At 40.1% G+C, this 72,089-nt stretch overlaps 1 pseudogene; it reads left to right on the forward strand.

Moving 5' to 3' along the window:
• Nucleotides 1-38,762: 38,762 nt before the first annotated feature.
• Nucleotides 38,763-39,310, forward strand: LOC117715077 (biorientation of chromosomes in cell division protein 1 pseudogene; annotated as a pseudogene).
• Nucleotides 39,311-72,089: the final 32,779 nt, after the last annotated feature.

A 72,089-nucleotide genomic window follows, 5' to 3' on the forward strand; every position in this document is an offset into this window, starting at 1 on the left:
TTAACATTATTTAAAAAAAATGTATAAATGCAAAAAGGAAAAGGGGGCATGGGATAGGGGTTTTCTAAGGGGGGGAAATGGGGAAAGGGGATGGCATCTGAAGTGTAAATAAAATATCTAATTAAAAAAACAAAAAAATGGCTAAGGAAAAAAAAAGGTTAACTATTAAAAGCAATATGTGAGAGCAAAAAAAAACAGATAATGGGTCTGGCAATTGTAGTTGAGCAGTTGAGACTTTTTTTCAACAATTTATTACAGGGATTTCATATAATCCTCAAGGACAAAGTATTGTGGAAGAGGCCCATGGAACTTTAAAAAGATTGGTGAGACATACTGATGCCAACAGTTCCTGAGACAAAGAATGATGCCAACCTGTGAGTTTGCTGAGTGCTAACCAGGGTGACCGGGGATCTGTATTAAACATATGTTCCTGACCCACCTTTGATTGACTATATCTCAGATGGGACAAAGCTGCCTTGCCTCAAGTTTTTAGACCTTGTGAGGTAGAGAATCAAAAAGAGTTATTATGTCTCTTGTATTCTTCTTAAAAGTGACAAGCTATTAGGACTCAATCATGTACTGGTCTAGAAATCAATCCAATATGGGAAATAACAGTCTACTTTTGGAAGACTGGATCTAAACTTTGTCAGAGACATATTTGGAAGTTAGCTGTAGCTCACTATGATGTTACAATAGCAAAAGATAAAGTTGGGACAGGATCTGGATTTCAAACAAGGGCTAGTGCATGTTTTAAGTCTCCTTTAATTGTCAAGCTAAAATTGGTTTTGTCTCTTCTGCAGCATTTATTGTAAGTTGCATTGAATGTATAATTTCCAAATATGTTAGTGTGTTGAAACCTGGCATGTCTGTTATGAGGGTCTATCAACCAGCTTTCGTCTCACTACCCTGAGTATTAGAAAACCTTGATTCTCTGATAAAAGCTTGAAAGTGCTAGAAGAAGTGAGTTAGGCTTTAAGCAGAAGCAAGAGGGTAGTGGACTTGATTATTGCTGGTATAACAGCTTTAATTGCATTAATTGCTAGCACCGCTGCTTCTGCAATAGCATTGACACAAGGAGTTAAGATATCTATTTTTGTTAACCATCTAGCAAAAAAAGTTACTAATGTATTAAGTAAACAAAAGGATTTATATAGGTGTCTGGAACAATGAATGATGCTCTATAACCCATTCAAATTATCTGAAGGAGGTTCAGGGTTCAAGAGTTAGGAGCTATCCCAAGTGTCATGACAAATATCATTGGAGTAGTGTTACTTGTGAAATTCACAATGATTGTCATTATAATTAGAAAAAAGTTTGAAGACACCTGTAGGATATTTGGCATAATCCTAACACCTCTCTGGGTGTGTTAACTTTGTATAGTGAGACTATCAATTTAAAGAATGCTGCTTTGTTGATCTTTGATGCTACAGATAATGCCAATAAAATTATCCATGGCCTGAGGTCAGTATTTCCATTTTGGTCAAACCTCAGGAATGGCATATATAGCTTGATTAGGCTAGCCCTTCTTGTCCTGGGAATAATTCTATCTTGCCCTTCATGTTAAAGCGTATATTTAACAACCTCAACAGGTTGGCAGCCAAAGTACATAGCTGGAACCTAAAAATGGACCCCCAGATAGAGTTATTAAATTAACAGGCTGGCAAAGCCAACGATGGATGAGATTCTGCACAGAGCCTTACCAACCTAAAACAGAAGTGCATTGCTTTTGATAATGCATATTCCATGATGAGTAAGGAAGTCATTCTTGTCAGAATGATCTAAGACAGGCTCAGTCTTAGATAGGGGAGAGGTGTAGAGTCTTTGGGGCTGCTTGGCAGGAAGATGACATTGGCCAAGGACAAGGAAGGAGGCTTCAAGCAGGAATCTGACATTAGACTGGAACAAAGAAGTATTCCAAATCATAGGCTACAACAAAGAACAACAAATCATAGGCTACAACAAAGAAGTAATCTCAGGCAGGAATCTACATATTAGTCTAGAACAAAGAAGTAATTTCAGACAGGAATCTAAATGTTAGGCTAGAACAAGGAAGTAGGCCTCAGACACGAAAATGACCTTGGGCTAGGATAGGGAAGTAGGCTGAGATACTTTGGTCATCCAGATAAGCCTTTAGAAATTGTGATCACAGGAGTGTTCATGTAATTGGGTTTAATGCCTTGCTTTCTTTTTTTTTTTTTACTATTTGTGTTTATTGTATTGCCTGTTCCTCAACTATTTGCATCTACTGTATTGCTAGACCCTCAACCTAGAACTGACCTTAATACATGCATGTAATCAAAATGGTATAAAAGCATAAAGGAAGAGGGAGTATAGGATAGGGGGTTCTAGGGAGGGGAAATGGGGAAAGGAGATGATACCTGTACTGTAAATAAATAAAATATCCAATAAAAATTTTTTAAAAACACTGAAAAAAAATAATAATAATCCATTATTACTCCATTATTATATATTAATAATCCATTATTATTAAGGTTACTTATCTACAAGGTCTATGGCTAGAGCCTGGCAACTGTCCACCAAAGCTGCTTGTTTACAATAGCTTCTAGCTATCTGTCTCAAGGTTTTTACACAGATACACAAAACTCTATGCTAGCAGGCTGGCTTTAAGCCTATGGCTGACTCCAGGCCTTCAGTGTACAAGCAGAGATGCCCCTGACATATCCCGCCTTCTCTAAGTATAGAAGGACCCCATGGCGATTCTAATTTTGCAAAGGCGGGGATAGAGGCCTGACCTCCAGTGATTAAAGGGTACCTTGTAATGGCTCTGGTCCTCCTGTCATTGTTCAGTGAGGAGTGAGAGCCATACCCATCCAGATGAATTTTTCCTAAAGAGGGGATATTTTTTGACATCAACCCCTATCCAGTCAGGCTTGTCCCTCAGGGAACCCAGAAAGATATTTTTTTAATTTGTATATTTCCTTGCAGTGCTTAGCCTCCCAGCCTAAGCAAGAATTTAGATCACCAGTCAGAGAGGGTTCTGGGTGGCCCCTCTCTGCTTGGTCTAGGGGCAGGAGTCTCCTCTATTAGATTGAGCAGAGATGTGTTTTGGGAACATCCTGGATAGAGTAACAACCTCATCTTGAGTCTCATGGTCTTCCATAGCTAACTTATGATAATGTATCTGAATAGGTTTTGTTATCAAATCATCTATCTGTTGTTTCACAAAATTAGTAAGCCTATTTAAGGCCCAGGGACCAAAAGAAATAAGCCGAAGTAACCCAATTAATGGTCCCAAAATTGTAGGAAGTAGAGTTGACAAACATGGAGAGGTTGAAAACCAGTTCTTGTACCAGCTCTCCTCTCTCTCTCTCTCTCTCTCTCTCTCTCTCTCTCTCTCTCTCTCTCTCTCTCTCTCTCTCTCTGTGTGTGTGTGTGTGTGTGTGTGTGTGTGTATGTGTGTGTGTGTGTTTGTGTCTTTTTAAGGCTTTCTCTAACCTTTTTCATGCTCTCTGTAACCATCCTTGTCTTCTCTATGTAAAAGCAACATTCTTCTTTAAGAGCTGCACATAGTCCTCCTTGTTGTAAAAGGAGTAAATCAAGTCCTCTACAATTCTGGATGACAACTTCAGCCAAAGAAGACAGGGAGTGTGCAAGGTGGTTGATGCCCTGTTGAAGATGTTGAGCATCTCTGTCAATAGTGGTACTGAGTTCTTGATACCTAGATTTGAAGAGAACATATGAGGAAACACCAGTCCCCCCACCCACAGCACTAAGGCCTAGGAGGCCTGTGATGGTCATGGCAGTTAGGGGCTCTCTTAGCTTGTGAACCATCAAAGAAGAAGAATCAGTGAACTTATCTGATAAATGAAAAACTCTTCTGATGGGTAATAAACCAATCGAGGGACCAACTGTACAAGAATGCAAAAATCAAAATTCTCAGTGAAAAAGTCACTGACTGAGAGGCAGGGGTTGAGGCCATCAAGGCAAATCCACCAAGTATCATTTAGTGGAACTAAATATTGGCTGTTAATATCAGGATCAAGGGTAACATTACAAAGGTGAGCATACTGTAAGGGAGGTGTATTAAGAGTCACACAGAGGCCCAATCCTGAGACTTGAGAGAGGGACAAACCAAATGGAGAACTGGTAGTAGAGTGCCACATCCACAGGACTTAACAATTTCTCTTGCTTTTTCTCTAGAAATCTTAAACATCTGGCATAAGGTGGAGGCATGTAAATGACGTAAAGCATGAGCCCATTTTCCCAAATCTATGGAATCAAGCAGGGTGGGAATGCTGCACGAGTGGCCTTATCAGCTAGGACGTTTCCAAATGACAGAGGACCACCCAAGCCAGAATGGGCTCTCAAGTGTGCTAAAAAAAATGGTACTGACCTCTTAATGATTAAGGATTGAATTTCTACGAATAATTTGGAAGCAGTAGAAGCAGGCTTAATATATGGGACTGTCTCTAGGACAGGAATAGACTGGGCCACATACGCACTATCAGTATACAAATTAAATGGAGTCACTGGTAAAATTTTAAAAACCTGAAGGACTGCAAACAACTCCAGACCAGCTGGGCAGAGGTATAAGGGGACTGTACTGAAATAACCTGATTTTGCAAAACATAGGCAGCTTTGCCTGTTGAGGAACCATCTGTAAATACCAAAGTGCCCTCAAGGAGTGGAGTCTTGGAGGTGACTTTGGGAAAAGTCAGGGAATGCATCTTCACAAATTGTATAAGGAGATCATTTGGATAATGATTGTCTACGGTGCCTGCAAAGGAGGTACAGGCTATGGCCCAGTTATCACTAGATTGAAGAAGCCATTCAACTTGATCTGATGTGTAAGGAACAATAATAACATCAGGATCCCTACTAAAATATTGTCTGAACATCTTTCTTCCTTTAACGATTAAGGTGGAAGACAAAGAGTAATAGGTTGCCAAAACCTTGCTTGGACTTGAGGGGAGATATACCCATAACAAAAGACATCCTTTTCTTGCAGGAGTCTGGGACTGTTGCCAGGAGACCCCCACTGGGGTATGTGTTGCGGCACAAACAATATAATAAAGTGGGATAGCGTAGTGAATTTGAAAGGTGGTTTGGGGAGATATAGCCTGACTTATTTGCTGTAGGGCTGAAATGGCTTGAGGTGTAAGGGTTTGAGGAGACAAAGGATGGGAGTCTCCTGAAAGAAGTTCATTAAGGGGAACTAGAGCCTCAGGAAGAATCTTTAAATAGGGACAAACAAATTAAAGATTCCCAAGCAACTGTTGAAAATCATGTAAAGTCTTAAGGGAAGAAAGCTGAAACTCAATCTTTGGGGTAAGAACTCGTCCCATCTCGAGCTCATATCCCAGATAAGAATAAGGATCTTTCATCTGAATTTTTCAGGAGCAATCTTAAGTCCTCATGAACTCAATGCATTCTGAAGTTGCTGAAAACATGATAGAGCTTGCTGTCTATTGGAGCCACCAATAAAATGTCATCCATGTAGTGAAGAATGTATGTTTGTGGACAGGCATTTCTGACATGTTGGATTACATGGGCCACATACTTCTGGGCTAGGGTAGGGCTATTTGCCATGCCCTGAGGGAGGACTCATCAGTGAAATCGGTCCATGGGTGCCTGGAAATTTACATGAGGAATGCTGAATGCAAAATGATGACAATCATCTGGATGAAGGGGTATGGTGAAAAAGCAATCTTTTAAATCAACAATTTTTAAAAGATCTGCTGGGATGGCAGCAGGAGATGGAAGACCAGGCTGCAGAGCGCCCATGGGAATCATGACTCTGTTAACTGCATGGAGATCTTGTAAGAGACTCCACTCGCCATACTTTTTCTTAATAACAAAAATTGGAATATTCCAAGGGGAAGAAGATGTCTCTATGTCCAGCTGCCAGCTGTTCCTGCACCAACTGCCTGGCAGCAACCAACTTCTTCTGAGTTAGTGACCACTGATCAACCCAGATGGGAGTAGTATCTTCCCAAGAAATTTTTTCTGCATGAGTCTGGGGAGCAGGCATGACCGTGGTCATTAGGGAAAATGCTGAGGCTGGAATCTCAAATTTCGACAGTCAGGTCTCTTTGTCACAACAAGATGTACTTTTATGTCTTGTGCTTGTTTTCCTCATCCTTGTCCTGGCAGATATCCCTGAGCCAGAATTTGTCTTGTCACCACATCATTCGGACTGCACATGAAAACAATCATTTGGGAGAGAATATCTCTCCCCCAGAGATTGACTGGCAAACCTGGGATCACATAGGGGACTACAGTGCCTGAATTTTCTTCTTGATCTACCCAATTAAGGGTTTGAGCACTGACCTGAGGGTTTTTAGAATGTCCAATCCCCTGTAAGTGGGTAACTGAATTGGTCAGCAGCCAGGCAGCTGGCAAAAAGGTGTCAGAGATAACCATGACATCAGCGTCTGAATCTAAGAGCCCTTGAAATGTTTTTCCATTTAGAGTCAAAGTAAGCATGGGGTGAGAGGAAGTAATCATTGGGGCCCAAAAGGCCTCTGCTATTCCTGTCTCACCGGGGGTCTTGGCATCTTTAAGGTAGGGGTTGTTAGTAGAAACCTTGGGGAAAAGCAACAGCTGGGCTATGGTATTTTGTGCAGGTATGAACAAAGACAGCTGGGCTATGGTATTTTGTTCAGGTATGAACAAAGGGCCTTGTGTAGTACTAGCAAGAATCTGAATCTCCCCCTGGTGGTCAGGGTCTATAACCCCAGGTGTAATCTGGAGTCCCTTTTAGGAACATGAAGCTCTTCCCAGGACTATGCCAAAGGTATTTGGGGGTAAAGGGCCATATACTCCAGTAGGTGCGGTCTGAATGCCCTCCTCTGGCATCAGTACTGTTGTGGAGGTGGCACAGAGGTCCAACCCTGGGCTGCTTTTGGTAGCTCTCCAGAGCTGGGCAACGGACAGCTGGGGGGCTGGATGTTGGAAAATGGGCTGAGTGTGTGGTGTGAAATCTGTTGAGGAACAAACCCTATCACCCCCGGGCTTGTTCTGGAGGCGGGGGCAAGGGAAACCCTGGCAGTAAGGGGCTCTCTTGGATGTCTATTGATTTACACTTACTGGCCCAATGCAGACCCCTGTGGTAGCGGGGACACAAGGAGGTGCTCATTGTTCTGGCCCCCAATGGGAGGTTTCTGAAACAGGCGAGTGTGGGGACATTCTCGCCAAAAATGACCAGGTTGCTTACAATTATGACAAATTATTTGGGAGCCTCCTAAGCCCACCTTCTGAAGGGCAGTGCCAATCACCAGGCCTATAGCGTGGCTTGTCCCAGCCCCTGCGCAAAGACAGACTTATTCCACTGTAGAGTGAAAAACCCCTGCGCAAAGACAGACTTATTCCACTGTAGAGTGAAAAATTATAAAGATATACCTGAACAAGAATGTAAGTTCCAGAAAAAGGAACTGAATGTAAGATTTTCACTACCCCAGGACACATTCCGGGTGGAGGACATTATCCGGAATCAAGCCTCAGACAGTAGGCCCACCTATGGGTGGGAAAGGCCCAGGGCAGGGCAAGCCACCTAGGCCGGGCTATAGCCGAAAGAAGTAAAGATAGTTAATCTGAAGTAGTTGGTAAATGGCAGGGTAGGACACAATGACATGGTAAAAACCACATTTTTGAGAAGAATGAGTATACAGGGTGATTTTCACATGACTCGATCATTTGGGCTAGATTCCTCTGAAATGTTCCACTGTTCTTGGTTACCCCTCCCTCCCTTGGTCTTCCCAGTGCTATGTTCAAAATTTGTAAAACAACCAATCATGTGTAACCGCACGAAAATACCTTCCTTTCCCCACCCCATGCTATAAAAGACCCCTTAGGCCGCCACCCGAGGTCAAACTCTGCTCTTAAGACAGCTCTCACGGTTTGACCTTGGCTGGCCAACTTCCCTAATAAAGCCTCTGCTGATTGCATCCAGGTATGGTTTCTTGTGATCTTTGGGTGGTCGTGATTCCCTGAGACTTGAGGAAGGGTCTCCTGAGTATGGGGCTCTTCACCACCAATGACTTAGACCAGTGATGTTTAAGAATATCTTGACAAGCAGGGTTGGCATTTTCAAAGGCAAGCTGTTTGATAAAGGGATTTTCACGCTCCTGCACCCCGAACAGGCGCTCAGCTGTTTCTGTAAGGCAGCTAATGAAGGAATTATAGGACTCATCCGCTCCCTGTATTACCTTAGTAAGAGCAGAGAACAGCCGGATCTTGGAGGCAGCTTTTTCCAAGCTGCTAAGCAAGCCTGCCGGACTTGAGCCAGAAGCCCTGGTGAGAATCGCATTTGGGCCTCCAAGGTGTTATAGGGTGGGTCACCTAAAATCTTTTCTGCAGTCCATGATTTAGTGTCTTGGCGCGCAGAATTCCTAATTTCAATTTCCTTTGCTGTATCTGCCACCTCTGATTTCCAAAGTACAAAGTCTCCTCCAGAAAGCGCAGCCCTAGAGAGCTGGGAAAATTCCCGCAGCGTGAGCCATCCCTCAGTGAATGATTCCAAGAGTGCCAATGTAAACGGGGCTGTGGGACCATGAGCTGATACCGCCGCCTTAATTTTCTCTAAAATTTTAAAATCCAGCGGTTTATAGGAATAGCAGGGGCAGTGCCTCCTCCTGCTCGATTGAGGATGACACAGGCGGCGGGGTATTCCTTGCTTCCTGTGAATCAGGTTGTAGTTCATCATCTATAGCTTCCTTCCTGTCAGCTTCCTGTTCCTCTCCAAATCCATCCGTGGGGACAGGAGCTCTCTAAAACTTATGGTTCCACTACTTAGGGAAAGAGGGGAAGCTAACAGTCTTTTTCTTAGATTTAGCGGAGATTTTTTGAGAGAAAGGTTCAGAGCTCCCCGCGCTGCCACTCACAGAAGCTGCGGCCTCTTTTCCAGCTGCCAGGGAAGGAGGCACAAGGCTAAGAAGTTCGGCCTCTAACTGCTGGAGCGATCTAACTATGGACCTGCTCCTTCCTAGTTTCTACCATACCACATCAGTAGTCAGCTGGCGGCGAGCATCAGACATAGCAGGCGGGTCAAAGACCACATCCAAATTTGTATAAGATGGCATTGGAAAGGGGGTGGGGGGTGACATAGGTCATCAGGGGAGCTGAGGCCCAGGCAATTGTAGCTGCTTTGAGGGGATCATTGTGATCCGATACAGAACGAGCCGCCTGTACCGAGGGGTTTGTTTCATCTGCAGGCAGCAAGCGACCAGCATCTTCAAAGGCATGCAAAGAGGGATAGGGGCCTCTCTTAAATTTATTTCCTCTCTTAAATTTATTTATTTAATGTAAAACATTAGCAGCGTCTCCCAGTCAATAATGACTGACATGGAGGCAGACCTATCCAAGGCACTTTCAGCCACTAAAGGCGGAGCCCAAAAGGGTTTTTCTCTTAAAGGGGACAGAGGCTGTGTAGGCATGTGGGTGGCTAGGTTAGCTGAAGGGGAATTGGAGGCGGACTTTTTAAGAGAACGCTCTCCTTCAGAAATCAAATGCTGGAGGTCTGGCTATTCTCCGGTAGTTCTAAGAATATCATTAATAAGAGTCCAATAGTTAAAGGCTGTAACTGGCATTTTGTGAGACCCAAATCCTTCATAATAATCTTTAAAACAATCGCCAACCCGTCTCCATCTCCTCTCTTCAATAGTCCCTTCCTGGGGAAACCATGGACAAATTTCTGCTACAAAATCCAAAAATCGTATTAAATCCTTTTTCTTAACCTTAGTTCCTCTGGATACCAGTAGCTTGAGCACTCTCCCAGCCGATCTGCTCCCCTCTGGAAACCGAGTCCAGAGGTACACTAGGGAGGGCAATGATCCCTGAGCAGAAGGTAGGAGAACCTGCCCACAGCCCTAGGCTTTAGAAGCACAACTGGCAGTAGAGAGCCCCCCTGAGGGCACCAGGCAGCCAGACCCTGCCCCTGTTGAGAACCACTCCCATTCCACCTCTGGCCCGGATACCAGTGGCTCCAGCACACTACCAGCTGATCTGCTCCCCTCTGGAAACTGAATTCGGAGGCATCCTAGGGAAGGCACAGACCACAGAGCTGCAGAGGTACCCAAGAGAGGTCAAGGACCTTAGAGCTGCAGGCATCCTAGAGAGGACACGGGCCACAGAGCTGCAGAGAAGGGGACACCATATCCTGAAGCATCCTAGAGGAGCCACTGAACCCAGAGCAGCTGGAGCTTAGGACCATAGAGTCTTCCGGACCCCAAGGAGTTCTGACACAACCAAGATAACTGGAAAGGTAGATTCCAGTCAGAAGCAGTGAGTGCGAGTAGAACTACAGCTAACCAAATGGCAAAAGGCAAGCACAGGAAAGTAAACAACAGAAACCAAAGTTACGTGGCATCACCAGAACCCAGTTCCCCCCCGCCCCCATAGCAAGTCCTGAATACCACATCACACCAGAAAAGCAGGACTCAGAATTAAAATCACTTCTCATGATGATGATGGAGGACTTTAAAAAGGACATAAACAACACTCTCAAAGAATTTGAGGAGAATGCAGGTAAACAGGTAGAAGCCGTTAAAGAAACGCAAGAAAACACAGCCAAACAAGTGAAGGAATTACACAAAACCATCCAGGATCTAAAAATTGAAGTAGAAACAATACACAAATCTCAAACAGAGACTACCCTGGAGATAGAAAACCTAGGAAAAAGATCAGGAGTCATAGACGCAAGCATCACCAACAGAATACAAGCGATAGAAGAGAGAATCTCATGTGCAGAAGATACCATGGAAAACATAGACACAACGGTAAAAGAAAATGTGAAATGTAAAAGTTTCCTAACACAAAACATCCAGGAAATTCAGGACACAATGAGAAGACCAAACCTAAGGATAATAGGTATAGATGAAGGTGAAGACTCCCAACTGACAGGGCCAGGAAATAACCTCAACAAAATTATAGAGGAAAATTTCCCTAACCTAAAGAAAGAGATGTCCTTAAATATACAAGAAGGCTACAGAACCCCAAATAGACTGGACAAAAAAAAAGAAATACCTCCCATCACATAATAATCAAAACACCAAACATACAAAACAAAGAGAAGATGCTAAAATCAGTAAGAGAAAAAGGCAAAGTATCATATAAAGGCAGACCTATAAGAATTACACCAGATTCTCACCAGAGACTATAAAAGCCAGAAGATCCTGGACTGATATCATACAGGCCCTAAAAGAACACAAATGCCAGCCCAGACTCCTATACCCAGCAAAGCACTCAATCAATATTGATGGAGAAACCAAATTATTTCATGACAAATCCAAATTTTCACAATATCTTGCCACAAATCCAGCACTTCAGAGGATAACTGGTAAAAAATTCCAACACAAGGAGAGAAACTACAACCTAGAAAAAGTAAGAAAGTAATCTTCCAACAAAACTAAAAGAAGGTAGCTATTCAAACATAACTCCACTGCCAATAACAAAAATAACAGGAAACAACATTCATTTTTCCTTAATATCTCTTAATATCAATGGACTCAATTCTCCACTAAAATGGCATAGACTATCAGATTGGATACATAAACAGGACTCAACATTTTGTTGTGTACAGGAAAGGCGCCTTTGTGAAAAAGACAGACACTACCTCAAAGTAAAAGGTTAAAAAACAATCTTCCAAGAAAATGGCCCCAAGAAACAAGCTGGAGTAGCGATTCTAATATCGAATAAAATCATTTTCAACCAAAAGTAATCAAAAAAGATAAGGAAAGACACTTCATATTCATAAAAGGAAAATTGTACCAAGAGGAACTTGCAATTCTGAACATCTATGCCCCAAATGCAAGGGCACCCATATACATAAAAGAAACTTTACTAAAGCTCAAAGCATACATTGCACCTCACACAATAATAGTGGGAAATTTCAACACCCCACTCTCAGCTATGGACAGATCATGGAAACAGAAACCAAACCAAGACACAATGAAACTAACAGACGTTATGAAACATTTGGACTTAACTGACATCTATAGAACATTTCATCCTAAAACAAAAGAATATACCTTTTTCTCAGCACCTCATGGTACCTTCTGCAAAATAGACCATATAATTGGTCACAAAACAGGCCTCAACAGATAAAAAAAGGTTGAAATAATCCCTTGTACCCTATCAGACCACCATGGACTAAGACTTGTATTTGACTTGGGCAAAAACAATGAAAAGCCCACATACACTTGGAAACTGAACAATGCTCTACTCAAAGATAACTTGGTCAAGGAAGAAATAAAGAAAGAAATTAAAGATTTTTTAGATTTAAATGAAAATGAGGACACATAATATCAAAATTTGTGGGACTCCATGAAAGCAGTAGTAAGAGGAAAAATAGCTCTAAGTGCCCACAAAAAGAAAATGGAAAGAACATACATTCATAAATTGACAGCACACCTGAAAGCGTTAGAACAAAAAGAAGCTAATATACCCAAGAGGAGTAGACAGCAGGAAATAATCAAACTCAGGGCTGAAATCAACCAAGTTGAAACAGAAAGAACTACACAAAATATCAACAAAACCAGGAGCTGGTTCTTTGAGAAAATCAACAAGATAAACAAACTCTTAGCAAGACTAACCAAAAAGCACAGAGACAGTACCCAAATTAATAAAATCAGAACTGAAAAGGGAGACATAACAACAGAAACAGAGAAAATTGAAAAAATTGTCAGATCCTTCTAAAAAGGCCTATACTCAACAAAATTGGAAAATCTGGATGAAATGGACAATTTTCTCAATAGATACCAGGTACCAAAGTTAAATGAGGAGCAGATAAACCATCTAAAGAGTTGCATAACCCCTAAAGAAATAGAAGAAGTCATTAAAAATCTCCCCAACAAAAAAAGTATGGGACCAGATGGTTTTAGTGCAGAATTGTATCAGACCTTCCAAGAAGACCTAATACCAATTCTCTTCAAACTATTCCACAGAATAGAAACAGAAGGAACAATACCCAACTCGTTTTATGAAGCTAAAATTATGCTCATACCTAAGCCTCACAAAGACCCAACAAAGAAGAACTACACACCAATCTCTCTTATGAATATGGATGCAAAAATACTTAATAAAATTATTGCAAACCGAATACAACAACACATCAAAGCAATCATCCATCATGATCAAGTAGGCTTTATCCCAGGAATGCAGGGATGGTTCAATATTCGAAAATCCATCGATGTAATCCACTACATAAATAAATTCAAAGAAAAAAACCACATAATCATCTCACTAGACGCTGAGAAAGCATTTGACAAAATTCAACATCCCTTCATGTTAAAAGTCTTGGAAAGATTAGGAATTCAAGGTCCATACCTAAACATAATAAAAGCAATATGCAGAAAGCCAATAGCCAACATCAAACTAAATGGAGAGAAACTTGAAGCAATCCCACTAAGATCAGGGACTAGACAAGGCTGCCCACTCTCACCTTACCTATTTAATATAGTACTGGAAGTCCTAGCTAGAGTGATTAGACAACAAAAGTAAGTCAAAAAGCTACAAATAGGAAAGGAAGAAGTCAAAATTTCACTATTTGCAGATGATATGATAGTATACTTAAGTGACCCTAAAACTTCCACCAGAGAACTCCTAAACCTGATAAACAACTTCAGCAAAGTGGCTGGATATAAACTCAACTCAAACAAATCAGTAGCCTTCCTATACTCAAAAGATAAACAGACTGAGAAAGAAACTAGGGAAATGACACCCTTCACTATAGTTACAAATAGTATAAAATATCTTGGAGTGAATGTAACCAAGCAAATGAAAGATCTGTATGACAAGAACTTCAAGTCTCTGAAGAAAGAAATCGAAGATATCAGAAGATAGAAAGACCTCCCATGCTCCTGGATTGGCAGGGTTAATTTAGTAAAAATGGCCATCCTGCCAAAAGCAATCTATAGATTCAATGCAATCCCCATCAAAATTCCAAATCAATTCTTCATAGAGATAGAAAGAGCAATTTGCAAATTTATTTGGAACAACAAAAAACCCAGGATAGTGAGAACTATTTTCAACAACAAAATAACTTCTGGGGGAATCACCGTCCCTGACCTCAAACTATACTGCAGGGCAATAGTAATAAAAACTGCATGGTATTGGTACAGAGACAGGCAGGATGATCAATCAAATAGAATTGAAGATCCAAAAATGAGCCCACACACCTATGGTCACTTGATCTTTGAGAAAAGAGCTAAAACCATGCAGTGGAAAAAGGACAGCATTTTCAGCAAATGATGCTGATTCAACTGGAGGTCAACATGTAGAAGGATGGAAATGAATCCATTCATATCTCCTTGTACAAAGCTCAAATCCAAGTGGATAAAAGACCTTCACTTAAAACCAGATACACTGAAACTAATAGAAGAGAAGGTGGGAAAGACCCTCGAATACCTAGGCACAGGGGAAAAGTTCCTGAACAGAACACCAATGGCTTATGCTCTAAGATAAAGAATTGACAAATGGGACCTCATAAAATTGCAAAGCTTCTGTAAGGCAAAGGACATTGTCAATAAGAGAAAGGAGCAACCAACAGATTGGGAAAAGATCTTAACCAATCCTACATCCAATAGAGGGCTAATATCCAAGATATACAAAGAACTCAAGAAATTATACTCCAAACAACCATATAACCCTATTAAAAATGGGGTACAGAGCTAAACAAAGAATTCTCAACAGAGGAAACTCGAATGTCTGAGAAGCACCTTAAGAAATGCTCAACATCCTTAGTCATCAGGGAAATGCAAATCAAAACAACCCTGAGATACCACCTCACAGAGATCAGAATGGCTAAGATAAAAACCTTAGGTGATAGTAGATGCTGGAGAGGATGTGGAGAAAGAGTAACACTCCTACATTGTTGGTGGGATTGCAAGCTGGTACAACCACTCTGGAAATCAGTCTGGCGGTTCCTCAGAAAACTGGACAGCTATGGCATTCCTGAGCATATACCCAGAATACACTCCAACATATATTAAGGACATATGCTCCACTATGTTCATAGCAGCCTTATTTATAATAGCCAGGAGCTGGAAAGAACCAAGATGTCCCTCAACAGAGGAATGGATACAAAAAATGTGGTACATCTACACAATGGAGTATTACTCAGCTATTAAAAATAATGAATTCGAGAAATTTTTAGGTAAGTGGATGGATCTAGAAATTATCATCTTAAGTGAGTTAACCCAATCACAAAAGAACACACATGGTATTTATTCACTGTTAAGGGGATGTTAGCCCAAAGCTTGGAATAGCAAAGACTCAACCCGCAGATCATATGAACCTCATGAAGAAGGAAGACCAAGAGGGGATGCCTCAGTTCTACTTAGAACAAGTAACAAAAATGCTCAAGGGAGCAAATATGGAAACAAAACATGGGACAGAAACTGAAGGAGGGGCCATCAGAAGACCATTCCGCCTGCGTATTCATCCCATGTACAGCCACCTAAGCTAAACACTGTTGTGGATGGTTGGAAGTGCATGCTGTCAGGAACATGATATAGCTGTCTCCTTGAGGTCTGACAAAGACTAATACACTCAGAGGACGATGCTCACAGTTAACCACTGATATGATCAGGGGTTTCCCAATGGAGAACTTAGAGAGAAGACTGAGGGAACAGAAAGAGTTCCTGACCCCAGCAGGAAAGCAACAATACAAACAACCAGAGCCGCCCAGTGTCTAAACCACCAGCCTGGGAACACATAGGGAGGGACCCATGACTCCAGCGGTATATGTAGGGGAGGATGGCCTTGTTGGGCATAGCTGGGAGAGGAATTTCTTGGTCCCATAAAAAATGAACACAGAGTGGGGGGATGTGAAGGTAAAGAGGGGGGAGTGGGGGGATAGGTGCGGGCACTGCCTCATAGAAGCATGAGGAGGGGGGATGGGATAGGAGGTTTCTGGGTGGTGGGAGGAAGTGGGGTAAGGGGATAAAATCTGAAATGTAAATATTACAACCAATTTTTTAAAGGGGAAAAATGAAAAATTGTTAGAACCAGCATCTTTAAAAAAAATGTCAGCCCTCTAGGGGAAAAAAATTTTTTTTCTTGATATGAAAACTTGTTCTGAGAATTGTATATTGCAGAATAATCAGCCTTGGTGTATCTACTCATCAAGCATACTGAGCATACCTGTACAAACCTCCGATGTCCTGGAATTCCATCTGGATTCAGTGAAGACACAGCCTCAGAGACTTACCAACTTAATCTTCCCCCCACCCCTCTTTTAATATCTCAATGCCCTTAATCAGCTTGAAGAAGTTAAAGAAGAGTCAGAGCCCCTATTCCCTGGGCTTGGGGACTAAGGTGATTAATAATGGTCTGTCTTTCTAAGGAAAAGTAGTGGTTTTGTTGGAACAGGAAGGATTAGTTAGGACTTATTGCATAGCCATAACCTATTGGTAGAAATATTTATAATTAATATCAAGATGAAGTTATAATTTCTTAAATCGTACAAAATTTACTTTGATTTCAAATTTAAGGTTTTCATTGATACCAGCTTCTTATTAATATAAAAGTGAGATGAATATTGATACTCTCATGGGCATTGTGCCTGTATAACACATTTAGGAATACAAGACCTAGACCCAGTCCTTCTTTAACTTTTTTAACTGATTTGGGACAGTTAACCTATGAGTTAAGGGACTATAGCAAATTCATATTTTTGAGTTTATTGTTAGGGTGTTTTCCATATTTTATTTAGAAATAGCTGAGAGGAGTGAACAGACAACAGTCCAGGTTACCTTACATGGATAGTTGGTTTTCAAAACGTCAGAAGTCCATAGAATTGACATTACAAATATTTATATATTAATGTCCATTCTGATTAGAGACCTGTCTGCTCCTGACAGCTTCCTGTTGTGGATTCTAAGAAGAAATTGAGCATCCTTGGAGTTACTCCAGTTGTTCAGTGACAGCCACTAGGCAAGAATTGTCTCTTTCCATCTACAGACAAATTACTGTCCAGAAAAGGACACACCTGCAGAATAGTCAACTGATTATATCTGCCTAGACAGATTAATCAGCCCTTAATAATCCTGTATCACTAAAGTCTGTCAACTGATTCTGGCCACGAAAGCTGAAGATTTGATGCTCCAACGTTCGGTAGTATAGGGGCTTTCCAGGTGTTCAGCGGTCTCTATAAATTGGCTAAGTTTTAGAAGCTGTTTAGTGCTTCCCGTAATTTCAGTTAACTCAGTCATTCTGGATTTCTGACGGGGTTGAAGACCTATAGTCTCATAGCCAATCCTTGCTATTTACTTTGAGAGAAAAGATCTGAGTAGATGGTTTTCAGCTGACATTCATTCTAAAGCAAAAAAAAAAAAAAAAAAAAAAAAAAGCCAGAATCAAAAGTAAGTGTTTTAGTTAGGAGAGATGACAGAGGTTCTGGTTAGTCAATAAAATGATGGACTGGGTATTAGGACTATCTTGTACCTCACTGATACAATTAGGAATAACTATGCTCTAACTGTATTTTGAGAGAAAAGTTTTACTTTAACAGGAAGAGTGATATGTAGGAGGAGCTAAGTGGGAAGGAGTACTGAGATGAAGAGATGGAGTAAGGAGAGAAGATGAAGGAGAGGAGAAGCTAGGTGATGAGAGAGAGACAGAGAGGGGAGCATGGAGGCAGATGTTCACGTGTCTCCACCAGTCAAAGATAGTTTTTATATCTAGGTTGGGTATTGGGTTACACTTCTGATTGAGCATTACCAAACTTATAAATCCTTTGATTAACCTTTAAAAAATTGTATAAAAGCAAAAAGGAAAGGGGGTGTGGGACAGGGGTTTTCTAGGGAGGGAAAATGTGGAAAGGGGATGGCATCTGAAATGTAAATAAAATATAAAATAAAATTAAAAAAAAGAAAGAAAAAATAAATATCTTACAATAAGAGAAAAAAAACTTAGTTCCTCTAACCTTAAGTGATTCCTTGAGTCCTGTCACGAATGGTGACTGCTTAGAAAATGTTTGTCCCATGCTTTGTTTTTAACCCTAATTCTTTCGTCCTGAGTTGACTCCTTGAGTCCTTCATGAATAATGATTGCTAAAATACCTGTTCTGACACCCCTACATTGAAGCCTTGCTTCTCTGATCCTCCCCTAGGAGCATCTCACGGTTGAGTGGACCGTGGTGTCCTACTGAGTCGAGGCTGCTCCTCTGGACCTTCAGAGTTGTCCTTTTGGGTGCTCCTGAGAAATTCCAGAGCCAAGCCTCTGGGAGTCACTCTAAAAAGTGCTCTGAGATTCTAAGTGCCTTCATGCACTCCAGGCAGCCACCCTTAATGCTCCTGAAAAAACTGCTCAAAAATATTCAAATATTTAAATGCCTAAAAAATATACATGGTCTCACAATACTATGTCATTCTCTCTGACTATCATCAGTACAGACATAACCTTCATCTCTTGCAGGTCAAATCAGAGCCTCCTACAAAGTGATTGAAACACTTACTTGAAATTGGTGGTACATGATACAGGACTGTGGCCACAGCTACTGATTTATTAGATTTTCAAACTGGAAAGTTCCTTCCTGACTGGCTCATTGGCAGTGGTTCTTGGCTGGACATGAAACAACTTCCGAATTGCATGTTCTGTCAATAATTGAGCAAGTCATTAGGCAGTGTAGATCAGGCATAAGGGGGAGCCAAGACATTCCTGCTAAAACTCAGCAGAATAGGGGAAAATGATGTTGTTGTTTATTACTGTGTAAAAGACACAAAATCTCCTTATACATTGTTATGGGCTAAAATAATAACTTTTATACTTAGATACTCAAATTGCCATCATGTGTTACTTGTTTTTAGAAAACAATAAAAAATTATCTCAACATGTAATAAACGATGAAAATAAATCAACAAGTTACAGCTGAGTTCTGTCTAATGAGAAACACAACTTCATCCAGGCAAAGCCTTGATGGTTCCTTCGGGAACAACATCAGTGTGGCAATACAGAGCAGAAGAAGAAACATTATACAATTCTCTTTTAAATAAATACATATGGTTATGAAAGTTCCAAGGTATCAATAACCTGTGTTCTTCTGAAAATGTTTGATGACTTCTAGATGATGTTGTGTGGACTGCAAATTCTTCTCATTTTTTACAATCATATAGAATTCAAAGCAAAAACATAAAAAATTTCTCCTGAATAACTAATAAAAAGGAAATAATGATAATGACTATAAATAATGGCAAGGCTGTACAGGATGAGCAAGTAGTATATGCTGCTAAAGGAACTGGAAACTGGTGCTGATACCATGGAGGTTCCTTAAGAAAATATGTAACTATCATGTGATTCTGGGACTACTGTGCTAGAAACGTTCCTGAACAAATGCACACCAATGTAAAGAGGATGTCTTACTCAGGGGTCTATTGCTGTAGAGACACCATAACCATTGCAACTTTGCTAAGTAAAGTATTTACTTGGGCTTCCTTATAATTTCAAAGATTTAGTCCATAGTCCTTGTGGCACTGAGCATTGCAGCATGCAGGCAGACACAGTACTAGGAAAGCAGCACAATGTTTTACAACTGTATCTGCAGGCATAAGGAAGAGAGAGACTCTGGGCTTGGAATGTGCTTTTGAACCCTTGAGGCTGGCACCATGACACCCCTTAATGGTAAAAGTCTTGGAGAGATCAGGGATAAAAAGGCATATACCTAAACACAGTAAACACAATATACAGCAAGCAAATAGCCAACATCAGATTAAATGGAGAGAAATTTAAAACAACTCCACTAAAATCAGGGACAATATAATGCTAACCATTCTCTCCATATGACTTTAATATAGTACTTGAAATTTTACCTACAGCAATAAGAAGACTAAAGGAATTCAAGAGGATACATATTGGAAAGGAAAAAGTCAAAGTATCACTATTGGCAGACAATATGGTAATCTACATAAGTCTTAGATTTTCTACCACAGAACTCCTATAACTTCAGCAAAGGGGCTAGATACAAAATTAACTACAAGAAATTGGTGTGTCCTTTCCTGACAATGATAAACAGGCTGAGAAAGAAGTTAGGGAGACTACATCCTTCATAATAACCACAAATAATAAAAAAACATCTTGGTATAACTCTAACCGAACAAGAAAAAGACCTATTTTGACAAGAACTTCAAGTCTTTGAAGAAAGAAATTGAAGAAGATATCAGAAGATGGAAAGAGCTTCTACGCTTATGAATCAGTAGGAATACATAGTAAAAATGCCCATCTTACCAAACAAACACTACAATCCCAGTGCAATTTTCATCAAAATTCCAACACATTTTTTTACAGACTTTGAAAGAACAATTCTCTGTTCTTGGCCATTTAACCTGCACCATCAGTCACATAACACAGGTAGAAGGCATGATTGGCAACTTTCCACTTCCAGAGATTAAAATATTAATGAGTTATCTAAAGTCCAGGAGGCGTAGCTAATTAAGTTATTCCCGCTCCTTTTCACCCTCCCTATAAAAACCCAGGCCCCCTGACTTTTTTGTGGGGAGCGCGCACCATCTACACTCATTCACCACACCATCAACAATAAAAGCTTTGGAAAACCAGACTCCACATGTTGCCTGGGCCTTCCTGTGCCTGCTGCCAGATTCCCAGCCTTCAGAACCCTGAAACTTCCTGATACTGCAGCCGCCAGCCCACAGCGGCTGTGTGAATGTGGGACCTTCCTCTGCCAGTGTGTGGGAAGCCCACTGGGACCCCGCTGCTGGACTGCTGTGGGACCCCACCGCCGGACTCCCCCCATGAGGTTTTTTTCCCACAATTCTCCACTTCATATACAAAAGAAACAAACAAAAAAACCCAGAATTAATCCTCTACAATAAAATAACTTCTGGAGATAGCACCACTCCTGACTTCAAGCTGTAATACAGAACAATAGTAATAAACATGGCATGGTATTAGTATAAACAGATAAGTTAATCAATGGAGTCAAATCAAAGACCCATAAATAAACCGAGACACATCCAGACACTTGATTTTTAACAAAGAAGCCAAACCATTCAATGGAAAAGGGACAGCATCTTCAAAAACTGGTACTGGTCTAACTGGATGTCTGCATGTAGAAGAATGAAATTAGATACATTTCTTCCACCCTGCAAAAAACTCAAGCCCAATTAGATCAAAGACCTCAACATAAAAGCATATACACTAAATCTAGTAGAAAAAAACTGGGGAATAATCTTGAATTCATTGGCACAGGAAACAAATTACTAAACAGAATACCCATAGCTCAAGCACTAAGATCAATGGTAAATGGGACCTCATGAAACTGAAAAGCTTCTGTAAGGGAAAGGAAACCAAAATGAGATCCTACCGAATGGGAAAAGGTCTTTACCAAACCCATACCTGGCAGCGATCTAACACCCCAAAAATATAAAGAACTCAAGACAACCCAAATAACAACTCAAAAGAGGAATCTCTAATTCCCAAGAAATGTTCGGCATCCTTATCATAGCAAAATAAACATCAAAACAACTCAGATTGCACCTTACACCCATCAGAATGGGCAAGATCAAAAATACAATGGAAAGCACATTCTGGCTTTGTTTGGAGAAAGGGGAACTCTCATCCATTGCTGGTGGAATTAAAAACTTGTACAAACACTCTGGAAATCAATCTGACCATTTCTCAGAATACTGAAAATAGTTCTACCTGAAGACCCAGATATACCCCTCTTGGACATATACCCAAAAGATCTCCTACCATACCCCAAGAACATGTTCTCCACTGTGTTCATAGAAGCTTTACATATAATAACCAGAAACTGGAAATAATCCAGATATCCCTCAACTGAACAATGGAAACAGAAAATGTGTTTTATTTACCCAATGGAATATTATTCAGCTATTAAAAACAAAGACATCATAAAAATTTCAGACAAATAGATGGAACTAGAAAATATCATCCTAGGACTCCCGGCCCAGAACACTGGTTCCTTCTGGTCTGGGCCAGAACACTGAGCAGATCTTGGGTGGCAGCTCTGCCCCCAACCTCCAAGAACCGAGAGGAAGTGGGGATCATAGGCACTCTAACTCAGGCAGTATCTTAGGTAAGCAGACAGCAGGGCCTGACCTAAACAGGGAGTAACTGGGATCTACAAGGACCCAGGAAGTCACTCCCAGCCCAGAACACTGGTTCCTTCAGGTCTGGGCCAGAGCACTGAGCAGATCTGGGGTGGCAGCTCTGTCCCCAACCTCCAAGAACCCAGAGGAAGCAGGGATCCCAGGTGCTCTAACTTGGACAGTGTCTTAGAAACTAGTTCTCTTATCTGAGGCCTGGACCAGACCTCTGCCAGGTTTGCTCTTGTGTGGACCCTGGATTCCACCCGAGACATACTGTAAGGTCCACTCAACCCAGAGCCACAGAGGAACAACTGAACTCAGAGCATCAGACAACATATCCGGAGATATTCTAGAGGAGACACTGCACCCAGAATAGCAGACACCTAGCTGAACTGCTACCTTCCAGGCACCATATCCTGAGGCATCCTAGAGGTACCACTGTAATCAATGCAGCTGGAAAAGATCACAGAGACATCTGGACCCCTAGGAAATCAGACACAAGCTAGATAACTGGAAAGGCAGGCTTCAGTCAGAGACAGCAAGTACAGGCAGCACTACAGTTAACCAGATGGCAAAAGGCAAGCGCAAGAACATAAGCAACAGAAACCAAAGTTACATGGCATCATCAGAACTCAGCTCCCCCATCAGAGCAAGCCCTGAACACCCTATCACACCAGAAAAGCAGGATTCAGAATTAAAATCACTTCTCATGATAATGATAGAGGACTTTAAGAAAGACATAAATAACACTCTCAAAGAACTTAATAAGAGCACTGGTAGACAGATAGAAAACCTTAAGGAGGAAACACAAAAATTCCTTAAGGAATTGCAAAAAAATGCAACCAACCAGGAGAAGGAATTAAACAAAACCATGCAGGATCTAAAAATGGAAGTAGAAACAATAAAGAAATCACAAAGGGACAATACCCTGGAGATAGAAAACCTAAAAAAAAAAAAAAAAGATCAGGAGTCATAGACACAAGTATCACCAAGAGAATACAAGAGATGGAAGAGAGAATCTCATGTGCAGAAGATACCATGGAAAACATTGACACAACTGTCAAAGAAAATGCAAAATACAAAAAGCTACTAACCCAAAATATACAAGAAATCCAAGACACAATGAGAAGGCCAAACTAAGGATAATAGGTATAGATGAGGGGGAAGACTCCCAACTTAAAGGACCAGTAAATATCCTCAACAAAATTATAGAGGAAAACTTCCCTAACCTAAAGAAAGAGATGTCCATAAATATACAAGAAGCCTTGTATATTTAGTTTATAAATATTTTATAAATATTTATAGTTTATAAATAGTTTAGACCAGAAAAGAAATACTTCCCGTCATATAATAGTCAAAACATCAAATGTACAAAACAAAGAAAAAATACTAAAATCTGATAAGCCTGATAAGGCTGTCTCCTTAGAGGTCCCCCAGAGTCAGACATACCCAGAGGCAGATACTCAAAGCTAACCATTAATCTGATCAAGGGTGCCCAATGGAGAAGTTAGAGAGAAGACTGAAGGAGACAAAAGTGTTGGCCCCATGGGGAGAGCAACAATACCAACCAGCCAGAGTTCCCCTGGGTCTAAACCACCAGCCTAGGAGCACATGGGGAGGGACACATGACTCCAGCTGTATAGGTAAAGGAGGATAGCCTTCCTTGTTGGGCATAAGTGGGAAAGGAGATCATTGGTCCCATGAAGGCTGAACACTGAGTGGGAGGAATCTGAGGGTGGGGAGGTGGGAGTAGGGGTTAGGTGGGGGCACACCCTCATAGAAGCAGGAGGGGGGATGGGATAAGAGGTTCCTGGGTGGTGGGGGAATGGGATAAGGGGATAAAATTCTAAATGTAAATATTATATCCAATAAAAGAGGGGAAAAAAGAAAAGCTGTTAGAACCAACACCTTTAATAAAATGTCAGCCCTCTTTTAAAAAATTATCTTGATACTAAAATTTGTTTTGAGAATTGTATATTGCAGAATAATCAACCTTGGTGTATCTACTCATCAAGCAAGCTGAGCAGACCTGCTCAAACCTCTGAGGTCCTGGAATTCCATCTGGATGCAGTGAAGACATAGCTTCAGAGGCTTATCAATTTACTCCTCCCCCTGCTCCTCTTCTAATATCTCAGTGCCTGTAATCAGCTTGAAGAAGTTGAAGAGTCAGCGCCCCTATTCCCTGGGCTTGGGGATTAAGGTGGTTAATATTGGGCTGTCTTTCTAGGGAAAAGTAGCGGGTTTTGTGGAAATAGGGAGGATTAGCTAGGATTTATTGCATAGCCATAACCTATTAGTAGAAATTTGTATAATTATTATCAAGATGAAGTTATAATTTCTTAAATGGTACAAAATTTGATTTCAAATTTAAGGTTTTCTTTGGTATGAGCTTCTTATTGACATAAAACTGAGATGAATATGGATACTCTCATAGGCATTGTGCCTGTATAACACACTTAGGAATACAAGGCCTAGACCCAGTCCTTCTTTAACTTTTAAAACTGATTAGAGATGGTTAGCCTGTGAGTTAAGGGACTATAGCAAATTCATGGCTTGGAGTTTATTGTTAGGGTGTTTTCTATATTTTATTTAGAAATAGCTGAGTGAAGTTAACAGACAACAGTCCAGATTATCGTACATGGATATTTGGTTTTCAAAACGTCAGAAGTCCACAGAATTGATGTTACAAACATTTCTTTTTTTATTTAATTTATTTTTATTAGATATTTTATTTACATTTCAGATGCCATCCCCTTTCCCTATTTCCCCTCCCTAGAAAACCCTTATCCCATACCCCCTTCTCCTTTTTGCTTTTATACAATTTTTAAATGTCAACAAAAGGCTTTATAAGTTTGGTAATGCTCAATATCAATCAGAAATGTAACCTAATACCCAATCTAGATATATCAACTATCTTTGACTGGCAGAGACATGTGAATATCTGCCTCCATGTCTAGCCCCCCTCTCTCTTTCTCTCTCATCACCTAGCTCCTCCTCTCCTTCTCCTCCTCTCGTTACTCCTCCTTTCTGTACTCCTCCCACCTTAGCTCCTCCTACATATCACCCTTCCTGTTAAAATAAAACTTTTCTCTCAAAATACAGTTAGAGCATAACTATACTAATTTATGTCAGTAAGGTGCAAGATAGACCTAATACCCAGGCAATCATTTTGTTGACTAAGCAGAACCTCTGTCATCTCTCCTAAATAAAACAATTAGTTCTGAACCTGGCTTATTTTTCTTAGCTTTAGAATGAATGTCAGCTGAAAAACAACCTCTCAAATATTTTATCTGAAAGTAAATAGCAAGGATTGGGTATGAGACTATAAGTTTTCAACCCCATCAGAAATCCAGAATTACTGAGTTAATTGAAATTATGGGAAACACAAAGCATAGCTTCTAAAACTTTGGAACCCTGAACCTTCCCGATGCACTGCAGGCCTGCCTGCGATGGCTGCTTGAATGTGGGACCCTCTGCTGGCAGTGTGGGAAGCCTGCCCGGGACCCCACTGCTGGACTGCCATGCAACTTTGTCCCCACCGCCGACCTACCTCGCGAGATTTTTTTCCCACAGCTGGCGCCCAATGTGGGGCACAAACACCCATGTGTCTACAGGAACCATCCTAGCTGAGTCTGCTAAGCAAGTATATTTCCTGCAAGGCATGGTGCCAGAGCTCTCCTGGTCCTCTCTCAGCATGCACTGGCATGTCCCCTGCCTCTATTCTGCCGGGCATCCCAAGACCCCGCAGATGGTGGCCAATCTCAGTGCATGGACCTTTCGCCATGTGCCCCCACAGTCTCCGTTCTGCTGCATGCCCACCCCCGTGGAGGCTGAGGCCCAGAATGGAGATTCTCACCAAGAGCCCTGTGCCTACCCCTTCTAAAATCAGGCTGACCAGATACTGTTGGCTCAAGCAGTCTCCCAGCCAATCTGCTCCCCTCTGGAAACTGAGTCCAGAGGCACCCTAGGGAGAGCTCGGATCACAGAGCAGAAGGTAGGAGAACCCGCCCAAAGCCCTAGGCCTTGGAAGCACAACTGGCAGTAGGGATCCCCCCAGAGGGCACCTGGCAGCCGGACCCTGCCCCTGAGGAGAACCACTCCCCTTCCGCCTCTGACCCGGATACCAGTGGCTCAAGTAGTCTCCCAGCCAATCTGCTCCCCTCTGGAAATTGAGTCTGGAGGCACCCTAGGGAAGGCACAGACAGCAGAGCTGCAGAGGTACCCAAGAGAGGTCAAGGACCTTAGAGCTACAGGCATCCTAGAGAGGACACGGCCCACAGAGCTGCAGAGCAGGGGACACCATATCCTGAAGCACCCTAGAGGAGCAACTACATTCAGAATAGCAAACACCTAGCTGGTCTACCACTGTGGAGACACCATATCCTGAAATATCCTAGAGGAGCCACTGAACCCAGAACAGCCAGAGCTCAGGATCATAGAGTCATCCATACCCCAAGGAGTTAAGGTAGAATGAGTACTGAGAGGAAGAGATGGAGTAAGGAGAGAAGATGAAGGAGAGGAGAAGCTAGGTGATGAGAGAGAGAAAGAGAGAGAAAGAGAGGGGGGCATGGAGGCAGATGTTCACGTGTCTCCACCAGTCAAAGATAGTTTTTATATCTAGGTTGGGTACTGGGTTACACTTCTGATTGAGCATTACCAAACTTGTAAATCCTTTGATTAACATTTTTTAAAAATTGTATAAAAGCAAAAAGGAAAGGGGTGCATGGGACAGGGGTTTTCTAGGGAGGAAAAATGGGGAAAGGGGATGGCATCTGAAATGTAAATAAAATATAAAATTAAATAAATAAATTAATTAAATAAATAAATAAAATCAGGCTGAGTTCATTCCCTGCCCAATTGCGAGCCCTGCTGAGTCCACTTGGTGTAGTGTGAGCGTACCTGCTTCCCTTCTGCTCCTCTGCAGTAGACCCAGGCTCCCTTTCCTGGCAAAGGATGGTGTAGACCATCGACACAACAGAGATTCACACTCTTGCACCCATGCATGGGCCTACATTGTTTCCCACAGGTGGTGGACAACACATGCAGAGCCAGCTCCACAAGTGCCCCCTGCTGGTGCCTGCAAAAACTGTGAGTAACATCTCTGTCCACCCTACCCCCTCTTTCTCTCTCTCTCTCTCTCTCTCTCTCTCTCTCTCTCTCTCTCTCTCTCTCTCTGATTCTTAGCTATTATCGAACTCTTGCCTAGTGTAAAAGGACTAGGTTTCTCTCACCACGTGTTCTCCAGCTAATAGACAATATGGTGGTGGCTTCCTAGCCCCCCACTCTTCCCATCCCCCCAGCTCCACAGAGGACTCCTTCACAGTTAACAGTTGTCCTTCAAGCCACAGCACCTTCTGTAACCCTCGTTCTAAGACTCTTACCCTTGGTTGAAAGACTCCTTCTAGTGGCTGAGACTGTCCTCTCTCTCAAGTCCCCAGCTCCCTGCCAGACAGCTTCTTTCCCTGCTCATATGCGGCAGGCTACAGCTATTTGGCTTAGCTTGCTTGCCTGAAGCAACAGGGCAAGACCCTGCTTGCTACCCAGCCCTGTGTTCCTTAGCCAGCATATGATTCCCCTCCCCCTCAGTCATTTGCAGTTGGCTAAAGCTACTTAGCTCAGCCAGCTTGCCTGAAGCAGAAGATCTAAAATCCTGCCTGCACCCCTTGCCCCTGTGCCACCTGCCAATTTTTCTCAAAACCTGCCTGGATCCAATCCAGCTTCCACTTGTCTTTCCCATAGACACAGACTCTCACGCTTTCTGACTCTTAGCTCTCCTATCAAGCCCCAATGCTTCTTGCTTTAAACTTTTCTTCAAAGTTGGCCTTTCCTCTTCTCTACATTTAAAATTTACCAGCTAAGAAAAAAAGAACAGGGAATACAGGGGGCCTCTCTGCTGAAACATCCAGCCACCACGTGGCAGAACAGCAACCACCTGGCAGAGCAAGCCCATTCCCCCACTGCATCTTCTCCCCAACAGGAAGACCTACAACAATGTTCATAGATTTTGTAAGGCCCTCATGAAGGGAGGACCTCACCCAAGCCTCGGGAATTCTCGGCCACCCATTAACCCACAAAACACCAAACTTGATGTAATCAGCAAGAGGCATATTTTAATCAGTATATTTTAAGCAGTATATCAATCTTCCTGCCAGAGATGCTGCTTCCTGCTGTGATTATCTTACAGGTATACCCACAGATCCAACAGAGTCCACACCATCGTCTGGAACCTGCCTGAGATGCCAAGCTGCTTTTCTCCCAGCCACCTCATCTGACTGCAGATTCCAGAGACACACTGAGACCCAGAGACAGTGCCACCTCCTGGAACCTGCCAAGCTGCCTCCTCCCAGCCATCTCATCTGACTGAAGACCCAGAGACCCATGCCAGATTTCAGAGATGCATGCCAAAACCCAAAGACATTACAGAAGACAGATACAGACCTTCCAGCTACAGATGAACTCTTTTGCCAAAATCACATAGCTGAAGATAACATGTTAGTAAGGAAAACATAATGTCTATTTAGATTAACCAGATGTCATTACCCTTAAACTATACGAACTGTATTTAATTGATTCAATGATCTCCTGCCTTCCAAACCATACCCTCAATTCCCACTACCCTTGGCTTGGTTATGCTACACCCTCCAGCCCACGTAGTGTTTTCTTTTGACTCCCTCATCCAAAATTTTTAGTAAAAGAGAGTAACATGTTGCACCATAAAGAGATGGTTTAGTCTCCCTGGTAGAACACTGGGTTTGAGGTAGTCAGGGACCCAACAGGACATTGCCTGTTAGGGACAACAATTCTCTCCCAATGCTCCTGGATTTCAAACTACTCCATGTGGTCCACATCTCTCACTAACCTGCACCTTGAAAACTACAGATGGCACAGGGTTGCCCCTCCTTTTATGAAAGAAAAGAGAGTGGGATGTTGGGCCTTGGATGAGGTAACTCCATTCAACCTGCACCCTTCAGTCACATAGGCCACAGATAGAGGGCATGATTGACAGGTCTCCACATCCAGAGATTAAAATATTTATGTTATCTAAAGGCTGGGGGCATAGATAATTAAGTTATTCCCTCCCCTTTACCCTCTCCCTATAAAAGCCAGACTCCCCTGGGTTTTTTTGGGGGGGAGGGGGCACGAACCATCTATACCCATTCACCACGTCATGAACAATAAAAGCTTTGGAAAACTAGACTCCACGAATCTCCTGAGCCTGCCACCAGGTTCCCAGCCTTTGGAACCCTGAACCTTCCCGATGCAGCCGCCAACGAACACATGGTGGCTGCGTGTATGTGGGACTCTCCGCCAGCAGTGTGAGAAGTCTACCCGGGACCCAGCTGCCTGACCACCACATGACTTTGTCCCCTGCAGCTGGAGCCCACGAGCTTTTTCCTACAGTCACCAAGCTGCAAAATTTTTTGACAAAATAAACTGAATGACTGGCTTTTGAAACCAGAGAGAAATGTGTGTTTCATGCCAGGGTCGGCATTTACTGGGCCAGCAAATTTTTTATGTAGTAGCTTTACATAGGATTATAACTTACTAAATGCTCACTCAGCCTAAGTTGGGCATGTGCAACTGGATATTGGTCAGAGGTTACAATACTTAATATCGTTTTCTAAATTCAGAAAATGACAAAATGAATCAGTTAACATTTCATCTGAGATAGAAATGACAACAGCTTTCACACAATTTTCTTTGTTGTGTGTCAAGCAAAACATTCATTAAATAATACTCACTGAAATACATGAACTCTTTGTGACCTCTGTCACAGACTTTCTTGGCACTATGCATAAGACTTATTCTTCTTGGCCAATTTCTACCATGTTAGCTTCAGGCTCATGTCTGCTTCTATACTCAAGTCCTTTGTCTTCCTTTGTAAAGCCCAACCCATCCTTTCCCCATACTCAGTGCACTTCAGAACTTTTGGGCACTTCAAAGAGCTCCTCTCTGAGCTGCTTGTGGCCAAATTTCTTGTCTCAGGGCTGGGATCAGGAACCTACATTGCAATAATCAGCTTTTTTTCACATCTGTGTTACATTACACACAGCAACAACCCTGTCCTGTAAATCTTCTCTTCTATCACCTTATCAATCTTTCTATCACAGGGTACTGGGTCTCCAATCATAATGAGGGGGCCATTCTGATGGACTGAAGCAAAAGTGCCAATGTTAATAAATAGAAAGTTAAGTTATAAGTAAATAAAAAAGAGAACAAAGTCAATATAAATAAAAAATATATAGTAACAGTACTATATGCAAAAATAGATGAGATGTGGGATTTAGAGAGGGGCAGAAGATTTGGTCATCTGGGTAATCCAAGAAATGTATCATAAAGGGCTGAAAACTCAACATCCTCCCACATCAGCGTCTTACATGTTTGGATTACGAGAATATATCACCATGCCAGACAGAATTCCAGTACTTGATGCTATATAAAAAACATGTCAAGAGCACCAAGGACAATAAGAACAGCTCATGGAATCAGTAGAGTAATATCAGAAATAGTTATTACTGTCTCCCACCAACAATAGCCAGCCTTAAAGTAATAACTATGAGATTCAGGGATATTTAAAAACATATGTCCCCAGGGATGGATAGTATACATTGAATGCTATATAGAAATATTTTTTATTCAAGGCATAAATGAGAATTATCACATAACATTCCACATTATAAGAGGTCAACACCCTAATTTTGAATACAAAAATCAACTAACAGTGAGCATATCTCAAAAAGGAAGGTAAAATGTGAAGGGTAACTTGCAAATTTCATGCGATGTATATTTGCTTTGCACTGTTTATCTCATCTTTGAACTGTAGCTTGTTCAGTACAGTGAATGTGTATAATAAAACAAAAGGATCCATCTTTACATGGCAGAGACCTGGAAATAGAACAGAAACAGTGAGCATAAGCTGAGGAGGGAACTGTCCATCTTTCCTTTGTCCTCACTCTTTCCTCACTTCTTTCTTTCTCATTATTTCTTCTTCCCTCTTTCTCCCTTCTCTGGTTCTTCTCTTTCTCTTCTTCCTTCCTGCCTCCTTCTCCCTTCTTTCTCCTTACTCTCCCCATCTCAATTCTTCCTAATGTTCCTTCTTTTGTAAGGCTTCTTATAAATTTTTTATTTTCTTATTGAATTAAAATTAGTATTTTAACTATTAACTTCCCACCACCTTGCTAGGAAATCCAAACTTCTGGCTAGTTAAAACAAGAAAGTGGGCAGCAGTCTGAGAATACAAAGAAATGCTCGCTTCTCTATCTGTATTCATTTAAGTGTCTAACTATCCATTGGTCTATCTTACAATTTCTCTGAGAAAGAATCAACAGTTTTCTTAAATGGATTTTATCACCATGACGAAATACAAGATATCTGTCTTTTAATAATCTTGGATGCTTTGAAGAACTACACAAAAGATGCATCTGCATACATCTCCTGCTTATAGAGTACTATTACTTTGGTTCAATGAAAAGAACTTCCTCTCACTGGCTTTACTTAAAGGCAATGGGCTAACAGGGTGGGTCTGTGAGCCAAGTGCTTGTTACATAGGTGTGAGGACCTGGCTCACTCCAAGGTAGCCATATAAACCCAGACACAGCAGCAGCATAGACTGTATTTGGAGTGATGCTATGGCAAGATGAGAGACAGAAGGAAACAAGAGAATCCCCACAAAAACCTGGCCGAGAAAGCTTTTCATGAGTAGTGGTGAACAACAACATATCTTGTCTGAAATCTACACACAAACTTGTCTGCTGATCTCTAAACACATACCATGGCAGGAAAGATTGCATTCAACCATGAACATGAACAAACATAAAGACATACAAAGACACATCACACACACACACACACACACACACACACACACACACACACACACACACACACATATGTCTAAAACATGGATCTAAAAGAATAAGGTAGAATGCCACGAATTAAGTTACTTTTTTCCCTGAAACATTTTTGTCTACTTCCTCTCAGATAATACTTTCATTGGGTGTATACAATTTTGAGGGATCAAGTTGAAATAACTTACATTCTTTACATACTGCATCCACAATGCAATTCCCCACCTTACAACTCAAAAAGAGTAGAGGGTAAATATTTAATAGAATAGACTGCAAGGAAAAGCAGGGTGGGGGTGGTGAGCACCTTTGATCCTAGCACTCAGGAGGCAGAGACAGAAGGATCTGGTCTACAGAATGAGCTTCAGGACAACCAAGAAGAGAGAAATTCTGTCTCCAAAATACATGTATTTGGAAGGGTCCTTTAAGACACATGGGTTGCTCAAGTACATTTTCTGCTAACACCAATTCCCTGTGAGTGAAACAGGAGCAGGTGCCCTTGGAGCAGCAGTACACACTCTGCTGAGCTGATTTGCATATGGAGTCATTATATAACAGCCCAGGCTCCTTTAAGGGCAGCTGTCAGGAGCCTAAGAAGCATCCTCTCTTCCAGCTCTCAGAGATGGAGACAGACACACTGTTCCTATGGGTGCTGCTGCTCTGGGTTCCAGGTGAGGATGCAGAGAAGTGTTGGGAGCAACCTCTGTGTCCATCATGATTTTCCGTACCTCTGGGCTCTTGATTATTATCATTGGGGCATTTGCAATTGGTTTTGCACATCATTCCCTTTGATTTCCTGGTTTTTCATAGTAATGCCCACAGTATTCTTAAATTTTTTAAGCAAAAAATGTTCTCTACTGGGAAGCTTTATATACATATGTAACAATACTCAGTGTGTTTATCATTGCAGGTTCCACTGGTGACATTGTGCTGACCCAGGCTCCAGCTTCTTTGGCAGTGTCTCTAGGACAGACAGCCACCATCTCCTGCAGGGCCAGTGAAAATGTCTATGGTAGTATGCACTGGTACCAACAGAAACCAGGACAGCCACCCAAACTCCTCATCTATGGTGCATCCAACCTAGCATCTGGGGTTCCTCCCAGGTTCAGTGGCAGTGGGTCTGGGACAGACTACACCCTTACTATCAATCCTATGGAGGCTGATGATGATGGAGACTATTTCTGTCAGCAAAGTAGTGAGCTTCCTCCCACAGTGCTCCAGGCCAGAACAAAAACCTCCTGGGGTTGCACCTCACTGAGGCTCAGTCTCTCAGTTCTCTCTTATTCTATGGCATCTCACCACAGAGCTCTAGACTTGCTTGGCAAAATTTCTCAAATAATGAAACAAATTCTATAAACATATATGTATGTGTGTCCCATCTTTCATGCTTTATAACTTTTGTTTTAATTCTTATTTATCATCTAAATTTTTATTAACACACATTTATCTTTGGGTGACTTTCCCTTCTCCCCTAACTCCCTGACCACATTTCTGCCTATTTTCTCCCCCTCAGCATCCTCCTTTAACTTTCCAGTCTCTGAGGATTTATCGGCTCTAATTTTTGATTCTGAAAATAGAAAAGTGGAATAAATAAAAATTATGTCACTGAAAAATAGTGTTAGCCAAAGACATTTTTTGGTGTGTGTCTGTGTGTGTGTGTGTCTGTGTGTGTGTCTGTATATGTGTATCTCTGTCCTTGTGTCAGTGTGTGTGTGTCTGTGTATGTCTGTGTATGTCTGTGTGTATGTGAGTGTCAAAGGACAACCTACAGAAGTTAGTTCTTTCTTTCCACCACGTTCAAACTGAGATTAAAACTCAGGTCATCAGTCTTCTGTGAGCATGCTTCCTGGAACAGAGTGTGCAACCATGCCAGCCTGGGATACTATTTCTTAACCTTGAATCATTTATTTTCATTTTAAATTTTGAACCAGGGGGGAAGTATGCAAGTGGGAGTGTTCATAGCAGTCATAAATTGGTATCACATCCCAGGGAGCTGGAGATAGAGGAAATATCAAGCTAGTTGATGTGAGTGCTGGAAACCAAACTAGAGTGCTCTGTAAGATGAAGAAGAGCTCTGAACTGCTAAGTTACTCATTCACCTCTGATCTACCATTTATTAAGGGACTACTGTAGATTTAGTAACCCCTTTTCCCTAGAACACTGGAAGATTGATGGGAGCATAGTTTTCCATCATCTAAGTTAAATAGTTCATTAAGTAGCTAAGCTTGTCAATTAATCTTTCAGATTCAGGTTTACATTCTTGTCCCAGTGTTTTTATTCTCCAATTGCTTTTATTTGCTGGCCCTCACAAACAGCCTGCTATAGTTACTTGGAAACATAGGCTGTGCTACAGTTACTTTTCTGCTTTGGTTCCAGTGTTTCTATCTCTGGCTCAAACCCCCAAATTAAGTTTAGTATCTGATTTATTGCTTCTGCTTTTGTCTTGATCCAATATTTTTATTTTATCAGATTCTATATTTCAGTTCAATGTCTTTCTGCCATTATTTCCTTGATTTCTTTTTTCTTTTTTCTTTTCTTCTTAACCCTTTGTGTGTGATATATAAAATATGTGAGTGAAACTAACATATAGTGCACGTGTAGAACAAAGGACAACACTTGGTGTTGGTCTTCAAATCCCACCTTGTTTGAGATAGGGTGTCATCAGGGAACTTTCCAGACATGGGATTCAGGGAAGAGAAGACTTAATGTTTAGCTTTTCTTTGCAGACAGACAATGAGCTGTCATGAACTTCGACTTCCCTAAAGCAATGAGACACTCTGGATCTACATCCCTAAGAGAGATGCTTTTTGCTGTACTATGGCTTGATGGGCTTATAAACAGGAAAACAGAGACAATGGCTTCTTAAGAGAAGTACTGATTATAATACTACCATCCAACTAGAACTATCCAGCCATGAGACTGAAAAATGATCTGTGGTCTCCTATATGTACTTATGTTTTGCTTTCCTGGAAGAGTTAAATCTCTGTAGACAGACACTGCTCCATGGAATCTACCCTTCTAATCTCCTCCAGTACAGCATCTGTGGTGATCAATGCCTCTCTGAGAGAAGAACATGTGGGATCCTCTGTGTGCTCTCTCCAAGTCATCCTGACCACTGTCTCCAGGTTCATTCTGAGGGTCACTTCCTCTGATCAATGACTGCCAATTGGTCCACAACTCCTTTTTTTCTATTAAGGAAAATGTCAAGTAAACTTTTGCTCTCCAGAATACAAATCCCCTTTACTTGCAAAACTTACATCAAATTAAATCTGACTTTAGAAATTTTCAGTTGACCCTGACCAATACCCCAAAGCTTTCCAAAATCTTATGCTAGTAATGGATATAAACTACAAAAAGATAATGTTAGTCCTATGTCAGACAAATATAAGTTCAGGAAAACAAGTTGTTTCCAGGCTGCTGAATCTTATGCTGATTATCTTTTTGGTCGACCTTACCAGTTATTTTCAGGGAAAATAACCCCACAGTTAAGAAGGTCATTTTCTAAGAAAACTTTTAATGTGTCCATGACAGTCCTGTCTTAAAATATTTTCAAGCTTGTAAAGTAGAGGGATTAAGAAGGGCAGCCTGATATACTTGTCTCCTGGGAGGCTCTGTCAGAGCCTGGCATATACAGAGGTGGATGCTCACAGCTAACCATTAAACGAACCACAGGATTCCCAATAGAGGAGTTAGAGAGAGAAGAAATGATGGAGCTGAAGGGGTTTTCGGCCCCATGGGGAGAGTGACAATACGAACAAACAAGAGCTCTCAGTGTCCAAACCATAAGCCTGGAAACACACATGGAGGGACCCATGGCTCCATCTGTATATGTAGTGGATGATGGCCTTGTGGGAGAGGATGTCCTTGGTCCCATGAATGCTGGATTACCCAGAGTTGAAGAATTCAAGGGCAGGGAGGTAAGAGTGGGTGGGTGGGTGGGGGCACACCCTCATAGAAGCAGGAGAAAAGAAAATAAGATAGAAGGTTTGAGGGGACAATGGGGAAAGGGGATAACAAATGAAATGTAAATAAATAAAATACCTAATTTTTAAAAAGAAAAAGAAACTTCAGGAACCAGGATCAGAGGCAATGACCCACAGCTAGTTGGGAAAGAAAGAACATAGAAGTAAAATCCTGTGTATATGGATATTAATATCTGCTAGTTTTTATAGATATTTTCTTTGAATGGTAGATGTCTACCATATAAAGAATGAGACTGCCAGTCTTCTGGAAGACATTATACCCAGTATGGTTTGCCTACCCTGCTTGGGTCTGACAATGAACCAGCCTTTATTTCTCAGTTTACTACACCTTTAGAAAAGGTTCTGGGAACCATTGAAAATTACATTGTATATGCAGATCCCAGAGTTCAGGGCAGGTAGAGAGGATAAAGTGGGCCCTGGAGGAGGCCTAGACAAAATTTACACCTTGAAACTGGTGGTGACTGGATATCTCTCCTACCTTATTCTTTGTAAAATGCCAAAACTATCCCTTATACCTTGGGTTTTACACCCTTTGAGATCCTCTATTGGAAACCCCCTCCTATGCTGTCTAACCTCCAGTCTGACATTCTAGCTGAATATGACCAACTTAAGTTCTTAAATATTTGGAGGCTCTCCACAGAGTTCAGAAGCATCCATTGTGGTTATGAAAGCAAAGGTTCCATCTACTGGGACCCCCTGTTAAAATCTGATTTCATTAAGTAAGCTAGAAATGGAACACACTCATGTCTTCCTTCTCCATACTCAACATGTAACACCCTGTGATGGTTTGTAGATGCCTTGCCCAAGGAGTAGCACTATTAGGAGGTGTAGCTTTCTTGGTGTATGTGTGTCACTGTGGGCATGGTTTTAAGACCTTCATCCAAGCAGACTGGAAGTTCATCTTCCACTAGCAGCCTTCAGATGAAGATATAGAACTCTCAAGACATTCATAGCAGAAATACATTGCTACACACTGCAGAGGGCTGCACATTTTACCTATGAAGTTCACTAAACAATCCATTCATCAGATTCATCAAGGTTCACTCACAAGTCATTGAAAACTAAAGCAACTGTTCTGAGAGGCCAGATACAAAATATTTAACATGCCTCATACATGCCTAGATGCTGCCAATCTCCGTCCTTGACGATAATAGACTGAACCTCTGAACATATAAACCAATCCCAATTAAATGTTGTTTTTTATGACTTGCCTTGGTCATGGTGTCTGTTAAACCCTAAGACAGAAGTTGGTACCAAGGTCTAGAGTATTGTTGTGATAAGCCTAACCATGCTTTTGTTTGAAAGAATGTGGATTTGTGAACTTTAGATTTGGTAAGCTATGGGTTGCTTTAAATGGGAAATAAGGGGCTACCCTAGTAGGAATATGGAAGACTTTGTTGCTTAGAGTAATTTGAACTGTGCAGAGCAAGGCCAAGGTTGTCTGAGAAGAATTTCAGTATTGGCATAGAGACTGTTTTTATGGTATTTTGGTGAAGAATGTTGCTACTTTTTGCCCTTGTCTCAAGGGTCTATCTAAGGCAAAGTAAAGAGATTTATATTAATTGCATTGACAAAGTAAATCTCAAAAAAGCCCAACAGAGACTTTGTTCTCTGGGCAAGTTTCATAAAGAGCATTTTGAACAAGCATAGTAAGGTTAGAAGGGAAAAATGTAATATATGGTTACAATATTAAAGGGACACCAGGAAGTGAAATGAAGTTGGATCCTGTGTTCTAGGAGATAGCAGGTTAAGGAAATAAGGAAATGAGACTATAGGTCTTCAACCCCATCAGAAATCCAGAATGACTGAGTTAACTGAAGTTATGGGAAGCACTAAGCATAGCTTCTAAAACTTAGCCAATTTATAGAGATCGCTGAACACCTGGAAAGCCCCTATACTACTGAACGTTGGAGCATCAAATCTTCAGGCCTCTGGCCCAGAATAATCTGACAGACCTTAGTGATGCAGAATTATTAAGGGCTGATTACTCTGTCTAGGCATATATAACTGCCTCTGCCTTCCAAGTGCTAGGGTCCAAGATGAATACTAACAGGCCCAGTCTGAAACATGATATTTTTAAAACATCTATAAATTGTTACAAGTAAATACCAGGCTTCACACAGGTTATATGCAAATCCAGCATCTTACAGTGGAATGGAATTTAAATTTGTTTATTTGTTGTTCGAGATTGTACATTAACATTTTGATCAACAGAGTACTTCCGATTTCCATCTGCACCTGAAGCCGACCATGTGCCACAGTTGTCCCACCCAAATCCCCCCTGGCTAAGAGATGGTTTCCCACGAGTGTTGACACACTTGTGAGCACAGGTAAGACCACCACTTCTGCTCAAATTCCTGGCCCAGGAGAAACCTGCCCATAGCCATCAGGACACAAGAACAAAGGAGCAGCCTTGCACAGAATCCTTCTGTTTTCCTCTGCACCCAGAGTTGACCCTGTGCATCAGCTCTCCATACCCAAATTCCTCTGGGAAAGAACTGGTCTCCCAAAAGTACTGACACACAGGCTTGCAGGAGGAACAAGCCACAGTCAAAGAAAGCAAGTCCAGACAACACCAGAGATAATCAGAAGGCAAGAAGCAAGGGCAAGGACATAAGCAATAGAAACCAAAGCTACGTGGTATCATCAGAATCTAGTTCTCCCACCACAGTAAACACTGGATACCCCAATAAACCCTAAAAGCAAGACTGATTTAAAATTAAATTTTATGATGATGATAGAGGATTTTACGGTGGACATAAATAACTCCCTTAAAGAAATACAGGAGTGAGCAAGGAGTGTCATTGTCCCCACTGCCTCCCAAACCACCAATTCCCACCTCTACAGCCTCTAGCTCTATCTTTAGTCAGTGGCTCCCAGAGGAGCAGCAGAGTGCAGGCCCAGTGTGGGCACTGGGTGAAGCCATGGAGGAAGGTTCAGGAGCAGCTTCAGGAGGCCAGGACCAGCAGGGGGTGAGGGCTCCAGTGGGGCAGGCTGCCCTGTTAATACTGCTTGGCTGCCTCCAGGCTATCCGCAGCACATTGCTCTCATAGTGGAGCAGCTCAAGAGCCTATTGACAGCCTCTGCTGTGACTGCCAGGCCAATGTGGACAATAAACCAGCTTACCAGAACCTGAGGCAGAAGGTGGATAATTTTGTGTCAACACATCTGGACAAACAGGAATGGAATCCTGAAATGAACAAGAACCAGTTGTAAAATGCGCTGAGTCAGGCATGTTGGAAGCAGGAGTGAACAGGATCATTTCTCAAGTGGTAGACCCAAACTAAATCACATCTTCAGGCCACAAATAGAGCAAGCAATCCACAAGTTCCTGGCCACCCAGAAAAAGGAAGCTCTGCCAGCTCCCCCTCCAGAACCTAAAAGCCAGGATCCTCCAGCGTTATCTCAAGATGCTTCCTATGAATATGCCCATTACCTTCAGGAAAGCTATATTTAACAAAGAAATGGATTCCTGTTTCATGCAAATATAACTTTATTCGACTATGTCTTTACTGATGTCAAAATACTGGCCTTGATTGTGGTGGTGTCCACATTGAATGCAGAGCAAGTTTGGTGGTGTGGGACAGTTACCCCTACTTGCTCATGGATTGTGTTACCTTTGACCAGCCTCTGGGAGGGTAGCCCAGTAGATACTACATAGGTTTAAGCACTACAGTGACATGGGTTGTCAAAAAGCCAGAGAGCCAGAGAGAGAGAGAAAGAGAGAGAGAGAGAGAGAGAGAGAGAGAGAGAGAGAGAGAGGGAGAGAGAGAGAGAGAGAAAGAGAGAGAGAGAGAGAGAGAGAGAGAGAGAGAGAGAGAGAGAGAGAGAAAGAGAGAGAGAATAGTTTATTGAATTCAATGACCTTAATAGTGGTCAGACCAGGGACATAGTTCAGAACTGAGTCTGAATCAATAAAATCAAACAATTATCAAGGCAGACTTTTTATAGGAAAAAACGTTCAAAAGTTTAAAAGGCAAGAAAAGGAGCAATATTACATTTTGGGTTACTACACAAAGTATTATAGGCTAACCTTTAAGCTGTTTGGTTCTGAGTAAAAAATGGAGGTTGGATAGGTGGTGAAGAGAATTTCAGAACACTAAGACAACAGAGCATTATTGATTCAACGAAAACTTTTTGGCTTATCAATAACATTCTTCAGTGGCAGCTGTTGATAATTACTTCTGGGAAGTGGAATCTGGAAATATTGACTTTATTTCACCTTATAAGTAGAAGAGAGACCGAATAAAAATGGCTACACTTATGTTAAAAAGGAGTAGGCCTCAACACAATTCATAGGATCATAGAGGGTGGGTATAGAGTACAAGACTAGGAGAAAGAGGGACAGATAAATCTCTGTCACCATCACCACAAATTTTTTTGACAAGGAGAACTGAATGACTGTCTTTTGAAACCAGGGAGAAATGTGTGTTTGATGCCAGGGTCGACAGTTACTGGGCCAGCAAATTTTCTATGTAGTAGCTTTATATAGAATTGTAACTTACTAAATGCTCACTCTGCCTAAGTTGGCCAGGTGGAACTGGATATTGGTGAGAGGTTTTAATATTTAATAGTATTTTATAAGTTCAGAAAATGACAGAACCAAAGAGTTAAGATTTCATCTGAGACAGAAATGACAACAGCCTTCACACGATTTTCTTTGTTGTGTGTCAAGCACAACATTCATTAAGTAATATTCATTGAAATACATGAACTCTTTGTGACCTCTGTCACATAGACTCTCTTTGCACTAAGTGTAAAACTCTTCTTAGCCAATTTCTACCATATCAGCTACAGGGTCATGTCTGCTTCTACACTCAATTGCTTTGTGCTCCTTGGTAAAGCCCAACCCATCCTTTCCCCATACTCAGTGAACTCAGGACTTCTGGGCACATTAAAGAGCTCCTCTCTGAGCTGTTTATGGCCAAATTTTTTCTCTCAGGGCTGGGATCAGGTACCTACATTGCAATGGTAAACCTTGTTTGCACATCTGTGTTGCATTCCAAACAGCAACATCCCTGTCCTGTAAATCTTCTGTTCTATCACCTTATCCATCTTTCTGTCAGAGTGTACTGACTCTCCACTCATGATGAGGGGTCCATTCTGATGCACTGAAGCAAAAGTGCCAATGTTAATGAACAAAAAGTTATTAGTCAATTAAAAAAGAGGATAAAGTAGATATAAATAAACAAATATATTAACAGGACTATATACAGAAATAGATGAGATGAGGAGCGTGGAGTGAGGCAGAAGATTTGGTCATCTCGATAAACCAAGCTATGTCTCCTAAAGGGCTGCAAAATCAAGATCTTCTCAACTCAGCTTCTTAGATATTTGGATTACTAGAATACATCATCATGCCTGGCAGAAGTGCAGATCTTGACACTAGATACAAGACAAGTCAAGAGCTCCAAGAGCAATAAGAGCAGTTCATAGAAGCAGTAAATTAATATCAGAAATATTTGTCTCCCGCCAACAATAAACAGCCTTAAGGTAATAACAATGAGATTCAGGTATATTTAAAAATATATGGCCCTTGACATTGATAGTATATATTGCAGAATATAGAAATATTTTTTATTCTGGGCATCAATGAGAAAAATCACATAACATTCCACATTATAACAGGTCAACACTCTAATTCTGAATATAAAAATCAACTAAAAGTGAGCATACTTCAAAAAGGAAGGTAAAATGTGAACGATAGCTTGCAAATTTCATGCAATGTATATTTGTTTTGCAGTGTTTATCTCATCTTTGAACTGTAGCTGGTTCAGTACAGTGAATGTGTACAATAAAACAAAGGGATTCATCTCTACATGGCAGAGACCTGGAAACAGAAACAGTGAGCATAAGCTGAGGAGGGAATTGTCCATCTTTCCTTTGTCCTCACTCTTTCCTCGCTTCTTTCTTTCTCATTCTTTCTCCTTTCCTCTTCCTCCCTTTCTGGTTTTCTCTTTCTCTTCTTCCTTCCTGCCTCCCTCTCCCTCCTTTCTTCCTGCTCTCACCATTTCAATTCTTTCTACTGTTCCTTCTTTTTATAAGGCTTCTTATAATTATTTTGTTTTTGTATTTAATTAAAATACTACTATTAACTTCCCACCAACTTGCTAGGAAATCCAAACTTCTAGCTAGTTAAACTGAGAAAGTGGGCAGCAGTCTTAGAATATGAAGAAATACTCACTTTTATATCTATATTCATTTAGGTGTCTAACTATCCATCTATCAATTTATCTTACAATTTCTCTGAGGAAGAAACAACAGTTTTGTTAATTAGCTTTCTATCACCATGACAAAATACAGGATATCTGTCTTTTAATAATCTTGGATGCTTTGAAGAACTACACAGAAGATGCACCTGTGCACATCTCCATTACATGCTCCTTTACTTTGTTTTTGAACTCCTGCCTATCCTGTAGTATTACTTCTGTTCAATGAAAACAACTTCCTCTCACTGGTTTTACTTTAAAACAATGGGCTGACAAGGTGGTTCTGTGAGCAAAGTGCTTGTCACATAGGTGTGAAGTCATGGCTCACTCCCAGGTGCCCATATAAAGCCAGACATAATAGCAATATGGATTATATTTAGAGTGATGCTATGGCAAGATGAAAGATGGAAGGAAACAAGAGAATCCCTACAAGAGCTTGGCCTAGGAAGCATTTCATGAGTAGTTGTGAACAACAACAGACCTTGTTTCAGATCTACACCAAAACTTGTCTGCTGATCTCCACACACATTCCATGGCAAGAAAGGTTGCCTTCAAACATGAACATGAACAAATATACAAACATACAAAAACACATCACACACATGGATCTAAAAGATAAGGTAGTATGACAAGAATTGTGTTAATTTTTTTCAGTGAATAATTTTTCTTTATTTCCTCTCAGATAATGCTTTCATTGTGGTGTGTAACATTTTGAGAGATCAAGTTGTTTTTAAAATAACTTACATTCTTTACACAGTGTAGCCACAATGTACTCCCCCACCTCACACCTCAAACAGACTAGAGAGGAAAAGCTGGGTGGTGGTGGTATGCACCTTTAATCCCAGCTCTCAGAGCCTGAGACATGAGGATCTTGTCTACAGAATGAGCTTCAAGACGACCTAGAATAAATATAGAAATTATTTTTCTTTAAAAATGTATTTAGAAGGCTCCTTTGAGACACATGTGTTGCTCAAGTAAATTTTCTGCTGACACCAAATCCCTGTGGGTTAAACAGGAACAGGTGCCCTTGGAATATCAGTACACTCTGCTGAGCAGATTTGCATATGGAGTCATTATATAACAGCCCAGGCTACTTTAAGGACAGCTGTCCAGAGTCTAAGAAACATTCTCTCTTCCAGCTCTCAGAGATGGAGACAGATGCTCTGTTCCTATGGGTGATGCTACTCTGGGTTCCAGGTGAGGATCCTGAGAAGTGTAGGAACCAACCTGTATGTCCATCATGACTTTCCATGCCTCTGGATCATTATAATTACATACCCACTGTAATATAATTACACAACTTATTTTTTTAGATCCATGTTTTAGATCCGTGTATGTGATATGTCTTTGTATATTTGTATATATGTTCATGTTCATCTTTGAAGGCAACCTCTCTTGCCATGGTATGTGTGTGGATCATTATAATTGGGGCATTTGTAATTGGTTTTAAGTTTTCTCATCCCCTTTGATTCCCTGATTTCTCATAGTAATGTCCACACTATTCTAGAATTTTTTAAAGGAAAATGTCCTCTGTTGGGAAGGTTTTTAATACATAAATAACAATAGTCTGTGCATTTGTCATTCCAGGCTCCAATGGTGACATTGTGCTGACCCAGTCTCCAGCTTCTTTGGCTGTGTCTCTAGGGCAGACAGCCACCATCTCCTGCAGGGCCAGTGAAAGTGTCAGTGGATCTAGTTATAGTTATATGCACTGGTACCAACAGAAACCAGGACAGCCACCCAATCTCCTCATCTATTTAGCATCCAACCTAGCATCTGGGGTTCCTCCCAGGTTCAGTGGCAGTGGGTCTGGGACAGACTACACCCTCACTATCAATCCTATGGAGGCTGATGATGATGGAGACTATTTCTGTCATCAAGGTTTGAAGCTTCCTCCCACAGTGCTCCAGGGCTGAACAAAATCCTCCTGGAGTAGCAGCTCACTGGGGCTGTCTCTCAGTTCTCTCTTACTTTATGGCATCTCAACACAGAGTTCTAGGCTTTTTTGGAAAAATATGTCAAATGATGAACAAATTCTATACACAGATATGTATATGTGTCCCATCCTTCATGCTTTATAACTTATTTCCCCACAAAATATATAATTGTTTTAATTATTATTTATCATCTAAATTATAACACATATTTATCTTTGGATGACTGTTCCTTCTTCCCTAACTCCCTGATCACATCTGTGCCTATTCCCTTGCTCTCAGCATCCTCTTTTAACTTTCCAGTCACTGAAGATTTATTGTCTCTCATTTTTTATTTTAAAAATAGAAAAGGATAATAAATACAAATTATGTCACTGAAAAATAGGGTTAACCAAAGACATTTTCTCTCTCTCTCTCTCTCTCTCTCTCTCTCTCTCTCTCTCTCTCTCTCTCTGTGTGTGTGTGTGTGTGTGTGTTTCTGTGTCTGTGTCTGTCTTTGTATATGTGAGTGTCAAAGGACAACCTACAGAAGTTAGTTCTTTCTTTCCACCATATTCAGTCTGAGATTAAAACTCAGGTCATCAGTCTTCTGTGAGCATGCTTCCTGGAACAGAGTGTACAAACATGCCAGCCTGGGATACTATTTCTTACTCTTGAATCATTTATTTTCATTTTAAATTGTGTACCTGGGATGAAGGGTACAAGTGTGAGTGTTTGTAGCATTCAGAAGACAGCATCATTTCCTAGGAAACTGAAAATACAGGAGATTTTGAGCTAGTTGATGTGGGTGCTGGAAACCAAACTGAAGTGCTCTTGAAGATCAAGAAGAGCTCTGAACTGCTAACTTATTTATTCACCTCTGATCTTCCATTTATTAAGGGACTCTTTTAGATTTAGTAACTGCTTTTTCCCTAGAACAGTGGAAGACTTGATGGAAGCATAGTTGTCCATTATCTAAGTTAAATAGTTCATTGAGTAGCTAAACTTGTCAGTTAATTTTTCAGATTCAGACTCACATTCTCATCCCAGTATTTTTATTCTCCAATTGTTTTTATTTGCTGGTCCTCACAAACAGCCTGCTATAGTTACTTAGAAATATAGGCTGTGCTACAGGTATTTTTCTGCTTTGGTTACAGTGTTTCTATCTCTGTCTCCATCTCCAAATTAAGTTTTAGTATCTGATTTATTGCTTGTTATTTTGTCTTTATCCAATATTTTTATTTTATCAACTTCTATATTTGTGTTAAACATCTTCCTGCCATTTTTTCTTTCTTTCATTCTTTCTTTCTTTCTTTCTTTCTTTCTTTCTTTCTTTCTTTCTTCCTTTCTTCCTTTCTTCCTTTCTTCCTTTCTTTCTTTCTTCCTTTCTTTCTTTCTTCCTTTCTTTTCTTCTTCATCCTTTGTGTATAAAATATGAGAGTGAAAGTAACACATAGTGCACATGTAGAACAAAAAACAACACTTGGTGTTGGCCTTCAAATTCCACCTTGTTTGAGACAGGGTGTCATTAGTGAACTTGCCAGACATGGGATTTTGGGAAGACAAGACTTAATAGATACCTACTCTTTTTGGACAGAAAATGAGCCCTCATAAACGTGGAGTTCTCTAAAGCACTGAGTACTCTTTGGATCTACATCCCTAAGAGAGATGCTTTTTTCTGTACGATGGCTTAATTTGCTTATAAGCTGAAAAACAGGGACAATGGCTTCCAAAGGAAAGTACTGATTATAATACTATCTTCCAACTAGAAATATCCAGCCATGAGGCTGGAAAATGATCCGAGGTCCCATATATATAATTATGTTTTGTTTTCCTGGAAGAGTTTAATCTCTGTTGACAGACAGTGTTCCAAGGAATCTACCCTTCAAGCCTCCTCCAGTACTGTGCCTGTGGTCATCAATGCTGCTCTGAGAGAGGAACATGTAGAATCCTCTGTTTGCTCTCTCCAAGTCATCCTGCCCACTATCTCCAGATTCATTCTGATTGTTACATCCTCTAATCAACCACTGCCCAGTGGTCCCCAACTCCTCTCTTTCCTATTAATAAGAAAATCTAAAAATAGAAAAATATCAAGTAAACTTTTGCTCTCCAGAATACAAATCCCCTTTCCTTGCAAAACTTAAATCAAATTAAATCTGACGTTAGAGATCTTTAGTTAACCCTGAACAATACCCTGAAGCTTTCTGAAATCTCAGCCTGGTAATGGATACAACCTACAAAAAGATAATGTTAGTCTTATGTCAGACAAATATAAGTTCAGGAAAAAAAAATTGTTTCCAGGGTGCTGAATCTTATGCTGATGATCTCCTAGGTCCACCTTACCAGTTTGGTAGGGAAGGAGAAAAAGGCCCCCACAGTCAAGGAGGTGTTTTCCAAAGAAAAGCTTTAATGGGTTTATGACAGTCTTGTCTTGAAATATTTTCAAGCTTGTATAGTAGAGGGATTGAGAAGGGCAGCCTGATATAGTTGTCTCCTGGGAGGCTCTTACAGAGCCTGACATATACAGAGATGGGTACTCACAGATAACCATTGAACTGATCACAGGGTTCCCAATGGAGGAGTTAGAGAGAGGATTGAAGGAGCTGAAGGGGTTTGTGGCCCCATGGGGAGAATGACAATATCAACCACCCAGAGGTCTCAGAGTCTAAACCACCAGCCTGGGAACACACATGGAGGGACCCATAGCTCCAGCTATATATTTAGTGAAGGATACCCTTGTGGGAGAGGATGTCCTGTGAAGGCTGAATGCCCCAGTGTGGGGGAATTTGTTAAAAGGGAGGTAGAATTAGGTGGGTGGGAGCACACCCTCATAGAAGCAGGAGAAAATAAAATGAGATAGAAGGTTTCAGGGGAAGTGGGGAAAAGAAATAACATCTGAAATGTAAATAAATAAAATATCCAATTTTTAAAAAGAAACTTCAGGAACTAGGATCAGAGGCCAATTGCCAGGAGATAGTTGGGAAATAAACTACACAGAGGTAAAAGCCTGCATATATTTATACAAATATCTGCTAGTTTTTATAGATACCTTTTTTGAATGGTAGATGTCTACCATCAAAGAATGAGACTGCCAGTCTTCTGGAAGACATTATATCCAGTATGGTTTGCCTACCCTGCTTGAGTCTGACAATGAACAAGCCTTTTTTTTCTCAGTTTACTCCACCTTTAGCACAGGTTCTATGGGCCACTAAAAATTACATTGTATATGCACACCCCGGAGTTCAGGGCAGGTAGAGAGGATGAATTGGGCCCTGAAGGAGGCCTAGACAAAATAACTCCTAAAAACTGGAAACTGGTGGTGACTGCATAACTCCTAAAGAAATAGAAGCAGTCATTAAAAAGCTCCCCACCAGAAAATGTCCGGGGCCAGATGGTTTCAGTGCAGAATTCTATCAGACCTTCAAAAAAGACCTAATACCAATCCTCTTCAAGCTATTCCATCCAATAGAAACAGAAGGAAAACTACCCAATTCGTTCTGTGAAGCTAACATGCTCATACCTAAACCACAGAAAAACCCAACCATCTAAACAGTTGCATAACTCCTAAAGAAATAGAAACAGTCATTTAAAAATATCCGGAGCCAGATGGTTTCAGTGCAGAATTCTTTCAAACCTTCAAGGGAGACCTAATAACAATTCTCTTCAAACTATTCCCCAGAATAAAAACAGAAGGAACAATACCAAATTCATTCTATGAAGCTACAATTACACTCATACCTAAGCCTCACAAAAACCCAACAAAGAAAGAGAACTACAGACCAATCTCTCTTATGAATATTGATGCAAAAATACTCAATAAAATTCTCACAAACCAAATCCAACAACACATCAAAACAATTATCCACCAAGATCAAGTAGGCTTTATCCTAGGAATGCAGGGATGGTTCAATATTTGGAAATCCATCAACGTAATCCACTACATAAATAAACTCAAAGAAAAAACCACATGGACATCTCATTAGATGCTGAGAAAGCATTTGACAAAATTCGACATCCCTTCATGTTACAAGTCTTGGAAAGATCAGGAATTCAAGGCCCATACCTAAACATAATAAAAGCAATATACAGCAAGCCAGTAGCCAACATCAAACTAAATGGAGAGAAACTTGAAGCAATCCCACTAAGATCAGGGACTAGGCAAGGCTGCCACTCTAACCCTACCTATTAAATATAGTACTGGAAGTCCTAGCTAGAGCGATTAGACAACAAAAGGAAGTCAAAGGGATACAAATAGGAAAGGAAGAAGTCAAAATTTCACTATTTCCACATGATATGATAGTATACTTAGTGACTCTAAAACTTCCAACAGAGAACTCCTAAACTTGATAAACAACTTTAGCAAAGTGGCTGGATATAAAATCAACTCAAACAAATCAGTAGCCTTCCTCTACTCAAAGGATAAACAAGCTGAGAACGAAATTAGGGAAATGACACCCGTCACATTAGCCTCAGATAAAATAAAATATCTTGGAGTGAATCTAACTGAGAGGAAGAGAAGGAGTAAAGAGAGGAGGAGAAGAAGGAGAGGAGAAGCTAGGTGATGAGAGAAAGAAAGAGAGAGAAAGAGGGAGGAGACATGGAAGCAGATGTTCAACTGTCTCTACCAGTCAAAGATAGTTGATATATCTAGGTTGGGTATTGGGTTACACTTCTGATTGATATTGAGCACTAACAAACTTATAAAGCCTTTGATTAACATTATTAAAAAGTGTATAAATGCAAAAAGTAAAAAGGGGCATGAGATAGGGTTTTCCTGGGGGGTGGGAATAAGGAAAGCGGATGGCATCTGAAATGTAAATAAAATATCCAATTAAAAAAGAAAAAAGAAAGAAAAAAAAGATACCAAAAAGGGAGACATCCCTGGAGTTGGAAAACCAAGAAAAGAAATCAGGAGTCATAAATGCAAGCATTACCAACGGAATACAGGAGATAGAAGAGAGAATCTCAGATTCAGAAGACACCATAGAAAACATTGACAAGATGCAAAAGGCTCCTAACTCAAAACATCCAGGAAATCCACACACAGTGAGAAGACCAAACATAAGTATAATAGGTATAGAAGAGAGGGAAGATTCCCAGATTAAGGGCCAGTAAATATATTCAACAAAATTATAGATGAAAACTTCCCCAACCTAAAAAAAAGAGAGGCCCAAAACATATAAGAAGCCTACAGAACTCCAAATAGACTAGACCAGAAAAGAAATCCCTTTCATCATGGAATAGTCAAAAAACCAAATGCACAAAACAAAGAAAGAATATTAAAAAGCAGTAAGGGATAATGGTCAAGAAACATATAAAGGCAGACCTATCAGAGTTACACCAGACTTCTCACCAGATACTATAAAAGCTAGAAGATACTGGACAGATGTCATGCAGACCCTAAGAGAACACAAATGCCAGCACAGGCTACTATACCCAGCAAAACTCTCAATCATCATAGATGGAGACACCAATATATTTCATGACAAAACTAAATTTATACAATATCTTTCCAAAACTCCAAGACAAAGAGGGAAAAACACCCTAGAAAAAGCAAGAAAGTACTCTTTCAACAAACCAAAAAGAAGACAGCCACACAAACATAATTCTACCTCTAACAAAAAATATTAGGAAGCAACAATCACTTTTCCTTAATAGCTCTTAACATAGGTGGACTCAATTCCCCAATAAAAAGACAGAGAGTAACAAACTGGATATGTAAACAGGACCCAACATTTTGCTGCATACAGGAAACACACCTCTGTGAAAAAGACAGATACTTTTACAGAGTAAAAAGCTGGAAAACAATTTTCTAAGTGAATGATCACAAGAAACAAGCTGCAGTACCATTCTAATAGCAATGAAATTTGATTTTAAACCAAAAGTTATCAAAAAAGATAAGGAAGGCCATTTCATACTCATCAAAGGAAAAATCTACCAAGATGAACTCTCAATTCTGAACATTTATTCCCCAAATGCAAGGGCTCCGACATTCATAAATGAAACTTACTAAAACTAAAAGCACAAATTGCACTTCACAAAATAATATTGGGAGACTTCAACACCCCACTCTCAGCAATGGACAGATCATGGAAACAATCTAAAGAGAGACACATTGAAACCAAAAGAAGCTATGAACCAAATTGATTTAACAGATATCTATAAAACATGTCATCCTAAAACAACAGAATATATCTTCTTCTCAGCATCTCTTTGTACTTCCTCTGCAATTGACCATATAATCAGTCAATTATATAATCAACAAGCCTCAACAGATACTAGAAGCCTGAAAAAATCTCATGCATCATATCAGATCACCACAGAATAAATCTGGACTTCAATAACAATAAAAAACAACAGAAAGCCCACATACACATAGAATCTGAACAATGCTCTACTCAGTGATAACTTGGACAAGGAAGAAACAAAGGAGCTGAAGATGTTTTAGAATTTTATGAAAATGAAGGCACAACACTCTCAAACTTATGAAACACAATGAAGCAGTGCCTAGAGGAAAACACATAGCTCTAAGTGCCTACAGAAAGAAACTGGAGAGAGCATACACTAACAGCTTGACAGCACACCTGAAAGCTCTAGAACAAAAAGAAGCAAATAATCCCAAGAAGAGTAGAAACCAGAAAATAATCAAACTAAGGTCTGAAATCAACCAAGTAGAAACAAAAAGAATTATAAAAAGTATCAACAAAACTAGAAGCTAGTTCTTTGAGAAAATCAACAAGATGGATAAATACTTGGCCAGACTAAACTGAGGACATGGAGAGAGTATCAAAATTAACAAAATACAAAAGGAAAGGGAGACATAACAACAGAAACCAAGGAAATTCAAAAAATCATTAGATACTACTACAAAAGCCTATACTCAACAAAACTCGAAAATCTGGATGAAATGGACAATTTTCTAGACAGATACCAGGTACCAAAGTTAAATCAGGAGCAGATAAACCATCTAAACCATCCCATAACACCTAAAGAAATAGCAGCAGTCATTAAAAGTCTCTCAATCAAAGAAAGCCCAGGACCAGATGGTTTTAGTGCACAATACTATCAGTCCTTCAAAGATGACCTAATACCAATACTCTTCAAACTATTACACAAAACGGAAATAGAAGGAACACTACCCAATTGGTTCTATGAAGCCACAATTATGCTCATACCTAAACCACACAAAGACCCAAAAAAGAGAACTTCAGACCAATCTCCCTTATGAATATCAATTCAAAAATACTCAATAAAATTCTTGCAAACCGAATCCAAGAACATATCAAAACAATCATCCATCATAATCAAGTAGGTTTCATCACAGGGATGCAGGGATGGTTCAATATCCAAAAATCCATACTACTTTGACATTTCATTTAGAAATAAAAAACTCAGGGATCTAAATCTTAGGCTAGAACAAAGAAGTAGGCTTCAGGCATGAAAATGACTTTGGGCTGGGACAGGGAAGTAGGCTCAGATATTTCGGTGATCCTGATAAGCCCTTAGAAATGGTGATCCCAGGACTTGCTTGTTCTTTGACTATTTGTGTTTATTGTCTTGCATGTTCCTTGCCTATTTGCATCTACAGTATTGCTAGTTCCTCAACTTAGAACTGACCTCAATACCTGCATGAAATTAAAATATTATAAGAGCAAAAAGGAAAAGGAGGAATGGTATAGAAGCTTTATTGGGGAGATGGGGAAAGGGGATAACATCTGAAATGTAAATTAGTAAAATATCCAAGAAAAAAAGAGCTGAACCAGGACTCTGAGTTAGGATCCTACAGAGCTTTTTAATCCTCAGATCTACAAATATCTGAGCCAAGTGTTATTCTATCATCAGGAGTTAGGAATAGAAGATTTCTTTAGGAACATGTTTTTGTTTCACACTTATTCTGCTCCCATTGATTGGCATATTCAACTCTGACAGGGGACTTGCCTCATCAAACATTCATGTCTTAACCAGCTAACCAGGATGTCAGTTACCCATGTACCTGTCTCTCTTCTGCCAAGTACAATATCAGTTCCTAAGAAGGTCTTGGGAACTTAAACTATTTGACCCCTACTCAAAAATGAAAATCTTCTTTTAAAAAGATTGGAGGAAACTCTTAAATTCAAATACAACAAAAGCTTATACACTTGTGCAGGAAGTGCTCCTAGGTGGTTTGGTCAGATCCAAACTCATTGTGAGTAGCTACACAAAGCAGTTTTATAGACTTCTGTCATGATTGTTTTCCAAGGGCACAGAACACAACAGAATATGTAATAAACTTGGGCATGAGAAAGTTTCCTAGTAACAGGAGATACAACCTGTGAGAAAGTTTTCTTATATTAGTAATAGAACAAAACAGCAGGTAACAGTTACCTATGCCTTGATGTTTTACATAGGCTTTAACATTTCTTCTAGGCCTTAATAATTTAGCTAGACCTTAACAAGTTCTAATAGTGGTATGTGAAAACTAAATAACATTAATGTAAATGTAACATATTCTACTGTTGTAATAATATTCTGGAAGCTTACTGACTTGTTGGCTAACCTAGGTCTAGACCTGGAAGCTTTTAGCCTCTGTATCAATCTAATCTAGGCCTAGAATGTTTTCAGCCTCTGAGACTTGCTGCTGAATAAGCTCACCTTTTCTTATTCTTTCTGAATTCAAGCTCACTGTTTCAACTTAGCTGTTCTGGGCTGAAACTCCTCTACCAGATAATTTGTTCAATCTGGCTTTTCTCTCAGCATTAGAATTGCTCTGATTGACCTCAAACTAACTCTAGCAATCTATCCTAATCTTCTGACTTCTTCTTAATCTCTCAATCAGTCTTAACCTGTATTTAGCTTGTTCCCTTCATAAAACTATCTCAGTAAAACTGTCTTTTTCCCCCTCTCTGTGCTGCTCTACTCTCCCTATTAACTCTACTGCTCTCAATGAATTCTAATGTATTTGTGTAGTGTACTCTCTTCTTCTAGTACTGTCTGTCTCCTAAGTAGCTGCTTTTTCCTCTCTTTTCATGAGAATTGGGCATAGCCTATTCTGGTAAATCTTTCTCTTATTCATCACTTTTTCAGCCACTCAATAATACATCACTTTTAAACATGAGTTTACAAACTAATGTTACCTTCCTTGTGTGGGAATAAAGGTGCATACTAAAGGTGTGTCTGTATTGCAGCCGGAGAGAATAAAAGTGTGTACTAAGGGCTGAGCCACACCCTAACTAGAAACAATTTAAAATATCCTCTAACAGGATCTGATGGCAAAGATCAATAAAACAAGTGACAGCTCAATCTTGAAAGAATGTGAAGTAAAAGAAACACTCATACATTCCTAGTGGGAATGAAAATTCATCCAGCGACTATGGATAACAATGTGGTGGATCATCAGAAAGAAATCTTCCACATTATCCAGTATACCACTCTTGGGCATATACCCAAAAAATATTTCATTCTACCACACAGACCCTTGTTTAGCCATGTTTACTGGTGGTCTATTTATAATAGGCAGAAATTGGGAAAAACCTAGATGTCCCTCAACAGAAGAATGGATAAACCACACATACACACACACACACACACACACACACAAATAACAATATGAATTTGACAGGCAAACATTAGAAAAAATCCTCCCCAGTGAGGCATTCTGGACTCAGAAAGATGAATATGAAATATATTCTTATATATGTAGAAATTAGCTGTAAAGTCAATGATAAGAAAATATCTGCTGGGGTTCATAAATCTCCACATCAAACACTGATCTCAGTTAAGCAAGAACCATTTATTGAATTTAATGACCTTGATAGTGTTCAGACTATGGACATAGTTCAGAAACGACTCTGAAACTATGACACCAAACAATTATCAGGGCAGGCATTATATAGGAAAAAAAACATGTTCAAAAGTTTAAAACGCAAGAAGGGGAAGAATATTATATTTTGGCTTACAAGACAAAGTATCATAGGCTAATCTTTCAGCTTTAATTGGTCTTGAGAAAGGTAAGGTAGTAGATCAGTGGTGAAGATGGAATTTCAGACCATTGAGATAACAGACCATGTGACCATAACTTTTTTTGGCTTATCAGTAGCATTCTTCAGTGTCAGCTGTGGATAATTATTTTTTGGAAGTGACGTTTGAGAACCTGAATTTTATTTCATCTTATGAGCAAAATGGAGAGTGAATACAAAGTGGCTACAGTTATGTTAAAGGAGGAGGCCTTAACACAATCCATAGAAACAAAGAAGGTAGGTATAAAGTACTGGACTAGGGGCAGAGGAACAGATAAATCTGTCATCCTAGCTGCAAATTTTTTTCACAAGGAAAACTAAAACTAGAAAGAAAGTGTGCCATGGGTCAGAAAATATTGAGTCAACAAATTTTTCTATGTAGTAGTTTTACATAGAATTATAATTTACTAAATGCTCACTCAATCTAAGTTGGGCATGTGGAACTGGATATAATTCTTTTTTTCCAGATTTAAGTGTTTATTTATATTGTTCTTATATTTGTAATTCACCACATCTTGACATTAACAAACAGAATGGAAAACCAGTATGTAAAACCAAAATAATAATAATTAATAATAATAATACTTTTGGTTTGAGACCATCACCTACAGGAGGAAGCACTGGAAGTGGCCGAGCCAATTGTTATCATGTTCAACTACAGACAAAACCACACAAGGTAGATTCATTGCGGGTTTTTTGGCATTTATTGGGCCAGCAAATTTTCTGTGTAGTAGCTTTACATAGAATTATAACTTACTAATTGCTCACTCAGCCTGAGTTGGGCATGTGGAACTGAGTATTGTTCATAGGTATTAATTCTTAATATCATTTTGAAAAATCAAAACATGGTAGGATGAAAAACTAACAGTTCAGCTGGGACAGAAAGAACAACAGCCTTCACATGATTTTCTTTGTTGTGTGTCAAGCAAAACATTCATTAAATAATAATCATGAACTCTTTGTGACCTCTGTCACATAGACTCTTTTGCACTAATGCATAAACCTTTTCCTTCTTGACCAATTTCCAGCATGTTAGCTTCTACACTCAATTCCTTTGTCCTCCTTTGTAAAGCCCAGCCCATCCTTTCCCCATACTCAGTGCACTTCAGGACTTCTGGGCACTTCAAAGAGCTCCTCTCTGAGCTGTTTATGGCCAAATTTCTTGTCTCAGGGCTGGGATCAGGTACCTACATTGCAATGGTCAACCTCATTTGCACATCTGTGTTGCATTCAACACAGAAACATCCCAGTCCCATACATCTTCTGTTCTATCATCTTGTGGATCTTTCTGTAAGAGGTTACTATGTCTCCACTCATGATAAGAGGGAAATTGTACTGCACTGAAGTAAAAGTACCAATATTAATGAATAGAAAATTAAGTTATAAGTCTCTAGAAAATAGAACAAAGTCAGTATAAACAAAAATATCTATTAACAGGACTATATGCAAAAATAAATGAGATGTGAGGCTTGGAGTGAGGCAGAAGATTTGGTCATTTGGGTAACGCAAGCTATGTGTCCTAAAGGGCTTCAAACTCAAGATCCTCCCACCTCAGCTTCTTACATGTTTGGATTACTAGAATACATTATCATGCCTGACAGAAGTGCAGTTCCTGATGATACATACAAGACATGTCAAGAGCTCCAAGAGCAATAAGAGCAGCTCATGGAAGCAGTAGAATAATATCAGAAATATTGTCTCCCACCAACAATAACCAGCCTTAAAGTAATAAATATGAGATTTGGCGATATTTAAAAATATATGGCTATTATTTTTATTATGCTATCTTGCTATTTTTGTAACATGGTGATTTGGTTGAACACAATAAAGTACAGTAGTAACTGATCTCCCCTTCTTCCCGGATGAGTGAGCAGATGATTAAATATTGATGTCATCATCCTTGAGTATATTCAGATGAGTATCCTATGGCATCTGCTTCTATTTAAAATGATGCTGTTTGATTGTGGTACAAAGCTTTGAAGTACTACTTGGCATCTCCTTCATTGGAGGTCTAACCACATAACAGATTTGATAACATGTTGGTAAGATGAGGTCTAGCTCATCTCTGCTAGGTCATCTTCATATGAATCCAGTGGTTATACAGTTTTGTTTTAGGGATATTTCATTTTTTAATAACGATTTTTAGCTGACATACATGGAGAGAATGAATTCTTAATACTGTGCCACTAGTGAAAGGAAACCTACCTAAGAGTGTGTTTCTTTACAGAGCTGTGTCACACCATCCTTTGGGCCCTCTGCTGGAAAAATAGAATCAAGTCACAAATAATGCCTTTTAAATTGTATCCTCTAATATTATAGATGTAGGACAGTACTGTATCATACCCCTGTGAATGTAAAATAGCTTGTACCTGCTTTATGATGTGTGGTAGTGACTGTGCTTTATCAGAGCTGTTTTTAAAGTTGCTGAGAAGGTTTTCTTTCCAGATAATGATTGAGAAACTAATTTTAAAAAAATGATGCCAAGTACCACAAGAGTAACAGAACTGTGAAGTTTTCTAGGGGTTTTAATTTTTTGTAATGGAGTGTGCTGGATGTCTCTACAATTTTGTTTAAGATGACTAAAGAACCTGGAAAAGCTATTGCTGATATTGATGCGTAACATACTGCTATTATTGGTCTTTTTATATAAATCTAAATATATATACATATATATGTGTGTATATATACATATATGCATATATACACACATATATATATACATATATAATTTGAATATTTGGAAACTTTAGCTGTGCACTCAACTTTGGAAAAAAGTATCCCAGTTTACTGTGTTGAGTTGCCATTGCACAGAAATTAGCAGCCATATTAATCTAGAAATGTTGAACTTATTTATTTCCATTTGTACAGCGTTAATGCACTGTATTAAATATGTATGGTCTTATCTACGTGGGTTTGATTACAAAACCTAAGAAAGTATTCTCTAAATAAGAATATGTATGGATCTTGGTCTGAATAGTATAGATTGCAGAACATAGAAATATTTTTATTCTGGACATAAATGAGAAATATCACATAAAATTCCACATTGCGCCGGGCGGTGGTGGAGCACGCCTTTAATCCCAGCACTTGGGAGGCAGAGGCAGGCGGACTTCTGAGTTCGAGGCCAGCCTGGTCTACAGAGTGAGTTCCAGGACAGCCAGGACTACACAGAGAAACCCTGTCTCGAAAAACAAAAAAACAAAACAAAAAAAAAAAAATTCCACATTGCAACAGGTCAACATTCTAATTTTGAGTAAAAAAATCAACTAAATGAGAGCATACCACAAAAAAAGATAAAATGTGAAGAATAACTTGTAAATTTTATGCAATGTATATTTGGCTTGCCCTGTTTATCTCATCTTTGAACTGCAGCTGGTTCAGTACAGTGAATGTGTACAATAAAACAAAAGGATCCATCTCTACATGGCAGAGACGTGGAAACAAAAACAGTGAGCATAAGCTGAGGAGGGAATTGTCCATCTTTCCTTTGTCCTCACTCTTTCCTCACTTCTTTCTTTCTCATTCTTTCTTCTTCCCTCTTCTTCCCCTCTCTGGTTCTTCTCTTTCTTTTCTTCCTTCCTGCTCCCCTCTCCCTCTTTTCTTCCTACTCTCCTCCTTCAATTTGTCTTACTGTTCCTTAATTTTATAAGGCTTCTTACAACTTTTTTATTGTCTTATTAAATTAAAATACTACTGTGTCACTTACCACCTTAAAATATAGCTAGGAAATCCAACCTTCTGCCTGGTTAAACCTAGAAAGTGGGCAGCAGTCTTAGAATATGAAGAAATACTCACTTCTCTGTCTATATTCCCATACATGTCTAACTGTTCATCTATCTGTATTACAATTTCTCTTGGGGAAGAATCTACAGTTTTCTTAAATACCTTTATATCACCATGACAAAATACAAGACTTCTGTCTTTTAATAATCTTGGATGTTTTGAAGAACTGTACAAAAGATGTATCTGTGTACATCTCCATTACATGCTTCTTTACTTCATTTATGAACTTGTTCATACACTGCAGAATTATTTCTGTTCAATAAAAAGAACTTCCTCTCACTGGCTTTACTTAAAGGCAATGGGCAGACAGGGTGGCTCTATGACCAAAGTGCTTGTCACATAGGTGTGAGGATCTGGCTCACTCCCAGGTAACCATATAAAGCCAGACATAGCAGCAGCATAGACTGTATTTGGAGTGATGCTATGGCAAGATGAGAGACAAAAGGAAACAAGAGAATCCCCACAAAAACCTGGCCTAGGAAGCATTTCATGAGTAGTGGTGAACAACAACAGACCTTGTCTGAGATCCACACCCAAACTTGTCTGTTGATCTCTACACACATACCATAGCAAGAGAGGTTGCCTTCAAACATGAACATTAACAAATACGCAAACATACAAAGAGACATCACACAGAAATCTAAAACATGAATCTAAAAGAATAAGATAGTATGACAAGAATTAAGCTACTTTTCTTCACTGAATCAGTTTTCTCTATTCCCTCTCAGATGATGCTTTCATTGGGTGTGTATAAATTTAAAGGATCATGTTGTTCTTGAAATAACTTACATTCTTTACATAGTGCATCCACAATGCACTCCCTGACCTCACAACTCAAAAAGACTAACAGGGCAGATATTTAATAGAGTAGACTGCAAGGAAAATCAGGGTAGTGGAGGTGAGCACTTTTAATCCCAGAATTCAGAAGGCAGAGACAGGAGAATCGGGTGTAAAGAATGACAACAAAGAATAGAGAAATTCTGACTCCAAAAAACATGTATTAAAAGGGTCCTTTAAGACACATGGGTTGCTCAAGTACATTTTCTGCTGACACCAACTCCCTGTGGGTGAAATAGGAGCAGGTGCCCTTGGAACAGCAGTACACACTCTGCTGAGCAGATTTGCATATGGAGTCATTATATAACAGCCCAGGCTCCTTTAAGGGCAGCTGTCAGGAGCCTAAGAAGCATCCTCTCTTCAAGCTCTCAGAGATGGAGACAGACACACTGTTCCTATGGGTGCTGCTGCTCTTGGTTCCAGGTGAGGATGCAGAGAAGTGTTGGAAGCAACCTCTGTGTCTATCATGACTTTCCATGCCTCTGGGCTCTTGATCATTATAATTGGGGCATTTGTAATTGGTTTTAAGTTTCCCCATTCCTTTTGATTTCCTGATTTCTCATAGTGATATCCACAGTATTCTTGAAAATTTTTAAAGGAAAAGGTCCTCTGCTGGGAAGATTTTATACATATGTAACAATAGTCTGTGTGTTTGTCTTCCAGGCTCCATTGGTGACATTGAGCTGACCCAGTCTCCAGCTTCTTTGGCTGTCACTGTAGGGCAGAGGGCCACCATCTCCTGCAGGGCCAGTGAAAGTGTCAGTGGATCTAGTTATAGTTATATGCACTGGTACCAACAGAAACCAGGACAGCCACCCAAACTCCTCATATATCGTGCATCCAACCTAGCATCTGGGGTTCCTCCCAGGTTCAGTGGCAGTGGGTCTGGGACAGACTACACCCTCACTATCAATCCTATGGAGGCTGATGATGATGGAGACTATTACTGTCAGCAAGGTTGGAAGCTTCCTCCCACAGTGCTCCAAGGCTGAACAAAAACCTCCTGGGGTTGCAGCTCACTGAGGCTGTCTCTCAGTTCTCTCTTACTCTATGGCATCTCAACACAGAGTTCTGAGGCATATGTCTCAAATAATGAAACAAAATCTATAAACCGATATGTATGTGTGTCCCATCCTTCATGCTTTATAACTTATTTCCCAACAAAATATATCATTGTTTTAATTATTATTTATCATCTAAATTTTATTAACACATTTATCTTTGGATGACTTTCCCTTCTCCCCTAACTCCCTGACCACATTTCTGCCTATTTTCTCCCTCTCAGCATCCTCCTTTAACTTTCCAGTCACTGAGGATTTATTGTCTCTCATTTTTTATTCTGGAAATAAAAAAGGGGAATAAATACAAACTATGTCACTGAAAAATAGTGTAAGCCAAAGTGTGTGTGTGTGTGTGTGTGTGTGTGTGTGTGTGTGTGTGTGTGTGTCTGTGTCTGTGTGTTTCTTTGTCTGTGTATGTTTGTGTGTATGTGAGTGTCAAAAAACAACCTACAGAATTTAGTTCTTTCATTCCACCAGGTTCAGTCTAGGATTCAAACTCAGGTCATCAGTCTTCTGTGAACATGCTTCCTGGAACAGGGTGAGTAAACGTGCCAAAATGAGATACTATTTCTTACCCTTGAATCATTTGTTTTCATTTTAAATTGTGTACATGGGGAGAAGGGTACAAGTGTCAGTTCTCATAACAGTCAAAAGATAGCATCAGATCCCAGGGAACTGAAGATACAAAAGAATTCAAGCTAGTTGATGTGGGTGCTGGAAACTAAACTGGAATACTCTGCAAGATCAAAAAGTGTTCTGAACTGCTGCTAACTTACTCATTCACCTCCAATCTACCATTTATCAAGGTACTCCTGTAGATTTAGTAACCCCTTTTCCCTAGAACAGTGGAAGACTGATGGGAACATAGTTGTCCATCATCTAAGTTAAATAGTTCATTGAGTAGCTAAGCTTGTCAGTTAGTTAATCTTTCAGATTCAGGTTTACATTCTCATCCCAGTCTTTTTATTCTCCAATTGCTTTTATTTGCTGGCCCTCACAAACAGCCTGCTATAGTTACTTAGAAACATAAGCTGTGCTACAGTTATTTTTATACTTTGGTTCCAGTGTCTCTATCTCTGGTTCTATCCCCAAATTAAGATTTAGTATCTGATTTATTGCTTGTCCTTTAGTCTTGATCCAATATTCTTATTTTGTCAGCTTCTATATTTGTGTTCAATGTCTTCCTGCCCTTTTTTCCTTCCTTCCTTCCTTTCTTCCTTATCTTCTTCATCCTTTGTGTACTATGAATAAAACATGTGAGTGAAAGTAACACATAGTGCACCTGTAGAACAAAAAAACAACACTTGGTGTTGGTCTTCAAATCTCACCTTGTTTGAGACAGGGTGTCATCAGGGAACTTTCCAGACATGGGATTCAGGGAAGAGAAGACTTAATGGATACCTTCTCTTTGCAGACAATGAGCCCTCATAAATGACTTCTCTAAAGCACTGAGTAATCTATAAATCTACATCCCTAAGAGAGATGCTTTTTTACTGCACTATGGCTTGATGTACTTATAAGCAAGAAAACAGAGACAATGGCTTCCTAAGAGAAGTACTGATTATAATACTACCATCCAACTAGAACTATCCAACCATGAGGCTGGAAAATGATCTGAGGTCCCCAGTATGTACTTATGTTTTGCTTTCCTGGAAGAGTTAAATCTCTGTAGACAAACACTGTTCCAAGGAATCTACCCTTCTAGCCTCCTCCAGTACTGCATCTGTGGTGATCAATCCTCTCTGAGAGAAGAACATGTGGAATCCTCTGTGTGATCTCTCCAAGTCATCCTGCCCACTATCTCCAGGTTCATTCTGAGGGTCACCTCCTCTAATCAACCACCGCCAACAGGTCCCCAACTTTTTTCTTTCCTATTAAGGAAAATGTCAAGTAAACTTTTGCTCTTCAGAATACAAATCCCCTTTATGTACAAAACTTACATCAAACTGTGGATAACAATTGTTGAAAACACCCCAAATCAACTTCAGATAGCCATGCCACACACACCAATACATGTACATATTTATACATACACATGAACAAAAATATATCAGTCATGCATATAAAAAATATTGTCTTCATAGCAGCTCATTCTTAATTCAGTCAATCTTGTTGAAGGTGGTGGCTTAGGAGTGCTGTACGCATTTCACTAGTGAAGAAATGGAATTGAGACAGCCTCTGTGGCTAAGGCAGCTACCAAGGTGTCACCTCTGTATGGGGACACATGTCTTATCCTGAACTCTGTTGTGTTCCTCACTGTATATCACAAGGTATAGTTCTTGCATATGGAAGCCAGTGTCCTACAACCATCAAGCAGGAGCTAGATAAGAAAAGCCTGGAGAAGAGAGAGGGCAGCTGCCAAAGACTGCTCAGTGCTCTTTGGAAGAAAGGTCTGACTTTAAATCTGACTTTAGAGATTTTCAGTTGACCCTGACCAATACCCTGAAGCTTTCCAAAATCTCACCCTGGTAATGGATATAAGCTACAAAAAGATAATGTTAGTATTATGGCCAAAAAATATAAGTTCAGGAAAACAAGTTGTTTCCAGGCTGCTGAATCTTATGCTGATGTTCTTGGTCCACTTTACCAGTTCTTTTGTGAGGGGGAAAAAGATCCCACAGTCAAGGAGTTCATTTCCTAAGAAAACCTTTAATGGGTCAATGGCAGTCCTGTCTTGGGACAGTAAGATATATATTTTCAAGCTTGTATAGTAGAGGAATTAAGAAGGGCAGCCTGATACACCTGTCTCCTGGGAGGCTCTGCCAGAGCTTGACATATACAGAGGTGGATGCTCACAGCTAACCATGGAACTGATCACAGGGTTCCCAATGAAGGAGTTAAAGAGAAGAGGACTGAAGGAGCTAAAGAGGTTTGCAGCCCCATAGGAGAGTGACAATACCAACCACCCAGCACTCTAAGGGTCTAAACAACCAGCCTAGGAACACACATGGAAGGACCCATGGCTCCAGCTGTATATGTAGTGAAGGATGGGTTTGTGGGAGAGGATGTCGTGGTCCCATGAAGGCTGAATGCCCCAGTGTGGGGGAATTCGAGGGCAGGAAGGTAGGAGTAGGTGGGTGGGTGAAGGAACACACTCATAGAAGCAGGAGGAGAAAAAATGAGATAGAAGGTTTCAGAGGGAATGTAGAAAGGGGATAACATCTGAAATGTAAATAAATAAAATATCCAATTATAAAAAGAAAAATAAAAGAAATCAGTATCAGGGGCCAATGGCCAGGAGCTAGTTGGAGAATAAACTACACAGAGGTAAAAGCCTGCATATATGGATACAAATATCCACTAGGTTTTTTTGTGTGTTTTACTAAAACTTTATTCACAGAAACTGGCAGCTGTGGATATTATACCTACAAGCATAATGATTGTTCTTAACAGATAGTTAGGTGCTTGCTTCATAAGCCCAATGTCTGTTTCCAGAGCCCATGTAAGAAATATCAGGGGGCAGCGTATGTCTGGACAGGTAGAGACAGGAGCTTGTTGTCCAGCCAGACAAGTCAAATGAGTGTATTCCAAGTTCAGTGAGACTCTGTCTCAATAATAAGATAAATAGGCATTAAGATGGCTCAGTGGGAAACAGACAGACAAACAAATAAGCTAGCAGCCAAGCTGATGCCTTGATTTCAACCACATGATAAATATGGTAGAAGAAAGATCAAAGTACAAGTCATTCTCTGTCATCCAGGTATATGCCTTGGCATGCATGCCTCCCAAAACTGTGGATAACAATTGTTGAAAACACCCCAAATCAACTTCAGATAGCCATGCCACACACACCAATACATGTACATATTTATACATACACATGAACAAAAATATATCAGTCATGCATATAAAAAATATTGTCTTCATAGCAGCTCATTCTTAATTCAGTCAATCTTGTTGAAGGTGGTGGCTTAGGAGTGCTGTACGCATTTCACTAGTGAAGAAATGGAATTGAGACAGCCTCTGTGGCTAAGGCAGCTACCAAGGTGTCACCTCTGTATGGGGACACATGTCTTATCCTGAACTCTGTTGTGTTCCTCACTGTATATCACAAGGTATAGTTCTTGCATATGGAAGCCAGTGTCCTACAACCATCAAGCAGGAGCTAGATAAGAAAAGCCTGGAGAAGAGAGAGGGCAGCTGCCAAAGACTGCTCAGTGCTCTTTGGAAGAAAGGTCTGACTTTAAATCTGACTTTAGAGATTTTCAGTTGACCCTGACCAATACCCTGAAGCTTTCCAAAATCTCACCCTGGTAATGGATATAAGCTACAAAAAGATAATGTTAGTATTATGGCCAAAAAATATAAGTTCAGGAAAACAAGTTGTTTCCAGGCTGCTGAATCTTATGCTGATGTTCTTGGTCCACTTTACCAGTTCTTTTGTGAGGGGGAAAAAGATCCCACAGTCAAGGAGTTCATTTCCTAAGAAAACCTTTAATGGGTCAATGGCAGTCCTGTCTTGGGACAGTAAGATATATATTTTCAAGCTTGTATAGTAGAGGAATTAAGAAGGGCAGCCTGATACACCTGTCTCCTGGGAGGCTCTGCCAGAGCTTGACATATACAGAGGTGGATGCTCACAGCTAACCATGGAACTGATCACAGGGTTCCCAATGAAGGAGTTAAAGAGAAGAGGACTGAAGGAGCTAAAGAGGTTTGCAGCCCCATAGGAGAGTGACAATACCAACCACCCAGCACTCTAAGGGTCTAAACAACCAGCCTAGGAACACACATGGAAGGACCCATGGCTCCAGCTGTATATGTAGTGAAGGATGGGTTTGTGGGAGAGGATGTCGTGGTCCCATGAAGGCTGAATGCCCCAGTGTGGGGGAATTCGAGGGCAGGAAGGTAGGAGTAGGTGGGTGGGTGAAGGAACACACTCATAGAAGCAGGAGGAGAAAAAATGAGATAGAAGGTTTCAGAGGGAATGTAGAAAGGGGATAACATCTGAAATGTAAATAAATAAAATATCCAATTATAAAAAGAAAAATAAAAGAAATCAGTATCAGGGGCCAATGGCCAGGAGCTAGTTGGAGAATAAACTACACAGAGGTAAAAGCCTGCATATATGGATACAAATATCCACTAGGTTTTTTTGTGTGTTTTACTAAAACTTTATTCACAGAAACTGGCAGCTGTGGATATTATACCTACAAGCATAATGATTGTTCTTAACAGATAGTTAGGTGCTTGCTTCATAAGCCCAATGTCTGTTTCCAGAGCCCATGTAAGAAATATCAGGGGGCAGCGTATGTCTGGACAGGTAGAGACAGGAGCTTGTTGTCCAGCCAGACAAGTCAAATGAGTGTATTCCAAGTTCAGTGAGACTCTGTCTCAATAATAAGATAAATAGGCATTAAGATGGCTCAGTGGGAAACAGACAGACAAACAAATAAGCTAGCAGCCAAGCTGATGCCTTGATTTCAACCACATGATAAATATGGTAGAAGAAAGATCAAAGTACAAGTCATTCTCTGTCATCCAGGTATATGCCTTGGCATGCATGCCTCCCAAAACTGTGGATAACAATTGTTGAAAACACCCCAAATCAACTTCAGATAGCCATGCCACACACACCAATACATGTACATATTTATACATACACATGAACAAAAATATATCAGTCATGCATATAAAAAATATTGTCTTCATAGCAGCTCATTCTTAATTCAGTCAATCTTGTTGAAGGTGGTGGCTTAGGAGTGCTGTACGCATTTCACTAGTGAAGAAATGGAATTGAGACAGCCTCTGTGGCTAAGGCAGCTACCAAGGTGTCACCTCTGTATGGGGACACATGTCTTATCCTGAACTCTGTTGTGTTCCTCACTGTATATCACAAGGTATAGTTCTTGCATATGGAAGCCAGTGTCCTACAACCATCAAGCAGGAGCTAGATAAGAAAAGCCTGGAGAAGAGAGAGGGCAGCTGCCAAAGACTGCTCAGTGCTCTTTGGAAGAAAGGTCTCTGGCTGTCTCGCAGAATGTGGCTTTTAATTTACATGTAGTCCTAACAGCTCTGACCATCTGATTTGTCACATGACAGATTGGAAACAGCAAAGCATAAGGCAGAGGTGGCTGCTGACAGGCACACCTGACAGCAGAAGGCACAGCTGATGGGAGACTAATATGTATCAAGGCTGAAGCAGGCTTCTGAGCTCAGGAAACATAGCTGGGAAAAACAGTAATTAAATCATTTCTACTATGGATAATAAACTTCTTGTCCCATAATTTTTTTCCATAATGGACTTATTAGAACTACCTGGAAAACTCATGATGAGCAATGCTGTTGTCTAATTAGGGGGTTTATTTTTATGGTTTCAATGAAAATAGCAATTATTATTATTATTATTATTATTATTATTATTATTATTATCATTATCATTATCATCATCATCATCATCATTATCATTTTGTTGTGGTGGTTTTATTTTATTTTATATTTTATTTACATTTCAAATGCCATCCCCTTTCACCATTTTTTCTCCCTAGAAAACCCCTGTCCCATGCCCCCCTTTCCTTTTTTTTCTTTTATACAATTTTTTTTAATTTTAATGAAAGGATTTATAAGTTTGGTAATGCTCAATCAGAAGTGTAACCCAATACCCAACCTAGATATAAAAACTATCTTTGACTGGTGGAGAACATCTGCCTCCACGCCCCCCTCTCTTTCTCTTTCTCTCTCTCATCACCTAGCTTCTCATCCCCTTCATCTTCTCTCCTTATTCCATCTCTTCCTCTCAGTACTCCTTCACACTTAGCTCCTCCTACATATCACTCTTCCTGTTAAAGTAAAACTTTTCTCTCAAAATACAATTAGAGCATACTTATTCCTAATTGTACCAGTGAGGTACAAGATAGTCCTAATACCCAGTCCATCCTTTTGTTGACTAACTAGAACCTCTGTTATCTCTCCTAACTAAAACACTTACATTTGATCCTGGCTTTTCTTTTGGCTTTAGAATAAATGTCAGCTGAAAACCATCTACTCAGATCTTTTCTCTCAAAGTAAATAGCCAGGATTGACTATGAGACTATAGGTCTTCAACCCCGTCAGATATCAAGAATGACTGAGTTAACTGAAATTATGGGAAGCACTAAACATAGCTTCTAAAACTTAGCCAATGTATAGAGACCACTGAACACCTGGAAAGCCCCTATACTAACAAACGTTGGAGCATCAAATCTTCAGCCTTCTGGTCCAGAATTACCTGACAGACCTTAGTGATGCAAGATTATTAAGGGCTGATTACTCTGTCTAGGCAGATATAAACAGTCAACTATTCTGCATGTGTGTCCTTTTCTGGACAGTAATGAGTCTTTAGATGGAAAGAGGCAATACTTGCCTAGCGGCTGTCACCGCACAACTGGAGTAACACTAAGGATGCTCAATTTCTTCTTAGAATCCATGACAAGAAGCTGTCAGGAGCAGACAGGTCTCTAATCAGAATGAAGATTAATATATAAATAATTGTAACGTCAGTTCTATGGACTACTGACGTTTTGAAATCCAACTATCCATGTAAGGTAACCTGGACTGTTCTCTGTTAACTCCTCTCAGCTATTTCTAAATAAAATATGGAAAACATCCTAACAATAAACTCAAAACCATGAATTTGTTATAGTCCCTTAAGTCATAGGTTAACAATCCCAAATCAGTTAAAAAAGTTAAAGAAGGACTGGGACTAGGCCTTGTATTCCTAAATGTGTTATACAGGAACAATGACCATGAGAGTATCAATATTCATCTCACTTTAATATTAATAAGAAGCCCGTACCAATGAAAACCTTAAATTTGAAATCAAAGTAAATTTTGTACCATTTAAAAAATTATAACTTCATCTTGGTATTAATTATACAGATTTCTACCAATAGGTTATGGCTATGCAATAAGTCCTAGCTAATCCTCCCTGTTCCAGCAAAACCACTACTTTTCCCTAGAAAGACAGACCATTATTAGCCACATTAGTCTCCAAACCCAGGGAATAGGGGCTCTATCTCTTCTTTAACTTCTTCAAGCTGATTACGGGTGTTGAGATATTAGAAGAAAGGTGGGAGGAAGAGCAAGTTGATAAGCCTCTGACACTGTGTTTTCACTGCATCCAGATGGAATTCCAGGACATCGGAGGTTTGGGCAGGTCTGCTCAGTATGCTTGATGAGTAGATACACCAAGGCTGTGTATTCTGCAATATACAATTCTCAGAACAAGTTTTAGTATCAAGAAAAAAACATTTTTTTTCCTAGAGGGCTGACATTTTTTTTAAAGATACTGGTTCTAACAATTTTTTCTCTTTTTAAAATTGGTTGTAATATTTACATTTCAGATTTTATCCCCTTTCCCCACTTCGTCCCACCACACAGAAACCTCCTATCCCATTCTCCCTCCTCATGCTTCTATGAGGCAGTGCCTGCACCTATCCCCCCACTACCCCCTCCTCACCCTCACAATCCCCCCCTCCACTATGTGTTCATTTTTTATGGGACTAAGAAACTCCTATCCAACCTATGCCCAACAAGACCATCCTCCCCTACATATACTGCTGGAGTCATGGGTCCATCCCTATGTGTTCCCAGGCTGGTGATTTAGACCCTGGGGGGCTCTGGTTGTTTAGTATTGTTGCTTTCTTCCTGGGGTCACAAACCCTTTCTGCTCCTTCAGTCCTCTCTCTAAGTTCTCCATTGGGAAACCCCTGATCATATCAGGGGTTAACTGTGAGCATTGTCCTCTGAGTGTGTTAGTCTTTGGCAGACCTATAAGGAGACAGCTATATCACGTTACTGACAGCATGCACTTCCAGCCATACACATCAGTGTCTAGCTTAGGTGGCTGTACATGGGATGAATACCCAGGTGGAATGGTCTCTTGATGGCCGCTCCTTCAGTTTCTGTCCCATGATTTGTTTCCATATTTGCTCCCTTGAGTATTTTTGTTACTCATTCTAAGTAGAACTGAGGCATCCCCTCTTGGTCTTTCTTCTTCATGAGCTTCATGTGGTTTGCAGATTTAGTCTCCACTGTTCCAAGCTTTTGGGCTAACATTCACTTAACAGTTAGTAAATACTATGTGTGTTCTTTTGTGATTGGGTTAACTCACTCAGGATGATAATTTCTAGACCCATCCGTTTACCTAAAAATTTCTCAAATTCATTATTTTTAATAGCTGAGTAATACTCCATTGTGTAGATGTACCACATTTTTTCTATCCATTCCTCTGTTGAGAAACATCTTGGTTCTTTCCAGCTTCTGGCTATTATAAATAAGGCTGCTATGAATATAGTGGAGTATATATCCTTATTATATGTTGGAGCATCTTCTGGGTATATGCCCAGGAGTGCTATAGCTGGATCATCAGGTAATGCTATGTCCAGGTTTCTGAAGAACCGCCATACTAATTTCCAGAGTGGTTGTACCAGCTTGCAATCCCACCAACAATGGAGGAGTGTTCCTTTCTCCACATCCTCGACAGCATCTACTATCACATAAGTTTCGGATCTTAGCCATTCTGATTGGTGTGAGGTGGTATCTCAGGGTTGTTTTGATTTGCATTTCCCTGATGACTAAGGATGTTGAGCATTTCTTAAGGTGCTTCTCAGCCATTCGAGTTTCCTCTGTTGAGAATTCTTTGTTTAACTCTGTACCCCATTTTTAATAGGGTTATATAGTTGTCTGGAGTATAATTTCTTGAGTTCTTTGTATATCTTGGATATTAGCCCTCTATCGGATGTAGGATTGGTTAAGATCTTTTCCCAATCTGTTGGTTGCCAATTTGTCTTATTGACAATGTCCTTTGCCTTACATAATCTTTGCAATTTGATGAGGTCCCATTTGTCAATTCTTGATCTTAGAGCATAAGCCATTGGTGTTCTGTTCAGGAACTTATCCCCTGTGCCTAGGCACTCGAGGGTCTTTCCCAACTTCTCTTCTATTAGTTTCAGTGTATCTGGTTTTAAGTTAATGTCTTTTATCCACTTGGATTTGTGCTTTGTACTAGGAGATATGAATGGATTGATTTGCATCCTTCAAATGTTGACCTCTACTTGAACCAGCACCATTTGCTAAAAATGCTGTCCATTTTCCACTGGATGGTTTTACACTGGATGGTTTTAGCTCCTTTGTCAAAGATCAAGTGACCATAGGTATGTGGGCTCATTGATTCTGGGTCTTCAGTTCTATTCCATTGATCTTCCTGCCTGTCTCTGTACCAATACCATGCAGTTTTTATTACTATTGCCCTGTAGTATAGTTTGAGGTCAGGAATGGTGATTCCCCCAGAAGTTCGTTGTTGCTGAGAATAGTTCCCACTATCCTGGGATTTTGTTGTTCCAAATAAATTTGCAAATTGCTCTTTCTATCTCTATGAAGAATTGATTTGGAATTTTGATGGGGATTGCATTGAATCTAAAGATTGCTTTTGGCAAGATGGCCATATTTACTGAATTTACCCTGCCAATCCAGGAGCATGGGAGATCTTTCCATCTTCTGAGATCTTCTTCGATTTCTGTCTTCAGAGACTTGAAGTTCTTGTCATACAGATCTTTCACTTAGTTAGATTCATTCCAAGATATTTTATATTATTTGTAACTATTGTGAAAGGTGTCATTTCCCTAATTTCATTCTCAGCCTGTTTATCTTTTCAGTAGAGGAAGGCTACTGATTTGTTTGAGTTGATTTTATATCCAGCCACATTACTGAAGTTGTTTATCAGGTTTAGGAGTTCTCTGGTGGAAGTTTTAGTGTCACTTAAGTATACTATCATATCATCTGCAAATAGTGAAATTTTGACTTCTTCCTTTCCTACTTGTATCCCTTTGACTTCCTTTTGTTGTCTAATCGCTCTAGCTAGGACTTCCAGTACTATATTTAATAGGTAGGGTGAGAGTGGGCAGCCTTGCCTAGTCCCTGATCTTAGTGGGATTGCTTCAAGTTTCTCTCCATTTAGTTTGATGTTGGCTACTGGCTTGCTGTATATTGCTTTTACTATGTTTAGGTATGGACCTTGAATTCCTACCCTTTCCAAGACTTTTAACATGAAGGGATGTTGAATTTTGTCAAATGCTTTCTCAGCATCTAGTGAGATGATCATGTGATTTTTTCTTTGAGTTTATTTATGTAGTGGATTACTTTGATAGATTTCTGAATATTGAACCATCCCTGCATTCCTGGGGTAAAGCCTACTTGATCATGATTGATAATTGCTTTCATGTGTTGTTGGATTCTGGTTGCAAGAATTTTATTGAGTATTTTTGCATCAATATTCATAAGAGAGATTGGTCTGTAGTTCTCGTTGTTTGTTGGGTCTTTATGAGGCTTAGGTATGAGTGTAATTGTAGCTTCATAGAATGAGTTGGGTATTGTTCCTTCTGTTTCTATTCTGTGGAATAGTTTGAAGAGAATTGGTATTAGGTCTTCCTGGAAGGTCTGATAGAATTCTGCACTAAAACCATCTGGTTCCAGACTATTTTTGGTGGGGAAATTTTTAATGATTGCTTCTATTTCTTTAGGGGTTATGAGACTGTTTAGATGGTTTATCTGCTCCTTGTTTATCTTTGGTACCTGGTATCTATCTAGAAAATTGTCCATTTCATCCAAATTTTCCAATTTTGTTGAGTATAGGCCTTTGTAGTAGGATCTGACTATTTTTTTTAATTTCCTGTTTCTGTTGTTATGTCTCCCTTTTCAGTTCTGATTTTATTAATTTGAGTACTGTCTCTGAGCCCTTTGGTTAATCTGGCTAAGGGTGTGCCTATCTTGTTGATTTTCTCAAAGAACCAACTCCTGGTTTTGTTGATATTTTGTATAGTTCTTTCTGTTTCAACTTGGTTGATTTCAGCCCTGAGTTTGATTATTTCCTGCCATCTACTCATCTTGGGTATATTAGCTTCTTTTTGTTCTATCGTTTTCAGGTGTGCTGTCAAATTATTAATGTATGCTTTTTCCATTTTCTTTTTGTAGGCACTTAGAGCTATGATTTTTCCTCTTAGTACTGCTTTCACGGAGTCCCACAAATTTTGATATGATGTGTCCTCATTTTCAATTAAATCTAAAAGTCTTTAATTTCTTTCTTTATGTATTCCTTGACCAAGTTATCATTGAGAAGAGCATTGTTCAGTTTCCACATGTATGTGGGCTTTCCATTGTTTTTGTCCATGTCAAAGACAAGTCTTAGTCCATGGTGGTCTGATAGGGTACAAAAGATTATTTTAATCTTTTTGTATCTGTTGAGGCCTGTTTTGTGACCAATTATATGGTCTGTTTTGGAGAAGGTACCATGAGGTGCTGAGAAAAAGTTATATTCTTTTGTTTTAGGATGAAATGTTCTATAGATGTCAGTTAAGTCCAATTGGTTCATAACTTCTGTTAGTTTCATTGAGTCTCGGTTTACTTTCTGTTTCCATGATCTGTCCATAGCTGACAGTAGGGTGTTGAAATCTTCCACTATTA

The sequence above is a fragment of the Arvicanthis niloticus genome, chromosome 9, assembly GCF_011762505.2.
Source record: "Arvicanthis niloticus isolate mArvNil1 chromosome 9, mArvNil1.pat.X, whole genome shotgun sequence".
Classification (NCBI taxonomy): Eukaryota; Metazoa; Chordata; class Mammalia; order Rodentia; family Muridae; genus Arvicanthis; species Arvicanthis niloticus.